The 72,089-nt window shown below is 34.0% G+C and overlaps 1 pseudogene; it reads left to right on the forward strand.

The window, feature by feature from the left end:
* The first annotated feature begins 7,087 nt into the window (after nucleotides 1-7,087).
* Nucleotides 7,088-24,113, forward strand: LOC139849283 (two-component response regulator ORR26-like; annotated as a pseudogene).
* The last annotated feature ends 47,976 nt before the right edge of the window (nucleotides 24,114-72,089 follow it).

Below are 72,089 nucleotides of genomic sequence, written 5' to 3' on the forward strand. Positions count from 1 at the left end.
GTACTTGGTCGACTGGATGACGATTCTAAAGAAAAATCAACGGCGGTTATATTTGCTAAATGTCTTGATCTAGTTACAGGTGGTGAACGTACAAAAGGTGGTGAATGTCTTGCTCGGTGCATTCACAGAATATCCTATTAGTTATAAAAATAATAAGAAAAACTTATATAAGCTATCCAATTAATAGACTTTTCTGATTTTGCCCACGTTTCTAATAGCCAAAAGATGCAGCAGAGGGGCAGGATTCGTTTGGTCTCAATATAATTGAGGACTGTTTGGCTCCAATAACCCGGTCCACGTACAAATCCAACTATTACTACGAACCAGAAAAATGTCAACGTCTATTAACTTAACCACTTAGATAATTTTCCTTTTCGTTTAAGAAATATTAGATAAGAAGTAGATAAAATTCTATGTCCTATAACTAGAATGACGAGAAATAAGGAAGAAATAGATTGCGCGTCGAAAAGTGTCGAAAAATGAAAAAGGCGAAGAGTGGCTTGTAAGACTTAAAAACACGCGATTAATCCAACCTTATAACTATCACTATCTTAAAATTAAAACTACAAATGGAGATCACTAATTGGAATTGTAATTGATACATAGGTAAACGGCGTCGAAAAATAAGAAAATAGCACGAAAAATAGCGTCGCAAAATTTTAAGGCACCTAAATCTTAGACTAAGGATTAAGCACTTAAGGGATTTTACGGCAAAGCCTAAAAATCTGGTAGTATAAAAATAACTACGGCAAAAAAAAACTAAATTTAATACTAAAAGTTGTGACTATAGTCTAAAAAAAACTAAAGGTAATAAAACTTAAAATAAATTTTTTTTAATTTTATAGACAAAATCTTAAAAAAAAAAAAATTTAATTTTTTTTTTTTTTTAAACGAATTTTTTTTTCTAAAAAAAACGTTTTTTTTTTCAAATTTTTTTTTTTAAATATATATATTTTACAAGAACTAAAAAAAACTTAATAAAAAAAAACTTTTATGTGGCGTTTCGCTTCGGCGTGTCCCCGGCAGCGGCGCCAAAAATACTTGATGTTGTAGGGATGGGGTACGAAATAGTATTATTTTTAGTACGAAATACTATTAAATATGCTACAATTTTACACAAGTTATTTATTTATTTATCGAGTGGATATACTTAAACCTTGCTACAACACTTATAGGCAGTGTACCTAATCGTATTATAGTATAGTTTTTAGTAAGTCCGGTTCGTTCCACAGGGAAAGCTCGAGAAGTTTAACGCACACAAAATAGAAAAATAGAAAAATATATATCTATAAAGTAGTAGTATTATTATTATATAAAAGGGGGGGTTTTTACCGTTTAATGACCGGTTTGTCGATTTTAAAACTTTAGTCGCAGTTAAAACCAAATGTAAAATAATAACTAAATACAAGACTTAATTTTAAGCGTAAAGTAAATAACGATAATGAAATTGCGAATAATAAAAGTGCGATAAAATAAACTTGCGATAATTAAAAAGTACGATAATTAGAAGTGCAATTAAATATAAAATAAAGGAAATTAAATATGAAATAAAAGAATTATGCTTATTTAAACTTCCGTAATCATGATGTTTGACGTGTTGATTTTAGTTTTATGCCCATGGGTTAATTGTCCTTTGTCCTGGATTATTTAATATGTCCGTCTGGTTTTTGTCCATAACAGTCCATCAGTCATAAATATAAAGTGCGAGTGTCCTCGTCAAATTATCCTTATACCCGAAGTTAAATATTCCAACTAATTGGGGACTTAAACTGTAACAAGATTTTAATATTTTGTTTAATAATTACACCAGGATGTCGACTGAGTGTAACCCAAGGTTTTAATATTTTGTTATCAATTATACCAAGTGTCCTTGTACATAATTTCACCCCTGTTTTAATTATTCTAGTGGCTATTAATCCATTCCCGTGTCCGGTTAAATGAACGATTATTCGTACATATAAATACCCCGCCCATCGTGTCCGATTGAGTGTATATGGTAATTTATAGGGACGCCCAATTGTAAATCTTTATATTAACATTAACAAACTATCATTTAGTTAAACAAATATAAAGCCCATTAATAGCCCATAGTCTAATTTCCACAAGTGTCGTTCTTTTGTCCAAACCCCAATTATGGTACAAAGCCCAATTACCCAATTTTAGTAATTAGCCCAACATCATGATTACTTCGTTTTAAATAAGCATAATAATAACTTAGCTACGAGACATTAATGTAAAAAGGTTGAACATAACTTACAATGATTAAAAATAGCGTAGCGTTACACGGACAGAATTTCGACTTACACACTCAACCGATCTCTATCATAAATCTTATTATTATCATAATTTAAAATTAAAATTAAGATTATTGTTATATCTTATTAAGTTAACATTATGATAGAGATATAGAATATAGATATTGATATTTGATATTAAGGGGAAAGATATAGAAATAGAAAGATAGATTTAGGATAGAAAAATGTGTATTCTTAATTGAACGTAATACATAGCCTTTTATAGGCGAAATTAGAATTGAAATTTTCATTTACAACCCCTGAACTATGCTCAATTAACAACTTTTTATTATTTAATATTATTCTTATTATGAATTATTTAAATATTATATTTTATTCTTGTGCATAATTGACTCGTAATTTTTACACCGTTGCGTCGAGCGTTGAGAGTTGACTCATGTCCCGGTTCCGGATTTTCGAACGTCCTTGCGTACTATTTTATATCGTTTACTTTGCGTTTTGTAACTTGTACTCTTGTCATTTTTAAACGTTCCTCATCAATAATTTGAACCTTTTTGATTGTATCTTGTACTTTTGAGCTTTTTGGACCTTTTTGTCTTCAATTCGTCGAATCTGCCTTTTGTCTTCACTTTTTAATATTTAAACGAATATCGCTTGTAGTTTGAACAATTGCAACTAAAATCTTGTCTTTCTTGGAGAGTAATGCTATAAAATATGTGTTCATTTTTGGCATTATCACTAAGGCACCCTAACTAACACATAAGGCACACATAAAATGCAATCCTGGTTCTTTACAACAACCTGGCTCTAATACTAATCTGTCACACCCCCAAAATGGACCAGGGGTAATTGTGACCATTCATACCATAACACAGTTGTATAAACGAGAATGACTCTATATGAGACGTTTTAAATAAAACCTTTATTAATAAAAACAGCGGAAACGTATTAAATGTTTACACCATTAAATGAACTTAAATAAATGTTATGAAATAAAATTTAAATATGCAATGTGGACTCCATAAAAGCATCAAATCAATCATCACATAGTTGCAGCTAGCTCATTCATCACCTGAGACAAAACATGCTTAAAGTGTCAACCAAAAAGGTTGAGTGAAATTCATAGGTTTATAATCAATATTTAAAGTTTTAGACCACAAGATTTAGTTTAAAGCTAATCAATACAAATATATCAATCCAAAAGTGTTGCTGCAGTTTGTAATATCGCTACTAAACAAAATTTACCCTATGACACCTTGTACTGTCAGTGTCGTGGAATCATTATTATGTAACCAAAGACCAGCTGTCAAATGATTAGAGAAGTTACTCTTAATAGGCCTACTCACAATAATTAAGTTTGCATTTATACGTAGCAATTAACGATATTATGATAGGAATTTAGTATGAATCAAAGCAAGATAGCATAGTTAACAATTTAGTACTTGTGTCTAAGTGTAAAACAGTTATAAAGCAAGCATGTGTCTCACCTCAGTTATAAAACAGCTAAGAAATAGTAAAAATCAGGGCTATGAAGTTCACCTTTATTATAAATAATTATGTTTTAAATTTAATTACATTTATTATCTCATAGTTTTATTAATTATATTTGAGCCACAAAATGTTTGTAAATAATTATATTCGTTATATAGTTAATTATATAACTTTATATATTCGTACAATTATTTATTGAAGTTTATATATATTATTATAACTTTATTTAGGGTTCGAGTTGTTGACTAAAAATAACTATTCGGTCAACGTTGATTCGTCTCGTATTAATTGTAGTTTTAAAAAACAACCCTAGACATTAATACACATAATCATTCAAAGAAACCCTAGGGGTATAATAGACAATTCAGAAGTAAAAATGAGGGTTGTTATAAAAGGCCATTATTGGGTATAATGTAAAGCTCATGAGAGAGACGTGTATGCAAAATAGGATTTGTTCCTCCAAAATGTTTGGAGTTAGATACTTTTGAGCTCCTCGATGAATGAATAAGATATTTTTGTGGCCGTATCTAGATGTAATTAAGATGATACTTAATTAATTTGGTGATCTAATTCAGTTCTAAGACAGAGAAATAAAATTGTTAAACAAATGATAATGACTAATGATCCATATCTCAAGTTTAACTAAAGTATGTAAAACAAAGTGACGAATGACATTTAACACTTACTATAAGCAGTTCCGAGAAACAACCCTAAAGTGAATTTAGGGAGAATGTCGTGTTGCTAGACGCTATCCATTATTTGTATAGTTACTTGGTGTTGTGTCATGCACAAGTGGGAGTCTGTAGAATTAATGTGCAAGGTACAACATATAACTATATGGTTAAATTCATTTGAGCCTTTGGGGTCATACATATATACACCTAGATGTCAAATAGTATATATATATATATATATATATATATATATATATATATATATATATATATATATATATATATAGTGGTAGGATCAAGAGGGAAGTAACCATTCGGGGGGGAGCGGGGGGAAGCAAAAACTTTTTTTTTTTCATTTTTTGAAAAAACTTTGTTCACGAACATTATAGATGAGATGAAAATATGAACATTTAGTAGAGACACTTTTTGATAAATGTTTTTATTTTGGCGGGAAAACGCTCGAAAAAGTAATATATAACAATTATCGTGTTTTTCAAGCGTATTTTGAGGTTTTAGCTATTGGGGTTTAGATATTAGGGTTTATAGGGTTTAGATATTAGGGTTTAGAAATTTAGGGTTTAGGGTTTAGATTTAGGGTTTAGATTTAGGATTTAGATTGAGTTTTTAACACGAACGGTTTAGAGTTTAGGGTTTAGGGTTTAGGGTTTAGGGTTTGGTGTTTTGGGTTTATGGAATAAACCCAAAACACCAAACCCTAAACCGTAAACTCTAAATCGAGCTAAATTTTACTTCACAAAACATGAAAAAAAAAAACGTTCATATTCATCACGAACAATATTATCTTGAATGTTATTTTTGTCGATCGTTTTCCCGCCTAAATAATAACATTCATCACGAGGTGTCTCTTCTAAATGTTCATATTTTCGTGTGATCTTGATGCCGGAAAAAAAAATTTCAAAAAAAGCGAAATTTTTTTTTTTTGCTTCCCCCCGCTTCCCCCCGATTGGTTACTTCCCCATTGATCCTGCCCCTATATATATATATATATATATATATATATATATATATATATATATATATATATATATATATATATATATATATATATATATATATATATATATATATGTCATCTATCTTACTAAAACGATAGTGTATATCCACGTGGCGCCTCCTGGTGCCTCCTCAGCCTTATCTTTTTTCTCATTATTTTGAATTATTTTCAATAATTACAAGAAAATGACACGCGTCCTTTTTAACTATCGTTTTTTCAAAATTATGGTTTTTTTCATCCGCATAATCAACCGCTATCAACCGCTCAATCGTGAGAAAATCATACATTTGTTCTTCATCCGCTCAATCATATCCCTCTCTAATTAGGGTTTCAATTTCATAATCTGTGTTCAATTCCTCATCAAATTCACACACATAAACAGACGTTCCAATCGTATAAAACATACAATCAATTGCTTTCCAATTGTCACGATCCAATCGTTTATGGTGATGGAACGAAGATGAATCAGAATGAAACAGAATTCCTGATTAGAATTAATGATATTGTTACTATGTTGATGGAACGAAGATGAAGGCGACGTAAGTGGTGGTTTCCGCCGTTAGTAACCATTCTTAATTAAACAGATGTTTTGATCATTGCAGGTATCGTTATTTTCATTTATATTTTCTGATCTGCATTAACCGAGTGAGAATTTAATTTAGAATTCTGATTATTTATACAGTAATATTCATTCTATACATTCTGATACAAGTCCTGTAAAGTTAACGACCTGTAAATGAGGAAGAATTCTCTTATTCCAAATTTGATATACATCTGAAGAATCACTAACTTATGTAGATGTGTATGATCTATTATCAGTAATGTTGAAACATATTACTGTATAACATAAATAGATGACTAAATAATGTATATTTCTCTTTGAATAGTCTTGGAATGAAGGATTCATGGGACCTATGAAGACTCAGGCGGTCCCAAGTGTTATCAATGGCTTTGGTAATGTAGTTCTGTGCTTGACGAGACTACGGTATTACCATAGCAGCATGGGCAATGGAAGAACTCTCGGCTGTTACTATGAATGCTAATTGTTCTGCAGTGCTGTTGAATAAGATACCAGAAAAATTATCAGATCCAGGAAGTTTCACAATTTCCTGTTTTCTGGGTAGTCTTAGTTCAATAGAAGCATTGGCAGACTTACGTGCTAGTATAAATTTAATGTCATATTCACTATACGCTAAACTAGACCTTGGAGAATTGAAACCAACACGAAGTGTCGCAAGTATGCCAATGAAAAATGGAAAAATTAGATATCTACTAATCTATCGAAATGGTTAACTTTTGTTTTGTCACAATTTACACATTTTGTAGGTGGTTGATGGTTTTATGATGATTGAATCTCTGAAGAAAAAAGGGTACAATGGTAATGCAAAAGTTAAATCAAATTTTGTTTCAAAATACTTAAAATCAAAATTTGTTTCATATCAGACAATGAACATATTGAAAAAGTAGTAAGTAAATGATTAGATGTGAAATCATAACATGGGTTTAAAACTTTCTGTTATGGTACAAGTTGTAAAAGGGTCTTGGAGAGACTTTGGTTATATTTATCTTGCCCAGTTCAAATTGTCTTTACTTTGACGAATTCGAAGCTGTACATGCAAATTGTAACTTTCTTTTTTCATTGCATTGTGCCAATGAATGAAGAAGATCAGGTAGTACTTGATTACTCATCTGACCCGACGATAGTTGATGCAAACTACCAAGGATCGAGCCTCTCTAACGTTGCTCGTGTTGGAGATGCTATCGAGAAGTTATATGGTTCCCCACTAGACATGCAAGTGAGTTGCATATTTTGTTACAAATAAGTGAGTTTCATATTTTGTTTTATATTTTGTTCTTATTTGTGGTCCATCGATTGCTTATTTTGTTCTTACTTGTGGTCCATCAATAAAGGTGCAATAATCATTATGCAATGCCACTATGTTTTACTTTATACACTTATTGGTTGCAGTTCCCGAAGAAGGTGAACTTGTGACGCCCCGTACAAAACCATCATGTACGAATCGTCAACAACAGGCCCATTACACAGTATAATACTACATGCTGTTTTAAAACAAGTTTTGCATTCATGAAAAGGTAATGTTTTACAAAAGATAACGTGACACAAAGGTCGTTACAAAGTCATTATTCAAATAATATAAGTTGTGAATGCAAGATAAAAGTTCCATGGTTGAGACATCTCTAAGTAATGCAGCGGAAGTCTAACACAGCGAGTCTGTAACAGCAAGTCTATAACACCAAGACAGCAAGTCTAACAGTAGAAGCAACAACGTCTAAGCACCTGAGAAATACACGCTTAAAAAGTTCAACACGAATGTTGGTGAGCTATAGTTTGTATTCAGTAATGTAATGTAGACCACGAGATTTCGTATTCCAAAATAGTATGAAAAGTATATGCTTGTCCGTGGGCACCCGGTAACTAACTTAACGTAATAATAATACCCCCTAAAAGTACACTTGGCAAGTGCGTATGTCCTCGAAGTATCAAACACTCGTTAAATGCTAGCGCGACTAGCCCGAGTGGGGATGTCAAACCCTATGGATCCATATCTAATATTCGCGTTCACCGGTTCAAAAACCAATGATTAAACGTTACCGTGCTAAGGGGAATGTTTGTGCCGTTACATCACCCACACATATGTAAAGTTTAAGTACTCGTGTCTAGTATGTAAAAACATAAAAAGTGCATGTATTCTCTGTGACGACCCGGAAATTTCCGACCAAATTTAAACCTAATCTTATTATGATTTCGACACGATAAGCAAAGTCTGTGATGTTGAGTCTCAAAAATTTTGAAACTATTTTCATATATTCAATTACCTTTGACTAATCTCGGCGATTCATGAATAATTAATTGTAAATAGATATGTGTGTATGTATATATAAATAATAATTCGAAATATAATTTGAAGTATTATATGTTGTTGTTATTAAAAATTAATAAAAAATAAAAATAGGATATTATAATAATTATTCTTTAAAATATATCTCTATATATAAATAAAGTATATTAAAAATAAATAATTAATAATTGTAATACTCGTTGAACGTTTCAATTATTATTTAGAGAAGTTTAATTCGAACTTATATGATTTTAAAATAAACGGTGGTCCGAAAATGAGTTCTATAAATTTTAGGCTTACTAAAAATGTATTTAGGATCTAGCTATTAAATTTTAGCATTTTTTATATTTTACCCAGAAATGAGAGGGACAGTTGATGTAATTTTTATTTAACAAATTAAGGATCGAATTTTATACCATAATGACCAAAATAAATAAATATAGTTAATCTAAAAATTTGGGATTTTTCCGAAGATTTTTATCCGCCACTGATTTAACAACGGAGTACGATTTAACAGTCTGTGAAAACTGTCGGTAGTATACAAAGAAGTAAAAATTCACGAGAGTTGTCAATGGATTATAATTAATATTTTATTATTACTTTATTGGGTTGATGTGTTCGTAAAATTGAATGAATAAATTCAAATTCCTGTTTCCTTTCAAATCAATTCTTAATTCATGCATGTTAATTTATAATTATTATTATATTAATTAGTTACTATTTTGATTGAATAATTATGCCACTTCATGTTTCCACTTTCTTTTAATTATCCAATATTTAAACACACTCCATCCATCACTTTGGCTATATATACGAGTGTTTTATTTAATTAATTAAATTTTTTTTTTGTTTACTGTCCTAACATAAAACCACCATCTCTATACTTCTATATATATAATCATATAGAGATATACACATACACTATCATCACCACCATCCCTGCAATTTGTTTATGATTCTCTCGTTTGTCGAGCACGACCACAACCACTCCCACCTTAAACCTTACGGCCACCATTTCCACCACCCTAATCACCTGTTGCCATCTTCGATCATTACTAATGCCACTTCTTGGTTCGAATAAGATCACTTAAACCAAACCCACTTTTGTTGTTGTGTTCCTTGCTGTTTGGCCGATAATTTCACACGAACAAACACCCGAATAAGTTCATCATCAAACACCCTTTAAACTACTTATGTTTCCTTATTACTATCCGAAAACAAAACCACGAACACCACCATTTTATCGCTACTGTTGCTAGGCTGATGTTCCTATTACGGTGGCAAACCCACCATCTTGTTCATATATTTTTTCATCAATACAGTCCAACACCACCACCAAGTTACTGTTTTCTGTTTCATATTACTATCAAAACATTGTCACTCTCTTACTCTTGTTTCTTTTAAATGAGTTGGGCCAAAGATTCATCTTATATAGTTGGGCCGAGAAATTCATTTTTCTGTTGGGCCGATGTGTTTTTGAGCCCGATTATGTACACTGATGGGATAATAAGTTAATGATAATGAATATATTACATGAGGTTGAACTAAATATTGATAATGATAAATGGATGCGATTATGATAGTACATAACGTTAATAATAAAGTTCGTGGTGTATGTTGATAAAGTAATAATAACGAGTATGATTTTATGATGGGATAATTGTGATGATACATGAAGTTATGATGAAGATGATAGATGAAAATGATGGTGAAGTTATAAAGAAGATGACACCAGTTTCGAATATATTAATTATTTTGGCGTGCGAGTTCGTATAAGAAAGTATTGAGCGGTTTAATGGTTTGGGAGTGTTTTGGGTTAGCGGGACGTCGCAGGTTCAAACCTGGACTTGGGCATTTTTTTAAAGGGCTACTTCTATGAGGTAGTATTACTATTACCATTATTATTGTTATTATTATTGTTACTGCTATTATTATTATTATTACTATTATTTTATCACTTTTATTATTATTATTATCATTATTAAGATATAACATTTTATATCATTTTATTATTAGTATTAGCATTATTATTAAAAGTATTATCATTTTTATTATTATTATCATTACTATTACTATTATTATTTTTAGTATTATTATAATTAATAATTATGATTTTTTAACAAACAAATGTTATCTATATAAAAATATATTACAAGTCAATTAATATTACATACTAATATGTTTTTAACTAATACATTACCATTTATATTGATAAAACTTTAATTAAAGTGTATACCATATATTTATTATAAGTATAATTATTTATAAAGATATTAATTTTAATAAATTATAAAATATAAGTAAACTTAGTTGATTAAATGGGATATGTGTTAATATATATATTTATATATATATATATATACTTGATATAGGTTCGTGAATTCGAGGCCAACCTTGCATTGTTCAGTTTCGTCGTATGCATATTTTTACTACAAAATATCGTAGTGTGAGTTTCATTTGCTCCCTTTTTAAATGCTTTTACAATATATATTTTTGGGACTGAGAATACATGCGCTGCTTTTATAAATATTTTACGAAATAGACACAAGTAATCGAAACTACATTCTAGGTTGGATTATCGAAATTGAATATCACCCTTTAAGCTTGGTAGCCTAAGAATTAGGGAACAGACCCCCTATTTGACTCGAATCCTGAAGATAGATCTATGGGCCTAACAAACTCCATCCAGGTTATGGATGCTTTAGTACTTCGATTTTATATACAGATGAGTGTACCTGTATATTTGGGGATATTCTATATGCATTTGTTAATGTCGGTTACCAGGTGTTCACCATATGAATGAATTTTTATACAGATAAGTGTTCCTGTATTATAATTTTTGCAGATGAGTGTTCCTGTAGTTTATAAATAATCTGAAATCTTGTGGTATATTAAAATATTGAAATGATTGTTATGATAAACTAATGAACTCACCAACCATTTGGTTGACACTTTAAAGCATGTTTATTCTCAGGTATGAAAGAAATCTTCCGCTGTGCATTTGCTCATTTTAGAGATATTACTTAGAGTCATTCATGACATATTTCAAAAGACGTTGCATTCGAGTCGTTGAGTTCATCAAGATTATTATTAAGTCAACTATAGTTGGATATATTATGAAATGGTATGCATGCCGTCAACTTCGATGGAAAGAAAGTTTGTCTTTTAAAAACGAATGCAATGTTTGTAGAATATGTCATATATAGGTCAAATACATCGCAATGAAATCAACTATTGTGAATCGTTTATAATCGATATGAACGGGTCGCTTCATTCTCAGTCCCAAAAATAGTAAAGTAAAAAGGAAAGCTATAACTCACAGTGAATGTGCGGTAAAGTCGATAGGAAAAGTATGCAAGTAGTAAGTCGGTCCGAAAGGTCGTCAACCTAAGTCAAAGGTCACTAAGTCAGTATATTGTCCCAAAAGGTTTAAAAGTACGTAAGTAAAGTCCTAAACATCATCATCGTCATCATCATTCGTAAAAGATAAAGTAAGTTTTAATCAAGAATAGAGATCGAAATAAAAGGCTAACTTCGGACAGCTGCTACGACCTCTATACAAAATGAAAAGACACGTTGTCAGTGACCAAGGCTCCGTATGTGAGTCCTCTAACCGCTGTCCAATTTTTAGAACCTAACTCGTCTTCGTTAGACCGTGGCGAAGGTTTAAGTGCGAGTAGGTTAGAATTTTCAGGACGTCGTTACAAAGGTGTAGTGACTTTCGGAAGGCTATAAATCCTAAACCGTATATCGGATTTAGGCGAGGCCTAAACGAAAAGTCATCTACTCGAAACGAACTATCTGAAAATCAGTTTTCCAGAAGTCTAGGAGTCTGATCAAACCCCGAAAAACAGCAAACAAGTGCTCCGGTGGGTTTCTTGGTGCTTGATGCTCATCACGGTTCTCATCCTTGATGCGTGTAAGCTTCAAGTGTACAACTCTTTGATGTTTTAGCATCACTTTGACTAAGTTTCAACCATCAACACACAACTAAGAGTAAAAGCTATCATTCTACAAGTTTTAAACATCAAGGTTGCCTCTTTATTGTATAAACCCAATAAAGCTTCAACCTTTGTCCTTTTTACACATGTTTATGCATCTTCATCATATGAGATGATGAAGACTTGATCTTTATCATCACAACAATCACAAAAAGGTTCCAAGTAAGTGAGATCTACAATAATAACTTAGATCTCAAGTATTAAGAAAACCCTAAGCTAGAAAGCTTGGATCTTTACAAGATTAATGAGACCATAAGCTAGAAAGCTAAGATCTAGCAAAAGTAATGAGACCATAAGATAAAAAGCTAAGATCTTTAACAAAATAATTAAACCCTAAGCTAGAAAGCTTGGATCTTAAATGTTCTTGAAGATCCTTAAAGCAAAAGACTAGATCTTCAAGTTACATGAAGATCATAAACACAAGTTTTGATCTTTATAACAAAATAAAGAAATCATAAGCTAAAAAAACTAGATCTAACAAGTAAATGAAGATTCAAAGCTAGAAAGCTTGAATCTTTCATGTTCTTGATGGATTCAAACCCAAGTTTGAATCTACAAGATATAACAAGATCAAAAAGCTAAAAATCTAGATCCCTTAATGATGATGATGATGTCGACATTGAGACGAGAAGAAGAAGAAGAAGAAAATTTAAAACTTACACTTTTTAGAGTGAGAAAGACTAGAGAGAGAATTAGAGAGTAAGTGTGTGTAATTTGTGAATGAGATTAAGTGTAAAATGGGTGAGGTTTGTATGGTATTTATAGGGGGATGGGGGTGGGTTGGCTGTAGGTTTAGGGGGGACAGGGGGGACAACTTTTGCTTTTTGGTTAATGGTTGTCTAAAGTTGGTGCTTATGTTGGGATCCCATGAAACAATTGTGATTATGGTTAACAAAAATGCTAGTATGTTCCCTCTAATAAATGGGCATTTGTCTTACATTTATATGGGTCATAAATATATTAAAATTGGGCTAATTAAATAGTTCAATAGCTAGAGTAGGGTGGGCTTGAGTCCAACAAGGTAGAAAGTCCAACAAGACCTACTAGTGAGCATAAGTAAATTACTAAGCGTAATTAAGCAACCAATAACCTAAGTAATTGTTAAAATAACAATTAGTATTACGTAGTCATAATATTCCAATTATGAACAAAGTCAAACGTGTATCAAAATACATAGCTCGTTTTCAACGTCAAGTGACACTAACGGTCATAAAAACATTCGGGGATCAAGTTAAGTATCTAAGTACTTAATGGCACGTTGTATGGTATAAACGAATGTAATTAATCATGAAATAAGATCCCAAAATATAATATAGCTCAGTACGCACAAATACGCAGTTTTGCAGAAAGTAACAAGCACAAAAGCAAGTCTAAAAAGTCGGGTCGTTACATTACCCACCTGTTAATGAAAATTTTGTCCCGAAATTTTAAGCTGAGGTAGACGGTAGAGTTTTGAAGAGATGAGGATACTTCTGCATCATCTGATCCTCTCGCTCCCAAATAAACTCAAGTCCTCATTTAGCATTCCAACAAACTCAAACAATTAGAATCTTGTTGCATTTCAAGGTTTTGACCTCACGGTCCATAATTTCAACAGGTTCTTCCACGAAGTGGAGTTTGCCATCAATCGTAAGCTCCTCAAGTGGTATGACAAGTTCTGGTTTAGCAAGACATTTCCTCAGATTCGACACGTGAAAAGTGGGATGAACAGCACTCAACTGAGTTGAAAGATCCAAACGGTAAGCAACGGGTCCAATACGCTCCAAGACTTCAAAAGGACCAATATATCGCGGATTTAGCTTCCCACGCTTTCCGAAACGGATTACACCTTTCCAAGGTGCGACCTTCAACATCACTCGGTTACCTACTTGGTATTCGCGATCTTTGTGCTTAAGATCGGCATAGCTCTTTTGACGATCGCGGGTCGTCTTGAGCCTCGCTTAAATTTGGACAATCTTCTCGGTAGTTTCATAAACGAGTTCGGGTCCGGTGATTTGCTTTTCACCTACTTCAGCCCAACAGATAGGAGAACGACATCTTCGGACATACATGGCTTCGAAAGGTGCTGCCTTAATGCTTGCATGTTAGCTATTGTTGTAAGAGAATTCGGCTAGCGGCAAATGCTTCTCCCAAGCCTTTCCAAAATCAATTACACAAGCACGCAACATGTCCTCCAGGGTATGAATCATGTGTTTTCTCTATCCGTCAGTACTCATATCTAAGCGTGTTCCCAAAGCTTCTTGCAAAGAACGCCAAAATCTAGAAGCGAAACGGGCATCTCGGTCTGAAATAATCGATAAGAGTACACCATGTCAAGATACAACTTCATTTATGTATAATTGAGCAAGTTTCTCCATCGTATCAGTTTCCTTCATGGCTAGGAAGTGTGCATATTTGGTAAGACGGTCAACGATAACCCAGATAGTATCATATCCGCCTACCGTCTTCGGTAGCTTCGTAATGAAGTCCATCGTTATTCCTTCCCACTTCCATTGCGGGATTTCGGGTTACTGAAGTAATTCGGATGGCCTCTAATGTTCGGCTTTGATCTTAGAACAAGTTAAACACTTTTCGACGTAAGTCGCAACATCCTTCTTGAGGTTTAGCAACCAATATTGAACCTTGAGGTCGTGGTACATCTTACCAGCTCCTGGATGAATCGAATACATTGACTTGTGGGCTTCATCTAGAATTAGGCTTCGTAAATCCCTATATCTAGGTACCCAAATTCTTCTGGCAAAGTATCGGAGTCCAGTCTCCATGACCTCGAATTGAGAAACGAGAATGTTCAAGCGCTCTTGAGAAATATTTTCCTCCTTGAGAGCTTCCTCTTGAGCTAAACGGATTTGGCTATTGAGATTCGTGTGAATGGTGATGTTCAACGCTCGGACACGAAGTGGTACCATTCTTTCCTTTCGGCTTAACGCATCGGCTACAACATTTGCCTTGCCAGGATGGTAATGAAGTTCACAATCGTAGTCGTTCAATGTCTCAATCCACCGTCGCTGTCGCATATTCAATTGCTTCTGATCGAATATGTGTTGGAGGCTCTTGTGATCGGTGAAGATAGTACCCTTGGTTCCATACAGATAGTGTCTCCACAGTTTGAGCGCAAAGACAACGGCTCCAAGCTCAAGATCTTTAGTAGTGTAGTTTTGCTCGTGAATCTTCAGTTGTCGGGAGGCGTAAGTAATAACCTTTTTCCGTTGCATCAATACACACCCAAAACCTTGTCGGGAGGCATCGCAATATGCAACGAAATCATCTCTGCCTTCGGGAAGGGACAAAATAAGAGCGGTGGTTAACTTCTGCTTCAGGGTTTGGAATGCCGACTCTTGCTCGGTTTCCCAAACAAACTTCTTCCCTTTGTGAGTTAACGCAGTCAAAGGACGCGCAATCAAAGAGAACCTTCGATGAATCTACGATAGTAACCGGCGAGGCCTAAAAATTGACGGATATGAGTAGGAGTAGCGGGGGTTTCCCACTTTCTGTTGGCTTTGATCTTTGCGGGATCGACTTTGATACCCTGATCGCTCACAATATGACCAAGAAATTGGACTTCCTTCAACCAAAATTCACACTTGGAGAATTTGGCATAGAGTTACTCTTGTCTCAAGAGTTCAAGCATGAGTCGAAGATGTTGCTCATGTTCTTCTTCGCTTTTAGAATAGATTAAGATATCATCTATGAAGACAATTACGAGTTCGGAATGCAGTCTTCAGCACATCGCTCTCCTTCACCCTCAACAGGTGACAACCTGATCATAAATCAATCTTGGAGTAAATGCTGGATCCTTGCAGCTAATCAAAAAGATCGTCAATCCTGGGAAGGGGATACCGATTCTTGATCGTCAACTTGTTCAGTTCACGATAATTGATACACATGCGGAAAGATCCGTCCTTCTTCTTCACGAACAAAACAGGTGCGCCCCAATGTGATGAACTCGGTCGGATAAATCCACGGTCTAGTAGTTCCTGCAGTTGACTCTGCAACTCTTGCAGTTCGGAAGGTGCAAGTCGATAAGGTGCGCGAGCTACAGGTGAAACTCCTGGCACTAGATCGATCTGAAACTCCACTGATCTCGGCGAGGGTAATCCCAGCAACTCTTCTGGAAAGATGTCAGGAAATTCGTTCATAATTCGCCCTTCATCCATGCTTTTCTCCTCAGTTTCTAGTTTCTTCACATGTGCTAAAACAGCAAAATGCCCCTTTTTCATAACCTTTTGTGCCTTCATGCAACTAATAAGGTTAAGCTTCGGGCTACATCTATCTCTGTAAACAATCAGTGGCTCACCATCTTCGCGAGGTATACGAAGAATCTTCTCACCACAGATAACTTCGGCTCTTACCTTGGACAACCAGTCCATACTGACTACCACATCAAAGCTTCCCAACTTAATGGGTATCAAATCAATCTCAAAATTCACACCAGCTAGGTTTATAATACCTCCTCGGCCAATTTGGTCAACTTTCTCAAGTTTTCCATTGGCTACTTCGACAAATATACTCTCATCCAAAGGCACTAACGACCAATCTATCTTAGAGCAAAAATGTCTACATACATAACTCCTATCAGCACCGGTATCAAATATGACAGAAGCTAATAGTTTATTGATATTGAATGTACCTGTAACCAAGTCAGGATCATCGCGGGTATCTCTGGCATTCATGTTGAAGACTCTTCCACGTGCTGGCCCGCCATCCTTTTTCTTGTTAGGACATTCATTCTTGAAGTGGCCCTGCTGACCGCACTCAAAACACTTCCTTGGTCCACTTGGGTTTGTCCTCACAGCTGTGGCGGTGATCTTACAATCTTTGCCGATGTGTCCAGTCCTTTTACACTTCTCACACACTACGTTACAATATCCAGTGTGATGCTTGTAGCATCTCTTACACTTGGGAAGACTACCTTTGTAGTTAGGGTTAGAGCTAGGGTTCGGGTTAGGATTCCTCCAGTCATTGTTTCCCTTAAAATTCTCTTACCTCTTAGCTGGGTTCTGGTTAAAACCTTTTCCCTTACTTTTGTCCCACTTACATTTCCCATTACTAGCTCCCGATACTGATTTCACCTTCTCTGGCTCTTGGCGAGTAATTTGATTCATCAGGGTGTGCACCATACGCATAGCTTCTGGGACATTCGCTGGTTACGATGAAGTGACATTTCCTTGAATGTCCTTGGAGAGTCCCCACAGATACCTCTCCATCCGTTTGTACTCCGGAATAACCATTGTGGGGAACATCAAAGCTAACTCCAAGTACCTTCGATTATAGCCATCAAGGTCAGTTCCTACAACTTTCAGTTCCCAAAACTCCGCTTCCATTTCCTGAATTTCGGTTCTGGGGCAGTACTCCTCGATCATAGCCCTCTTAAACTCCTCCCATGGTGTAGCATAAGCTTCGTCAATTCCTCGAGCCTGGGCGAGCGTATTCCACCAAGTCAAAGCACCATTCAACAAAGTGCAGGATGCGAAATTAGTCTTATTCCCTTCGGAGCAGTTACTCACACGGAACACAGATTCCAACTTCTCAAACCATCTCGTCAACCCAACTTGCCCTTCTATTCCACTGAAATTGTGGGGCTTGCAGCTCTGGAATTCCTTGAAAGTACACCCATTCTGAAAGTTCGGGTTAGCCGGTGGAGCTTGGGGGTTGGCATTCGCCATAGCTGTGGCTACTCGAGAGGCTATCATCTCCTCAAGCTGTACCGCGGTGGGGATTTCTATTGGACCTCTTCCGTTAGCCATCGATCTTCCAAACAAAAATTTCGACTTAAGTCAAAATGCATTAACCAACAATGTCACGGCATATGGTAAACAACATGGAAGCAACACATTACACGATAACTAAGCATGGTAATAAGCAGCAGGTAGTACAAAAGCCAATATGTAATAAAATACCATACAATAAATCAACAACAGTAGTTCCATTCATAATAAGAAAATTGCATACAATAGCATAAGGTTCGTACAATACATAAATGAAAAACAGGAAACTACAAACGGAATACATAAAGAAATCTATTACAATAGTCCTAGGGTGACGGTGGGTAAATGATGTCCGTCAGGTGGGACATCTGGTCCTCGAGCTCAGTTAACCAAGAACGGAGAGCATGCACTTCCGTCGTCAGTTCCTTGACGATAGGTGGTGGGGCAGGTGGTGCAGATGGTGCAGATGGTGCCTGTGGTGCAGATGGTCCAGATAATGTGGTTGTAGTACTAGAAGTAGACGGTACTGAGCGGACAACCTTACGCACAAATGGATCGGTAGGATACGGTACAACCCTTTTACGAGTGGCGACTCTAACTAACTATCCATGCGCGTTCACAAACGGCTTTCCTCCATTAACCCCTGGAATAACAGTACCATCGAAGTGGTACCGCTTCTTCGACGGGGTAGAGGGTGGCTGCACGGGCTCCTCCTTGAAGTCTTCCTCAGAATCCTCCTCGGAATCCTCCTCGCTGGTTTCATTGGATGATGATCCGTCTGAATCGTCAGAAGGTAGTGCGGGTACGTCACGGGCGGGAGAAAGCGTCTGGCCGGTGGTCATAAGTCAATATCTGCCAGGTGTAATCGGTACGACACGTCCGTCAGCGGTGCGTCTAGCCCAATGTCCACGCTCGTTACGGAAGGGACTGTCTCCGTTTCCCCCAGGGATCACAGTACCACCGAAATGGTGCTGTGGCCCTGGGAGTCTAGGGCTCGGTGGTGCTGGAATCTCCTCGGGATCCTCATCTCCATCTGAGACATCCATCAGGTCAAGCGCGTGTCCACTATCTCCTGAAGACGAATCGCCAGAGTCGCCAGAGGATAGCGGTGAGTCAGCAACAATAGTAGGCGAGGTAGCAAACGTATCTGAGTCACTCTCGAAGTCAAAGGTCATGGGCGGCATCTCTGACATCTGAACAAGGAAAAATAACTTTTTCCATGTCAGTAAGACATATAGCAAGCACGAAATCAGGCACTACAGCATCCTATCAGTACATAGCATGGCAATCGTAACAGTATTAAATAAAAGTAACATGCAATCAAAGACAGATAGAAGCATGCAGTAGTGAGAAAGTAGCAGCATACAAGAAGTTCACATAGCAGTAAAGGTAAGCGTTAGCATGCAGTAGTAGTAAGCAGTAACAAATAAACGAGCAAGTTGTAGATTAGTCCTATTAGCGAATCCTACTCGGCTTAGTCAAGACTCACTAATGCAACCTAATTCCTTATAACCGATGCTCTGATACCAAATGTGATGCCCCGTACAAAACCATCATGTACGAATCGTCAACAACAGGTCCATTACAAGGTATAATACTACATGCTGTTTTAAAACAACTTTTGCATTCATGAAAAGGTAACATTTTACAAAAGATAACGTGACACAAAGGTCGTTACAAAGTCATTATTCAAATTACATAAGTTGTGAATGCAAGATAAAAGTTCCATCTTTGAGACATCTCTAAGTAATGCAGCGGAAGTCAAACACAGCGAGTCTGTAACAGCAAGTCTATAACACCAAGACAGCAAGTCTAATAGCGGAAGCAACAACGTCTAAGCACCTGAGAAATACTCGCTTAAAAAGGTCAACACAAATGTTGGTGAGCTATAGTTTGTATTTAGTAATGTAATGTAGACCACGAGATTTCGTATTCCAAAACAGTATGAAAAGTATATGCTTGTCCGTGGGCATCCGGTAACTAACTTAACGTAATAATAATACCCCCTAAAAGTACACTTGGCGAGTGCGTATGTCCTCGAAGTATCAAACACCCGTTAAATGCTAGCGCGACTACCCGAGTGGGGATGTCAAACCCTATGGATCCATATCTAATATTCTCGTTCACCGGTTCAAAAACCAATGATTAAACGTTAACGTGCTAAGGGGAATGTTTGTGCCGTTATATAACCCACACATATGTAAAGTTTAAGTACTCGTGTCTAGTATGTAAAAACATAAAAAGCGCATGTATTCTCAGTCCCAAAAATAGTAAAGTAAAAAGGGAAGCTATAACTCATAGGGAATGTGCGGTAAAGTCGATAGGAAAAGTATGCAAGTAGTAAGTCGGTCCGAAAGGTCGTCAACCTAAGTCAAAGGTCAATAAGTTAGTATATTGTCCCGAAAGGTTTAAAAGTACGTAAGTAAAGTCCTAAACATCATCATCGTCATCATCATTCGTAAAAGATAAAGTAAGTTTTCATCAAGAATAGAGATCGAAACAAAAGGCTGAATTCGGACAGCTGGTACGACCTCTATACAAAACGAAAAGATGTGTGGTCAGTGGCCAAGGCTCCGTATGTGAGTCCTCTAACCGCGGTCCAATTTTCAGAACCTAACTCATCTTCGTTTGACCGTGACGACGGTTTAAGTGCAAGTAGGTCAGAATTTTTCAGCACGTCGTTACAAAGGCGTAGTGACTTTCGGAAGGCTATAAATCCTAAACCGTATATCGGATTTAGGCGAGGCCTAAATGAAAAGTCATCTAATCAAAATGAACTATCTGAAAATAAATTTTCCAGAAGTCCATGAGTCTGATCAGACCCCGAAAAATAGCAAACAAGTGCTCCGGTGGGTTTTTTGGTGCTTGATGCTCATCACGGTTCTCATCCTTGATGCGTGTAAGCTTCAAGTGTACAACTCTTTGATGTTTTAGCATCACTTTAACCAAGTTTCAACCATAAACACACAACTAAGAGTAAAAGCTATCATTCTACAAGTTTTGAACATCAAGGTTGCCTCTTTATTGTATAAACCCAATAAAGCTTCAACCTTTGTCCTTTTTACACAAGTTTATGCATCTTCATCATATGAGATGATGAAGACTTGATATTTATCATCACAACAATCACAAAAAGGTTCCAAGTAACTGAGATCTACAATAATAAATTAGATCTCAAGTATTAAGAAAACCCTAAGCTAGAAAGCTTGGATCTTTACAAGATTAATGAGACCATAAGCTAGAAAGCTAAGATTTAGTAAAAGTAATGAGACTATAAGCTAAAAAGCTAAGATCTTTAATAAAATAATGAAACCCTAAGCTAGAAAGCTTGGATCTTTAATGTTCTTGAAGATCCTTAAAGCAAAAGACTAGATCTTCAAGTTACATGAAGAACATAAACACAAGTTTTGATGTTTATAACAAAATAAAGAAATCATAACCTAGAAAAACTAGATCTAACAAGTAAATGAAGATTCAAAGCTAGAAAGCTGGAATCTTTCATGTTCTTGAAGGATTCAAACCCAAGTTCGAATCTACAAGATATAACAAGATCAAAAAGCTAAAAAGCTAGATCCTTTAATGATGATGATGATGTCGACATTGAGAAGAGAAGAAGAAGAAGAAGAAGAAGAAAATTTAAAACATACACTTTTTAGAGTGAGAAAGACTAGAGAGAGAATTAGAGAGTAAGTGTGTGTAATTTGTGAATGAGATCAAGTGTAAAATGGGTGAGGTTTGTGTGGTATTTATAGGGGGATGGGGGTGGGTTGGCCGTAGGTTTAGGGGGGACAAGGGGGGGGACAACTTTTGCTTTTTGGTTAATAGTTGTCTAAAGTTGGTGCTTATGTTGGGATCCCATGCAACAATTGTGATTATGATTAACAAAAATGCTAGTATGTTCCCTCTAATAAATGGGAATTTATCTTACATTTATATGGGTCATAAACTTATTAAAATTGGGCTAATTAAATAGTCCATTATCTAGAGTAGGGTGGGCTTTAGTCCAACAAGGTAGAAAGTCCAACAAGACTAACTAGTGAGCATAAGTAAATTACTAAGCGTAATTAAGAAACCAATAACCCAAGTAATTGTTAAAATAACAATTAGTATTACGTAGTCATAATATTCCAATTATGACCAAAGTCAAACGTGTGTCAAAATACATAGCTCTTTTTCAACGTCAAGTGACACTAACGGTCATAAAAGCATTCGGGGATCAAGTTAAGTAACTAAGTACTTAATGGCACGTTGTATGGTATAAACGAAGGTAATTAATCATGAAATAAGATCCCAGAATATAATATAGCTCAGTACGCACAAATACGCAGTTTCGCAGAAAGTAACAAGCACAAAAGCAAGTCGAAAAAGTCGGGTCGTTACAGAACTTGATTGCCGCTTTGCTATGTTTTACTTTGCTACTTATTGATACATTATCAACCAACTTGGTAATAGTATCAGTTTTAATAAAAGTAGTTGTAGGAGATATCGGTGTGTGATTCAACTGCTTGAAACAATCTCACAATTTTTGGGCACCTACGGAATCATTAGGTAAACATTATAACATTAGCTTAAATAAAACAGGTTGTTGCTGTGAAGCAACTTGATCAAAATGCATTCACATTTTGATAATTATAGCTCACATCAATTCAGAAGTTGTTGGTTTTGATTTTGTATTTCCTTTGCTTTGTAATTAGTACCTACCATCTGCTAAGTATTTATTTCAAAAGTTCTATTAATTACTCCGCATTTGTTATGCAGTACAAGGTGTATTTAACTTAACATATGTGTTTCTCGAATTTATCTTCTTAAATGCAGGGTTACGGTGGATGTGATTTGCGTTGGCGGGTAAATATTCGTCTATTAGGTTTAATTTTTAGCATCATGACCAAATAGTTGATAAAGGAAATTGCATGTTTGCGTTCTTAGGTTATGGAGGTTGACAATTTAGGTCGAACTTACTGATTTTATAATTCTGTTATTAATACGAATAAATGAATATTTGTTAGCTATTGTAATAAGTGATGTTAACGTGCCAGATATGGATGGTTTAAAGCTTCTTGAGCATGTTCGACTTGAAATGGGTCTTCCTGGTAATAAGTTAGTTATTTGTTTTAACTAATATTTATTCATTCATAAATATATTTACATTTATAGATTTTATCTAATGATAGTTGTTAAGACTCTCGTTAACGTGCAGAAAAATATCATAAATGCCTTTTACACATTAAATTTCAATTGACGGTTATTGAATTGTTTAACATTTTAATGCACTTTAACGACTGCCAAAAACGTTGTCGTTAAAAAGATTCGTATTTATTTGTATATTTTTGGTAATTTGACGACGTTTATGTAGTGATGTCAGTGGATGGAGAAACAAGCAGAGTAATGAGAGGTTTGCAACACGGGGCGTGTGATTATCTTTTGAAATTGATTCAAATGAAGGAACTAAAAAACATACAACAGCATGCATACAGGAAGAACATAAACGGGGTGAGAGATAGGCTTGGAGAAATTTTGATGATGAGAAACGTTTTATCATTTGAACAACCTCATGATGGATATTTGTTATCTGGAGGCAATAATAATAAATAAATAAAAGATGTTACGGAACTTAGTAAATATAACGAAGATAGAGATTTCAGTGACCATTCTTCTTCCATGAAGAAGCCAAGAGTCGTTTGGACTGTCGATCTCCATCAGAAATTTGTCAAAGGTGTCAATCTTATCGGATCTGAAAGTGAGTCAATACGTACAGTTTTCTTTCTTAAAGTTTTTATTTTTTATTTTATGTTTTTATTTATTTTATTTTTATGGCAGAAGTTGGTCCTAAGAAAATACTTGATCTCATGAATGTGCCATGGTTACACAGAGAGAATGTTGCAAGCCACTTGCAGGTTTTTCTTTAACTCTTGTCAACTTTGGGTGGGTCAGGCTAACTAGGTCGGTCAAAATTTGAGACACTTATATACTGATGTCACACTGACAGAAAAAATTCAGAAAGGTTGGAACTTCTATATGGGATTTTTTTTTTTTTTTTTGTTTTTTTTTTTGTTGAAGTTAAAGAAAAACTCATTTTTGCTGCTAAACTTGAGCTTCAAATCATTTAAGTAATCCTGATTAAACTTAAATATTATATAGTCGAAACAGTTATAATAATGGGTGCTTTCTTAGCTGTAAAATGGTAATTCGCTAGAATTAACCGTATTGGGTAGAAATGGGTTGGTGTTATCTGGCTTTACAACATCGTCTTTTATTTCCCTCTCTATAGGTGTTCTTGGTTATGTGACGGGTTAAAATTGGATGGTTAAAGGGTATGTTTAAATGGGTTGGTGTTATCGTCTAAGTCCTATACATTGGTGTTTTTTTGTAGGCGTCTGTTATATGCATAGGCTGAATGTTTGTTAATATTTGCACTACTGGTCATTCAGTACTTATATGTGCTACTGTCTGCATAGACTTTAGGATTGTTAATGACCATTCACAATTTCATTTTAAAGCTATTATCTGATACATATATATATATATATATATATATATATATATATATATATATATATATATATATATATATATATATATTATTTTACAGCTATTCTTTTTTTAATTTGTCATCTATTTTTGGGTATGTCTGTTGTTGAGCTCTGATTTTTAGATGGGATCTTTCTATTACAGTTTTAAATCTTTTCTCTGCATCAGTTATCTTATCTTATCTGAAGATTGACACCCTGTTACATGTCTGTGATTTGATTTCATTTTAGATATGTATGCTCCGTGCTATTTTGCATTTAGTATCATGTTAATTTTAAGTAAACACCCAAAAGTGTGGTTACTTAAAGATTGTAGACTAGGAATTTAGAATTAACATGTGATATAGCTTAAATATTTTAAGATAATCTTATATGTTTTGTTTAATCAAGTGAGGATTATGAGGATTAATTAGTTCAAGAATGTCTTCTTCGCATCCCTGTCTTTGGCTATGGCGATGAACGACGATTTAGCGATTTGGGTCGCTATGGTTGGCATACCTACCATCACATATTGTAAGTTTCCTGTGTTTTTTTTTTTTTTTGTGCTTAATTTGTTCTAAGTTTCATTGTTAAAGGTGAACTTGAGATTTGTCTTTTTTTTTTTGTCATCATAAAACTTAAAATGTGTTTTTTTTTTTTTTGCTTAGCCATTGCTTTTTGTGTTCAAGATTAACTTTTCATGATATTGATTTAGCATTTTGAATTGTGCATTGTGTGGATTTAGGTGGTTATTCATGTCAAATAAAAATAATGAGAAAAATTGAGTTTATTTGTTACTATATATATTTAGTAATTGATTGCTTTGTAAATTAGATTATGTTTCATTATTAGGTTGTATATACTGATTTTTTTGGTTTGTTGGTGTAGTAATGGTAAATACAGGTTTTTAGATACAGGTTTTTAAATGGTACGCCGTAATAGATTTCTTTTGTAGCTCATCTTCTAACCCTGTTGGGCTTAAGACGGCACAGTGAAGCATAAATACGTTGATTGATTAGAGATTTGGTCTAAAAATAGTGATAACCAACATTTTTAGTTTTTATTTGTCAACAGCATATCATGGAGTATGAAATGTACCGTTCATATTGATTATAAACGTTCCATATTAATTGATTTCGTTGCGAGGTTTTAACCTCTATATGAGACGTTTTTCAAAGACTGCTTTCGATTTTAAAACAAATCATAACCTTTATTTTTATCGATAAAGGTTTAAAAATTATTACGACGATTATCAAATAATGATAATCACAAATATAGCATTTTCACACGACCATTAGATAATGGTCTACAATAATATTACACAACAATATATGTCTTCGAATGCAGTTTTCAAACAATAATATACAAGCATGGACTCCAAATCTTGTCCTTAATTTAGTATGCAACAGCGGAGGCTCTTAACAATTACCTGAGAATAAACATGCTTAAAACGTCAACAAAAATATTGGTGAGTTATAGGTTTAACTTATATATTTATCAATCGTAATAATAGACCACAAGATTTCATATTTCCATTTTTCGTCAACATCATCCCATACATAGAGATAAAAATCATTCATATGGTGAACACCTGGTAACCGACATTAACAAGATGCATATAAGAATATCCCCATCATTCCGGGACATCCATCGGACATGATATAAATTTTGAAGTACTAAAGCATCCACTACAACGGATGGGGTTTGTTGGGCCCAATAGATCTATCTTTAGGATTCGCGTCAATTAGTAGACTGGTTTACTAATTCTTAGGTTACCAAGCAAAAAGGGGCATATTCGGCTTCGATCATTCAACCATAGAAAGTAGTTTCACGTATTTGTGTCTATTTTGTAAAACATTTATAAAATTGCACGTATTCTCATCCCAAAAATATTAGATTTTTAAAAATGGGACTATAACTCACTTTCACAGATTTTTACTTCGTCGGGAAGTAAGACTTGGCCACGGGTTGATTCACGAACCTATAACAAATGTATACATATATATCAAAGTATGATCGAAATATATTCACAACATTTTTTATTACGCTTTAACGATTTAAGTTTGTTAAGTTAGCAGTCCAACGTTAGTAATCTACAACTAGTTGTCCACAGTTAGATGTACAGAAATAAATCAATATATATTATCTCAAATCAATCCACGACCCAGTGTATACAAGTCTCAGGCTAGATCACAACTCAAAGTATATATATTATTTTGGAATCAACCTCAACCCTGTATAGCTAACTCAATCATTACTGCATATAGAGCGTCTATGGTTGTTCCGAAATATATATATAGGTGGGTCGATATGATATGTCAAAACATTGTATTCGTGTCTATGGTATCCCAAGATTACATAATATATGTTAGAATACATGTATAATACAATATAAGTTAGTTAAGTTATGATTTGTATAGATTTATTACAAATTTCACGTAGCTACAACAAGCAAAATTATCCAATCTTGTTTTACCCATAATTTCTTCGTTTTAAATCCGTTTTGAGTGATTCAAGTTGATATGGTTTCATAATGAACTAAAATTTATGAAACTAAACAGAAAAATTATAAGTTTATAGTCGGAAATATAGGTTACAAGTCATTTTTTAAAGAGGTATTCATTTCCATCGAAAGAACGACATCTTGATGACCATTTAGAAAAACATACTTCCACTTTGAGTTTAACCATTTTTTGGATATAGTTTCATGTTCATAAGAAAAATCATTTTTCCAGAAGAACAACTTTTAAATCAAAGTTTATCATAGTTTTTAATTATCAAACCCAAAACAGCCCGCGGTGTTACTATAACGGCGTATGTCCGGTTTTACAGTGTTTTTCGTGTTTCTAGGTTTTAAATCATTAAGTTAGCATATCATATAGATATAGAACATGTGTTTAGTTGATTTTAAAAGTCAAGTTATAAGGATTAACTTTATTTGTGAACAAGTTTAGAATTAACTAAACTATGTTCTAGTGATTACAAGTTTAAATATTCGAATATGATAGTTTTATATGTATGAATCGAATGATGTTATGAACATCATTACTACCTCAAGTTTAGTAGGTAAACCTACTAGAAGTGACAAAATTTGATCTATCTTCAAAGGATTCTTGGATGGCTTGAAAGTTCTTGAAGTAGAATCATGACACGAAAAAAAGTTCAAGTAAGATTTTCACTCGAAATAAGATTGTTATAGTTATAGAAATTGAATCAAAGTTTGAGTATGAGTATTACCTTGAATTAGAAAGATATCTTACTGTAAATAAGAAAGATTACTTGAGATTAGATGATCACTTGAAATGGATTTGCAAGATTGGAAGTAAGCTAGTAAACTTGAAAGTGTTCTTGGTGTGTTCTTGAGTTGTTGTTTTATATATTGATCTAGGTTAGGATTTATGAGCTAGATTTTGATGAAGATGATGAAGAACACTTAGAACAATGGAAGAACACTTGAGAGAGAGTTGTTTGAAGCATGAAAGTTGTGATCAAAATGTGTTTGTGTGTGTGCATTTTCACGTGAACTAGGGGTGTTCATAAAGGCTCCATTAGTTTGTAATTTTGTGTAATCATTCATGATAGTTGCCAAATGATGGTTCTCACATGTGTTGGTGACTCACAAGGGCTGCTAAGAGCTGAATTATTATGTGTATATACCAATAGTATATACATCTAGGAGCTGGGTATTGTACGAGTACGAATACGGGTGCATACGAGTAGGATTGTTGATGAAAATGAATGAGAATGCAATTGCAAGCATTTTTGTTAAATAGAAGTACTTTGATATGTGTCTTAAAGTCTTTCAAAAGTGTATGAATACATCTTAAAATACTACATGTATATACATTTTAACTGAGTCGTTAAGTCATCGTTAGTCGTTACATGTAAGTATTGTTTTGAAACCTTTAAGTTAATGATCACATTTAATATTGTTAACCCATTGTTTATTATATGCAATGAGATGGTAAATTATTACATTATCATGATATTATTATGTATGAATATATCTTAATATGATATATATATACATTAAAGTGTCGTTACAACGATAATCGTTACATATATGTCTCGTTTTGAAATCCTTAAGTTAGTAGTCTTGTTTTACATATGTAGTTCATTGTTAACATACTTAATGATATAAATAATTATCATTTTATCATGTTAAATATAGTGTAACAATATCTTAATATGATAAATATGTACTTATTAAGACATTGTCATAACGATAATCGTTATATATATCGTTTCGAGTTCCTTAATTCATTAGTCTCATTTTATGTATATAACTCATTTTTAATATACCTAGTGAGATACTTTCTTATCATAATATCATGTTAACTATATATATATATATATATATATATATATATATATATATATATATATATATATATATATATATATATATATAACATCATATAATTTTTACAAGTTTTAACGTTCGTGAATCGCCGGTCAACTTGGGTGGTCAATTGTCTACATGAAATTTATTTCAAATAATCAAGTCTTAACAAGTTTGATTGCTTAACATGTTGAAAACATTTAATCATGTAAATATACCAATTTCATTATATATATATATATATATATATATATATATATATATATATAAACATGGAAAAGTTCGGGTCACTACAGTACCTACCCGTTAAATAAATTTTGTCCCGAAATTTTAAGCTGTTGAAGGTGTTGACGAATCTTCTAGAAATAGGTACGGGTATTTCAGCTTCATTTGATCTTCATGCTCCCAGGTGAACTCGGGTCCCCTACGAGCATTCCATCGAACCTTGATGATCGGTATCTTATTTTGCTTGAGCCTTTTAACCTCACGATCCATTATCTCGACAGGTTCTTCAATGAATTGCAGTTTTTCGTTGATTTTAATATCTTCTAAAGGAATAGTGAGATCTTCTTTAGCTAAGCACTTCTTCAGATTCGAGACGTGAAAGGTATTATGTACATTAGAGAGTTGTTGAAGTAATTCAAGTCGGTAGGCTACTGGTCCGACACGATCTGAAATCTTGAATGGTCCAATGTATCTTGGATTTAGTTTCCCCCGTTTACCAAATTGAACAACGCCTTTCCAAGGCAAAACCTTAAGCATGACCATCTCTCCAATTTTAAATTCTATATCTTTCCTTTTAAGGTCCGCGTAGCTCTTTTGTCGACTCTGAGCGGTTTTCAACCGTTGTTGAATTTGGATGATTTTCTGGGTAGTTTCTTGGATTATCTCCGGACCTGTAATCTGTCTATCCCCCAATTTATTCCAACAAATCAGAGATCTGCACTTTCTACCATAAAGTGCTTCGAACGGTGCCATTTCGATAGTCGAGTGGTAACTGTTGTTGTACGAAAATTCTGCTAATGGTAGATGTCGATCCCAACTGTTTCCAAAATAAATAACACATGTTCGTAGCATGTCTTCAAGAGTCTGTATCGTCCTTTCACTCTGCCCATCGGTTTGTGGATGATAGGCAGTACTCATGTTTAGACGAGTTCCCAATACTTGCTGTAATGTCTGCCAAAACCTTGAAACAAATCTTTCATCTCTATCAGAGATAATAGAGATTGGTATTCCATGTCTAGAGACAACTTCCTTCAAGGATAATCTCGCCAACTTCTCCATTTTATCATCTTCTCTCATTGGCAGAAAGTGTGCAGACTTGGTGAGACGATCTACTATTACCCAAATAGTATCATAACCACTTGCAGTCCTTGGCAAACTAGTAATAAAATCCATGGTAATGTTTTTCCATTTATATTCCCTGATTTCAGGTTGTTGAAGTAGACCTGATGGTTTTTGATGTTCAGCTTTGACCTTAGAACACACATTCTCCCACATATCTAGCAATATCGGCTTTCATACCCGGCCACCAAAAGTGCTTCTTGAGATCTTTGTACATCTTTCCCGCTCCGGGATGTATTGAGTATCTGGTTTTATGTGCTTCCTTAAGTACCATTTCTCTCACTTTTCCAAACTTTGGTACCCAAATTCTTTCAGCCCTATACCGGGTTCTGTCTTCCCGAATATTAAGATGTTTCTCCGATCCTTTGGGTATTTCATTCTTCAAATTTCCCTCTTTTAAAACTCCCTGTTGCACCTCCTTTATTTGAGTAGTAAGGTTAGTATGAATAATTATATTCATAGCTTTTACTCGTATAGGTTCTCTATCCTTTCTGCTCAAGGCGTCGGCTACCACATTTGCCTTCCCTGGGTGGTAACAAATCTCAAAGTCGTAATCATTCAACAGTTCAATCCACCTACGCTGTCTCATGTTCAGTTGTTTCTGATTAAATATATGTTGGAGAATTTTATGGTCAGTATATATAATACTTTTAACCCCATATAAGTAGTGCCTCCGAGTCTTTAATGCAAAAACAACAACGCCCAATTTCAAATCGTGAGTCGTATAATTTTGCTCGTGAATCTTCAATTGTCTGGACGCATAAGCAATTACCTTCATTCGTTATAACAACCCTCACATTTCCGTTCTGAAGTGACTAAAATGCCCTTAAGCTTTCACCAGGATGTTTTGTATAATTGAGTTAGGGTTGTTATCCGTTCCTAATTAATGATCTTAATTAATACTTTAATTTATTAAATATTAAACCCAAACCCTAGAAACTATTCTTATTAATGTTATTATTATGATTAAATAAAAAGTATTTTAAATAAGATGTAACTTTTTAAAATATATATATATATATATATATATATATATATATATATATATATATATATATATATATATATATATATAAATGGCTAATGCCGATTTAAAAAAAAATATATATATAATAATATGTATATGGGTCGGTTTTTGTATATAAAAAAAATAGGAAACTAAACTTGATCATTTAGCAAATTCATCCTAGTTTAATCCTAAGTTTAGAATCCTAATTAACCTCAAACTATCCCATCCTAATCTCATCTAAATGCTTGATCATCAAGTAAACATAACTATAAAAGGCATCAAGTGTTTTCAATTTTTGCATCACAAAATTTACGCCAAAGAAAAACCCTCCAAATCCTTGCAACTAGTCAACATCCTGCAGCTATTTTTCCTCTATTTTTGTCGACTAAACACGGCCCTTTTTCCCTCCCTTCTGGTCGACACATCAACCCTCTCCCTAACTCCAGCCTGCAATCGAAATTCAATCTATCCAAATCACCACCATACGCCACCCCCTGCTGCTGTAAGTCAGTCAATCATCACCACCTTTACAGCCCTTCAACCTAATTGTTTACTTCTATAAACTCGACACCCAAACAACCCTTTTATCTCATGTCTTGCTGCAAATTTTTCATAATCACAACAGCCCTATTCGCCATCTGTTTAAGCTTTGTTACTGAAAGAATTTTTTCTGTTTCTGCGAGCCAAAATAGCCCCATAATCGACTGGTTTTTGCTGCTTCGGGTCGTGATCAAGAAGACCAAAGAATTATCTTTTGTTGCTGCATTTTTTTGGTTATTATTGCTGCTGCTTCTGCGTATTTAAAATAGTCCAAGAACCTTCAATTGGGTCGTGATTGTTGCTGTCTTGTTGAGCCAAAACAGACCCAAGAATAGGTCTAGTTGATCGTGGGTTGCAGCTGGATTTATCTGTTTCCTGTTTGCATCATCATCTTCATCCTATTCTTGATCCTAACCTCATAAGGTAGCCTTGAACCCTAGCTTCATATCACTTATAAACTTATTTACTCTAAGCATTATTAATGATTATGAATTAAGAATGCATGATTGAATTATAAATATTATGTTTTAAGTATTACATTAAGTAAGATCATGTTGTTAGATGTTAAAGATTAATGAATTAAGTATGTTGAATTTAAAAGAAAACTCTATAATGAATTATGAATATTAGTAATAAGATTGAGTGTGATTAAATTAAGTTATGATCATAAATCTTGTAGTAATAACATGTTAAGGATGGTTAAAACTTAAAAGATTATGAATATGAGAAAATATTATGATTAATGATTATGAATAAGATGAATGTTGATACAAGTTAATTAAAATAAATAAAAGTTATAGGTATGATGAACATGATTATAATAAAGGATAATGAATAAAGATAAATAGATTATGGTTATGAAGAAGTAATATTTTGTTAATGAATATTGAATATAATTAGGTAATGATGATTAAAAAGATTAGGGTTGATGAATATGATTAAGTATTATGATTTATAGATTGAATATGATAAAAAAGTTAGGATTTTATGTGACGATTAATGTTCTTAGGTTATGATCATGATAAAAAGTTATGATTTTATGTGAGAATGAATAATGGTTAGTAATATTTGATGGTGGAATAATAATTAATGAAGATGATATACGTGCATGCATGCATGCATACGTACGTATGTGTAGCGACCCGACCAAAATCGTCATTGACGGCGTCGCTAACTGAGGTCCCGATACGTGGTCGTAGTCCCTATATGAGACTCGTTTGACCAAAATTATGTCGCATTCATTTGAAAAGTACAAGACTTACAAAGTTTAGTTTACCAAATGGATCGACAACAAGTTTAAGTTTACAAAAGTATAATGTATAAATGAAATAAACTTGCGACATAATATAAGTTAAAAGTCACGGTTGCTATAAATAGCGTAAGTATGTAAACAATATGTTTGAATCCAAAGGTGCTATCACTAGCGTATGCATATATGTATGCTTGACTCCAAGCAAGAAATCAGAGTGTATGCATGTACGCTTGACCCCAAGCAAGTATGAGTGTACGCGGAAGCATGTATCAAATAGCCATGTATGAACCTGAGAAACATATAGAAAAATGTCAATGAAAAACGTTGGTGAAATCATAGGTGTTTGTAATAAACGTTGTTTTTGAACCACAAGATTTAGTATTCCCATAACGTTGATTATCAAAATCATTTGCATTCCAAAAGTATTGTTCGAGAGAACCCAATTATCAAGACTTAACGTATCCTTCCATAGAACCCCATCACAATAGTGTTAGAACATACACTGTTTCTCAAAAATATATTTCATCCGTAGACGGTAGCGAAGTCCGAAATGAGGGTTTGTCAAACCCGTATGGCCACACAATATAAGTTCTCGCTTACACCCTGCAAGTGTAACTAATGATAATCGAATTGAGGATTTTTGTTCTAACTCGCTGTGGAATGTTTGTTTCATCGTACTTGTGTTCAAAGTATAAAAGTAAGTAGTACAAAATGTAACAAAGTATATGTTTCTCAGCCCACAATTTAAAAGTATAAAAAGTTGTTGAAAAGGTGGGACTATGATCTCACCTCGAGTGCACGAGTATAAATGTACTTCACAAAGTAAACGTGTGCATGAAAGTTGCTTAGCCTTGACCTAAACAAGTAAGTTGTATCAATTACCGGTTACGACACAAGGTCGGTCGAAATGTGTTCAATTAGTCCTATGGCTCGTTACGACTCGATTAGTATAGCATGTGAATCACGTTGTCAAGTTTCATGCAAGAATCACGTATAAAAGCATGTTAGAACGATTGCATAAGAGTTTGGTTAAGTTTGACTAAAAGTCAAACTTGGTCAAAGTCAAAGTCAAAGTCAACGGGGTCGGGTCGGGTATCCGACAATTTTCCTAAGCTTAGAATTCATATATAAACATGTTTGCCAAGTTTCATGTTAATCGGAGTTACGAGTAAGCGGGGGTGAAAATGTGAAAATCAAAAGAATTTGGGACAGGCCCAAATGGCGCGCCGCGCGGATTTTGGCGCGCCGCTCCATATAACTGATCAGCAAGTCTGGCAGTTTTCACACTCAAGCACGAATCCAACTTCAAATACCCATAAATCCTAAACCGTAAACATCCAAAACAAGTATCTTATATCGTTGGAAAGGTATTTTGACAAGGAATACAACTAAACACATTTCATGAATCAATTCCATCATTAACAACAATGAAAACCTCAATAAATGATCGTTATATATTCAAAATCGAAGTTTCAAGTTCATAAAAAGCATTTCAAGATTCGGGAATGCAATTCACACATATGATATGCCGTCTTGAAGGTAATGAAACATACAATACAACTAACCACTAACTAATAACATTTCATGGCATTCAAAGCATCAAAATTTCCTTTTAGAGTTCATCAAACCCTAATCAAGAATCACAAAACCAATAATCATGTAAATGATGTTTTCCAAATCAACCTACACATCAAATTGATGCTAAAGATGCTAGTAACACTTTTAAAACATAAACTTTAACAATTTAACAACATTAACTCATCCAAAATCAAAGATTAAGCACACCTATTTCAAATGTTCAAACTAGTTACTCAAAACAACGAATCGAGCAAACAAAACATATATTCATGTTATACACGAGCCATAGACACTAACTAACACCATTTCAAGTCAAAAACATGAATTTAGAGAAATATAGAGTTTTTAGAAACCTTACCCCAAGCTATGAAATTGGTACCAAATCGAAGAGGATGAAGAGAGGATTCCAAATATGTAATTTGTTTTGATGTTTGCTTGCTAAATTCGATTTCGATGATGAATGTGTGATGAAGATCAAAAGGATTGAAGTTTGGGAGTAAAAATGGAGAGAAAAAGGAAATTGAAAAGAAAATAATGAATGGTGGGGAGGAGGTGGTTGACTAGTCAACCACTAGTTACTTCTTTTCCCACTTGACACCAATAGTCCCTCGAGTTTAAGAGCGGGTGCTGGAATTAACCGAACGAATATTTTTAAAAACACCCGAGTAAACGAGTGATGTTATAATTAAATAACGAAATTATTATGAATGTTAGTCAACAGAAACTATGAAATTAAATAACGAAAGATATTATTTAAAAAAAAAGACAGTGTTAAAAAAATAAATTTAACGGAAAAACGCGGGATGTTACATTACCTACACCTTAAAAGAAATTTTGTCCCGAAATTTAGTTGAAAGTAGTAGTTGTTGTTTCTTCTTCGAAATCTTGTGTTACAAATTCTACGAATATGTGAAGGTTCTTTCTTGGGCATTTCAACGAACTTTGACAGTCGGGATTTTACGTTGGTTTAAAGTTTGTTTCACGATTCAATAATTTCAACCGGTTCTCTTAGGAGGGGAAGTTTGTCATTGATAGTAAGCTCATCGAAAAGGATAACAAGTTCTCGTTCGGCAAGACACTTATTTAAGTTAGGTACATGGAATGTAGGATGAACGGAGACTCAGATGAGTTGAAAAATCTAAACGACAAGCAACGGGTCTAAAACGCCCCAAGATTTTCAAGGATCAAAATATCGCAGATTTAGCTTTCTACGTTTCCCGAAATGAATTACACCTCCTCAAGGTGCGACTTTTTACGTTACACGGTTTCCCACATGGAATTTGAAAAGTTTACGTCTAACAGTGGCATAGCTCCTTTGGCGACTACGGTCATCTCGAGCCTTTCTGAGGTTAAAGAAGTTTCTTGGTTGTTCCATGAATGAGCTCGGGTTCGGTGGTTTGATTATCATTTACTTGGTTCTACAAAAGGAGAATGACGTTTCCAGTTACATAAGATTTCAAAAGGTGTGACGTTAAGTCTTGAATGATAACCATCGGCGTAAGAGAATTTAGTAAAGGCAATGACTTTTCTCAAGAAATTTTGAAGTCGATAACACGAATTTGTTTTATGGTTTCCAATGTTTGAATCGTATGTTTGTTTGGCCCTTCGAGATGCGTTGATGTGTTGTACTCATGTTTAAACGTGGTCCCGAGGCTTTTCGTAAAGCACTCCGAAATCTAGAAGTGAAACAAGAATCTCGATCTGAAATGAGGTACATTTCTGTAAGGTATGTTTGAACGAGTACATCAGGACTCGAAAACGTTAGTTAGAACAAGTTTCTCAAGAAATTTGCATCGCGAAAGATTTATCTGTTTCCAAAAACGTTTGTCGGAGCCAGTTCTCATCGGTTTCTGAAAACGTTCGTCGGGGCTATTCACCCTCGAGGCGAGTGCTAGTATAACGTGAAGAGTCTATCTCTCCATTGAAAATTTAGAATCAAAGATTTCCTTATTCGGAAGTACGAGTGTAAGGCGAGGGAAGTTTCCGCCTTGATGTGAGCATACCAAGCATTTTGTAGTTCGTCGATAAAACTGTGCGAAGACAAGATAGTATACGCGTGTAACATATGTTGAAGTCGAAAGAATTCGTCATTCATTCGGAAGCATAAATATGGTTCGACAATAATCGAAGGTGTGTCCCCGGTATGGTTGTTGTCAGTACTTTCGGAGTTTTCAGATGTCCAAACATGAAAAGATGAAGTCATGTACATGGCACATGGTGGTGATTAGGTTGATCGAGTCCAATCACCATCACGAGTCATTAGAACTTTGGTATGACTTACCATAATATAACCACGTTGATCGAGTGTCGTTATATTACGCTAACTCATACCTCCATCCCCACATCACTCCATAGATTCAGGTTCGTGTAATCGTGAAGTTTTAAAATGAACCAAGCATAGCGACATCACCAACGTGACTCGTATTTAATCGAAAGAATTAGTGCAACTCTGAAGAAGCGTTCCCCGAGGGAAGTGTATAAATGATTGTTCATGTCAATGCGATTCAAGTCAAACAATAATGTATTCCGGTACGAGAAGTGTAACGAATCATGATAACGAATAGTACGTAACCGTAGTGATAATTAGTGATGACGATACTCATCTATAGTAGCGGCGGTAACAAGCAGTGGTAGATAGTAAGAAACACCAGTGTGACACCGATAGTAAGTTGAAACGGTGGCGAAATAACAATCTGGGAGACAGAGTTCCCGAACAAGTGTGACTAATGAAGTCGTTGTCATCCTTTTGTGTATGAATCTTGAAATTTACGTGTGTTACCAGAAAGTGACAGAATACGGATTCATATGATGAAAGTTTGGTAGCATTAAAAGGTTCACCTAAGAATGATTCAAGTATAAATGCACAAGTAGTCAAGTAAGTGCTATCTATAGCAAATGTATGTCAGGATGCAATGACTAACTATCCGGTTGTAGTCTAGATTCACTAATGCATCCTAACGACTTTGTCAGACACACTAATGCATATCCTAGTTTCCTACAACCAACGCTCTGATACCATCTGTAGCGACCCGACCAAAATCGTCATTGACGGCGTCGCTAACTGAGGTCCCGATACGTGGTCGTAGTCCCTATATGAGACTCGTTTGACCAAAATTATGTCGTATTCATTTGAAAAGTACAAGACTTACAAAGTTTAGTTTACCAAATGGATCGACAACAAGTTTAAGTTTACAAAAGTATAATGTATAAATGAAATAAACTTGCGACATAATATAAGTTGAAAGTCACGGTTGCTATAAATAGCGTAAGTATGTAAACAATATGTTTGAATCCAAAGGTGCTATCACTAGCGTATGCATGTATGTATGCTTGACTCCAAGCAAGAAATCAGAGTGTATGCATGTATGCTTGACCCCAAGCAAGTATGAGTGTACGCAGAAGCATGTATCAAATAGCCATGTATGAACCTGAGAAACATATAGAAAACTGTCAACGAAAAACGTTGGTGAAATCATAGGTGTTTGTAATAAACGTTGTTTTTGAACCACAAGATTTAGTATTCCCATAACGTTGATTATCAAAATCGTTTGCATTCCAAAAGTATTGTTCGCGAGCACCCAATTATCAAGACTTAACGTATCCTTCCATAGAACCCCATCACAATAGTGTTAGAACATACACTGTTTCTCAAAAATATATTTCATCCGTAGACGGTAGCGAACCGTCCGAAATGAGGGTTTGTCAAACCCGTATGGCCACACAATATAAGTTCTCGCTTACACCCTGCAAGTGTAACTAATGATAATCGAATTGAGGATTTTTGTTCTAACTCGCTGTGGAATGTTTGTTTCATCGTACTTGTGTTCAAAGTATAAAATTAAGTAGTACAAAATGTAACAAAGTATATGTTTCTCAGCACACAATTTAAAAGTATAAAAAGTTGTTGAAAAGGTGGGACTATGATCTCACCTCGAGTGCACGAGTATAAATGTACTTCACAAAGTAAACGTGTGCATGAAAGTTGCTTAGCCTTGACCTAAACAAGTAAGTTGTATCAATTACCAGTTACGACACAAGGTCGGTCGAAATGTGTTCAATTAGTCCTATGGCTCGTTACGACTCGATTAGTATAGCATGTGAATCACGTTGTCAAGTTTCATGCAAGAATCACGTATAAAAGCATGTTAGAACGATTGCATAAGAGTTTGGTTAAGTTTGACTAAAAGTCAGACTAAAAGTCAAACTTGGTCAAAGTCAAAGTCAAAGTCAACGGGGTCGGGTCGGGTATCCGACAATTTTCCTAAGCTTAGAATTCATATATAAACATGTTTGCCAAGTTTCATGTTAATCGGAGTTACGAGTAAGCGGGGGTGAAAATGTGAAAATCAAAAGAATTTGGGACAGGCCCAAATGGCGCGCCGCGCGGATTTTGGCGCGCCGCTCCATATAACTGATCAGCAAGTCTGGCAGTTTTCACACTCAAGCACGAATCCAACTTCAAATACCCATAAATCCTAAACCGTAAACATCCAAAACAAGTATCTTATATCGTTGGAAAGGTATTTTGACAAGGAATACAACTAAATACATTTCATGAATCAATTCCATTATTAACAACAATGAAAACCTCAATAAATGATCGTTAAATATTCAAAATCGAAGTTTCAAGTTCATAAAACGCATTTCAAGATTCGGGAATGCAATTCACACATATGATATGCCGTTTTGAAGGTAATGAAACATACAATACAACTAATCACTAACTAATAACATTTCATGGCATTCAAAGTATCAAAATTTCCTTTTAGAGTTCATCAAACCCTAATCAAGAATCACAAAACCAATAATCATGTAAATGATGTTTTCCAAATCAACCTACACATTAAATTGATGCTAAAGATGCTAGTAACACTTTTAAAACATAAACTTTAACAATTCAACAACATTAACTCATCCAAAATCAAAGATTAAGCACACCTATTTCAAATGTTCAAACTAGTTACTCAAAACAACGAATCGAGCAAATAAAACATATATTCATGTTATACACGAGCCATAGACACTAACTAACACCATTTCAAGTCAAAAACATGAATTTAGAGAAATCTATAGTTTTTAGAAACCTTACCCCAAGTTATGAAATTGGTACCAAATCGAAGAGGATGAAGAGAGGATTCCAAATATGTAATTTGTTTTGATGTTTGCTTGCTAAATCCGATTTAGATGATGAATGTGTGATGAAGATCAAAAGGATTGAAGTTTTGGAGTAAAAATGGAGAGAAAAAGGAAAATGAAAAGAAAATAATGAATGGTGGGGAGGAGGTGGTTGACTAGTCAACCACTAGTTACTTCTTTGCCCACTTGACACCAATAGTCCCTCGAGTTAAAGAGCGGGTGAGGGAATTAACCGAACGAATATTTTAAAAACGCCCGAGTAAACGAGTGATGTTATAATTAAATAATGAAATTATTATGAACGTTAGTCAACGGAAACTATGAATTTAAATAACGAAAGATATTATTTAAAAAAAAGACAGTGTTAAAAAAATAAATTTAACGAAAAAACGCGGGATGTTACAGTATGTGCATGTATACATTTTAGGTATATGTGTGTGTGTGTATATGTAAATATATACATACGTGTATATGTATGTGTATATATGTATGTGTATATATGTATGTATATGTACGTGTGTATGTATGTATAAATGTGTATTATGTAAGTTATATAAGTTAGTAAACATAATAATGAAAAGTAATAAGAGTATATATATATATATATATATATATATATATATATATATATATATATATATATATATATATATATATATATATATGCATCATCTTACACTTATATATATGTAACACCTACACCTAATATATATATATATATATACCATATAGTTATGAACACATACATGTATAATAATAATAAAGAATATATATATATATATATATATATATGTATATATATGTATATATATATATGTATATATATATATGTACATATATGTATATATATATATATATATATATATGTATATATATATATTTATATATATATATTCTTTATTATTATATATATATATATATATATATATATATGTATGTGTCACATTGGTATAAATATATAATGATAAGTATACATAATAGTTGATTAATAAAATAATAATACTATTATTAGTATAACCTATACACTTATCTATATAGTAACACTTAAGTACACTAAGTATATTATCACTTATATAAATATAACTTTTCTCGAGAACGGTCACTGTTAATATAGTTTGCTATATTAATAAACAAACTTTATGTCTATTAGACATTAACTAATCGAACATAATATCTCTAGGTTGAGATCTCCGTGTTCAACACTCCGATCATATAACTTACGTGGAATATCTATCTGCTATTAAGGTGAACTTCATAGCCCCACTTTTTAACTTGCTTTATATACTTATTTTGAACTTTTGGGGTGAGACACATGCTTGCTTTCAAACTGTTGTACGCTTAGACACGAGTACCTGAAAACTTTATTTTGATTAGTTCAACTGTGCTAACATGCTTTGATTCATGCTAAATCCCTACCATGATATCGTTAATTGCTACGTATAAAGGCAAGCTTAGTTATTGTGAATAGCGCTATTGATAGTGACGTCTCTATCCGGATGACCGTTGGTCAATGGATACATAATAATGATTCACGACACGAACGAGATGTGTTTAGGGTAACTTATGGTTAGTATGGATATCATATACACCAGCACTACTACCGAACTGATGAAACTTTATAATTAAATCTTGTGGTCTAAAAACTTGGTTATTATTGATAAACCTATGTTGTTCACTCAACCTTTTTGGTTGACACTTTAAGCATGTTTTGTCTCAGGTGAAGATTGCTAAAGATTATTTGCTATTTGGACTTTGCTGCTTTTGAAGTCCGCATTTATACATTCATATTATTGCATTAGTACATTATATTTTACAATTGTAATGACTTAATACTTTCCGCTGCGCTAATACATTGGTTTAAAAAAAACGTCTCATATAGAGTCGTTCTTGTTTATACATACTTGTGTTGTGATATTGTGAAGTCATATTTCCCCGGCCCTATTTGGGGGTATGACATAGTGGTATCAGAGCCAGGTTTGTTATAGAGAACCATGATTGCATTTTATGTGTGCCTTATGTGTTAGTTAGGTGCCTTAGCAATCTTTAGGACTATAACCTTTCATGCCTTAGTTTTAAGCGCTTTCCTTTAATCTTTATAATGCCAATTCATCTTAGTACCTGCTTTAACCTCTTTTGATATTCTGTATCCTTTCCTAAGGATATTAAGCCAAAACTCTATCATCTTGCCTGATCCCGACTATAAAGGATCGGTTAGTATGTGATTGTTATCATATCCATACATATCTTATGACCTGACTTCGCCATTGTGATTCAAAGTATTCTTTGACTCACGCGAAGGGATGTCACTCATGACTCAACATTCCCACGTCAACTATCTAAGTTTGATCACGTGTCCCGACCTTATGAGGTGAAATTGAAGTGGAAGTATGAATTAGTGAAATATAATGACGCTTGGCCGACGTGATTATATTACGGTAATTCATATAGAAATTCCAATATCATGACATATGGAATAGAAAGTGAATCAAAGAAAAATTTCCAAGCCATTCATTCAAAAATCTCAATGTTATTACATGAAGGGTAATTATCATCTGATTTATATATATAAGAAGAGATCGTTACGATCAAACTATCTATCTCATACCCACGAGTAGATTAACAAATTCTCCTATGCCATAAAAGTTGTAAAGCTTTGCATTCTTTCCTTCTTAAACAACTTATCTCTTTGACGCTTAATTATCACATCCCCGCTGGAGGGAAGGATGCATTTTCTTAAGTGACTTGAAGTAACACCCCCGAAATTTCTTCGAAGCATGCCTCCTGTTATCTGTAATTACGTCCTAGTGTAGATTTTCATAAACCCATTAGGAAACCTGTTGAAGATAAGCGACAACCACTCGCAAGATTTTCATTTGAATATTCAAACGAAGATATTATAAACACCACATTCACTATCACGTTCTCATACTTTACCATTCATACCTCACTTGTCAGTAACAGCTTCACACATGAACATTTTGAATTTCTAAGAACATACGACCTAATAATAGTCAACAACCGTATTTAAAAACAATAGATTTCATTACCTCGCAACATTGTTGCTTAAAATAACCCGAAATTTTCAAAATTCCTTCACCCGATCTTCATCGATCCGTTTCCAACTCGTAACCTTCGAAATATGAAAAATTCTGTTACCAAAATTTTACACACACTATTTTACTGTGCGATCCTCTCGAAATTTTATAAAATAAATTTATTTACTGCCATTTTTGCAGATTTTATAAATTGTATATATTTATATAATAAAGTAAATAAAATTTACCTTTACTTATTTTTGACTAGTACATATAAAATTATACTTTGACTTTTATAAATCAATTCTTTTAATCAAAAGATATTTTACTTAAAATAGTACATGTTGTACATAACTCTAGTTTTACTAAGAACTTCATTTCCTTTTTAAATTGTCACCTTAAACGACTCGAACTTCAGTAAAAAATTTTCATTGCTTGTTTATATAAAAATTTTCGAATTATTCTACACCACGAACTAATCACAATTCCTCTTGCCCATCGAAACTTACCATTGAGTTCATCATTCAAAACTCTATGTTCTCAGTAACTTTTCCCTTTGTAAGGTTGACCGTTGAGAAGATTTTACTTATGATATCTCACGGCTAAACCACAACAACCTCGTAAAATGCAATTCTATGATTTAATATCTTTTTGACACAAGAAAGTATTTTTCGGAGATTTCCTCACCTGTTGGAAATAATTTTTATAGCCAATGATTCACATTGAATCTCTTCCGCACTTAAACTTATAAGAGAATGATAGATCGACTCGCCATCTGAGCGAGAACGTCTTTCTTATTAAGAGATCACACATTTTCGTGTGGTTTCCTATCAGAAATATAACTTATGATCCTCGCTATCCTCTCTAAAGGAGTTATCTTAAACGTTTATGATGTTTATGTGTTTACTCTAAACTAGTTACAACTAGATGTGATTCTAAACAAATTTCGACCTCTGTTACAAAATATAGCTAAAATCATGATCCTAAGGTGCTTTCTGCAAGGATAAGTTCGCATGTATTATAATATATTGAACGATATCTTTCATTAATCAATCGTACCATTCTGTGAGCATTATGAGTTTCTTGTCATGCCTTTTGGTTTAACCAATGCTCCTACTGTGTTCATGGATCTTATGAACCATGCATGCAAACCTTATCTTGATAAATTCGTGATCGTCTTCATTGACGACATCTTAAATTATTCCAAGAGCGAGAAAGAGCATGAGCAATATCTGTGATTGATTCTAGAGCTCTTAAAGAAGGAACAACTGTATGCCAAGTTCTTCCAAGTGTAAACTTTGGCTGCAAACCGTACAAATTCTCAGACATGTAGCTTATAGTGAAGGAATTCATGTCGATCCTATAAAAATTACCGCTATTCATAAATTTTTCGAGAACTAGTCATGGATGAAGTCTATAAGACTAGATATCCTAATCACCCAGGCTCTTTTGGCTGAAATTTCATACAATATCAGCTCTCACTCATGTAGATCCTCGCTGTAATTAAGTGTAAACTTTGCTTTAACAAAACGTTGACCGAATGCCAATTTTTAGTCAACACTTCCTGTTAATTAAAGTTCATACATTTCATATCTCGAATCTTAAAAAGTGTCTTGTTGATGACATACTTGTTATTCCCTTGAATGATCTTCGTATTAATGATAAATTGCACTTCACCGAAAAACCTATAGAAGTTCTGGATCATGAGGTTAAACGTCTAAAACAAAGCTCTATTCCTATTGTTAAGATCCGTTGGAATTCACGTAGAGGCCCCGAGTATACCTGGGAACGTGAAGACCAGATGAAGCAGAAATATCCTCATATTTTCTCAAACGTTGATGCATCCAAGAAGTCTTCCTGAAACTTCGGGACGAAGTTTAAATTAACGGGGAGGTACTATAACAACTCTCACATTTCCATTCTGAAGTGACTAAAATGCCCTTAAGGTTTCACAGGATGTTTTGTATAATTGAGTCAGGGTTGTTATCCGTTCCTAATTAATGATCTTAATTAATACTTTAATTTATTAAATATTAAACCCAAACCCTAGAAACAATTCTTATTAATGTTATTATTATGATTAAATAAAATGTATTTTAAATAAGATGTAACTTTTTAAAATAAATAAATATATATATATATATATATATATATATATATATATATATATATATATATATATATATATATATATATATATATATATATATATATATATATATATATATATATATATATATAAATGGCTAATGCCGATTTTAAAAATATATATATAATAATATGTATATGGGTCGGTTTTTGTATTAAAAAAATTAGGAAACTAAACTTGATCATTTAGAAAATTCATCCTACTTTAATCCTAAGTTTAGAATCCTAATTAACCTCAAACTATCACATCCTAATCTCATCTAAATGCTTGATCATCAAGTAAACACAACTATAAAAGGGATCAAGTGTTTCCAATTTTTGCATCACAAAATTTACGCCAAAGAAAAACCCTCCAAATCCTTGCAACTAGTCGACATCCTGCAGCTATTTTTCCTCTATTTTTGTCGACTAAACACAGCCCTTTTTCCCTCCCTTCTGGTAGACACATCAACCCTCTCCATAACTTCAGCCTGCAATCGACATTCAATCTATCCAAATCACCACCATACGCCACCCCTAGCTGCTGTAAGTCAGTCAATCATCACCACCTTCATAATCCTTCAACCTGATTGTTTACTGCTATAAACTCGACAACCAAATAGCCCTTTTATCTCCTATCTTCCTGCAAGTTTTTCTTAATCACAACAGCCCTATTCGCCATCTGTTTAAGCTTTGTTACTGCACGAATTGCTTCTGTTTCTGCGAGCCAAAATAGCCACATAATCGACTGGTTTTTGCTGCTTCTGGTCGTGATCAAGAAGACCCAAGAATTATCTTTTGTTGCTGCGTTTTTCAATTTATTATTGCAGCTGCTTCTACGTATTTAAAACAGTCCAAGAACCGTCAATTAGGTCGTGATTGTTGCTGTCTTGTCAAGCCAAAACAGACCCAAGAACAGGTCTAGTTGATCGTGGGTTGCAGCAAGATTTATCTATTTCCTGTTCGCATCAACATCATCATCCTATTCTTGATCCTAACCTCATAAGGTAGCCTTGAACCCTAGCTTCATATCACTTATAAACTTATTTACTCTGAGCATTATTAATGATTATGAATTAAGAATGCATGATTGAATTATAAATATTATGTTTTAAGTATTACATTAAGTAAGATCATGTTGTTAGATGTTAAAAATTAATAAATTAAGTATGTTGAATTTAAAAGAAAATTCTATAATGAATTATGAATATTAGTAATAAGATTGAGTGTGATTAAATTAAGTTATGATCATAAATCTTGTAGTAATAACATGTTAAGGATGGTTAAAACTTAAAAGATTATGAATATGAGAAAATATTATGATTAATGATTATGAATAAGATGAATGTTGATACAAGTTAATTAAAATAAATAAAAGTTATAGGTATGATGAACATGATTATAATAAAGGATAATAAATAAAGATAACGAGATTATGGTTATGAAGAAGTAATAATTTGTTAATGAATATTGAATATAATTAGGTAATGATGATTAAAAAGATTAGGGTTGATGAATATGATTAAGTATTATGATTTATAGATTGAATATGATAAAAAGGTTAGGATTTTATGTGACGATTAATGTTATTAGGTTATGATCATGATAAAAAGTTATGATTTTATGTGAGAATGAATAATGGTTAGTAATATTTGATGGTGGAATAATAAATCATGAAGATGATATACGTGCATGCATGCATGCATACGTACGTATGTTCATGTATACATTGTAGGTATATGTGTGTGTGTATATGTAAATATATATATACGTGTATATGTATGTGTATATATGTATGTATATGTACGTGTGTATGTATGTATTAATGTGTATTATGTAAGTTATATAAGTTAGTAAACATAATAATGAAAAGTAATAAGAGTATATATATATATATATATATATATATATATATATATATATATATATATATATATATATATATATATATATGTATCATCTTACACTTATATATACGTAACACCTACACCTAATATATATACCATATAGTTATGAACACATACATATATAATAATAATAAAGAATATATATATATATATATATATATATATATATATATATATATATATATATATATATATATGTATCACATAGGTATAATTATATAATGATAAGTATACATAATAGTTGATTAATTAAATAATAATACTATTATTAGTATAACCTATACACTTATTTATAGAGTAACACTTAAGTACACTAAGTATATTATCACTTATATAAATATAACTTTTCTCGAGAACGGTCACTGTTAATAGAGTTTGCTATGTTAATAAAAAAACTTTATGTCTATTAGACATTAACTAATCGAATATAATATCTCTAGGTTGAGATCTCCGTGTTCAACACTCCGATCATATAACTTGCGTGGAATATCTATCTGCTATTAAGGTGAACTTCATAGCCCCACTTTTTAACTTGCTTTATATACTTATTTTGAACTTTTAGGGTGAGACACATGCTTGCTTTCAAACTGTTTTAAGCTTAGACACGAGTACCTGAAAACTTTATTTTGATTAGTTCAAACTGTGCTAACATGCTTTGATTCATGCTAAATCCCTACCATGATATCCTTAATTACTACGTATAAAGGCAAGCTTAGTTATTGTGAATAGCTCTATTGAGAGTGACTTCTCTATCTGGATGACCGTTGGTCAATGGATACATAATAATGATTCACGACACGAACGAGATGTGTTTAGGGTAACCACCAGCACTACTACCGAACTGATTAAACTTTATAATTAAATCTTGTGGTCTAAAAACTTGGTTATTATTGATAAACCTATGTTGTTCACTCAACCATTTTGGTTGACACTTTAAGCATAATTTGTCTCAGGTGAAGATTGCTAAAGATTATTTGCTATTTGGACTTTGCTACTTTTCGAGTCCGCATTTATACATTCATATTATTGCATTAGTACATTAAAGTTTACAATTGTAATGACTTAATACTTTTCGCTGCGTTAATACATTGGTTTAAAAAAAATGTCTCATATAGAGTCATTCTCGTTTATACATACTTGTGTTGTGATATTGTGAATTCATATTTCCCCGGCCCTATTTGGGGGTATGACATTCGTTGCATTAATACACAGCCGAGGCCTTGCTTTAAGGCGTCATGATATATCACAAAATCATCATTCCCTTCAGGCAATGATAATATAGGTGCCGTAGTTAACTTTTTCTTCAACAATTGAAACGCTTTCTCCTGCTCATTCTTCCATTCAAATTTATTCCCTTTATGCTTTAATGCAGTCAAGGGTTTTGCTATTTTGGAAAAATCTTGGATGAACCTTCTGTTGTAACCATCCAGTCCTAAAAATTGGCGTATATGCTTCGGAGTTTTTGAGGTTTCCCACTTTTCAACAGTTTCAATCTTTGCTGGATCCACCTGAATACCTTCTTTGTACACTATGTGTCCGAGGAATTGAACTTCTTTCAACCAAAATGCACACTTTGAAAACTTAGCGTACAGTTTTTCTTTCCTCAACAAATCTAGCACTTTTCTCAAATGTTCTTCATGCTCTTGATCATTCTTTGAGTAAATAAGTATGTCATCGATGAAAACAATGACAAACTTGTCAAGGTATGGTCCACACACTCGGTTCATAAGGTCCATGAACACAGCTGGTGCGTTAGTCAACCCAAACGGCATAACCATAAACTCGTAATGACCGTAATGCCTAAAAGCAGTTTTTGGAATATCATCCTCCTTCACCCGCATTTGATGATATCGAGAACGTAAATCAATCTTCGAGTACACTGACGAACCTTGCAGCTGATCAAATAAATCATCGATTCTCGGTAGTGGATAACGGTTCTTGATGGTAAGTTTGTTCAACTCTCTATAGTCGATACATAATCTAAATGTACCATCTTTCTTTTTGACAAACAAAACAGGAGCTCCCTACGGTGATGTGCTTGGTCGAATGAAACCACGCTCTAAAAGTTCTTGTAATTGGCTCTGAAGTTCCTTCATTTTGCTGGGTGCGAGTCTGTATGGATCACGAGCTATTGGTGCAGCTCCCGGTACAAGGTCTATTTGAAATTCAATGGATTGGTGTGGAGGTAGTCCCGGTAATTCTTTCAGAAATACATCGGGAAATTCTTTTGTGACGGGAACATCATTGATGTTCTTTTCTTTGGAATTGACTTTCTCGACGTGTGCTAGCACAGCATAGCAACCTTTTCTTATTAGTTTTTGCGCCTTCAGGTTACTAATAAGATTTAACTTCGCGTTGCTCTTTTCTCGTACACCATTAAGGGTTTTCCTTTTTCTCGTATAATGCAAATTACATTTTTGTAACAAACAATCCCTGCTTTCACTTCTTTCAACCAGTCCACACCGATTATCACATCAAAACTCCCTAACTCTACTGGTATCAAGTCAATCTTAAATGTTTCGCTAACCAGTTTAATTTCTCGATTTCGACATATATTATCTACTGTAATTAATTTACCGTTTGCTAATTCGAGTAAAAATTTATTATCTAAGGGCGTCGGTGGGCAACTTAGCTTAGCACAAAAATCTCTACTCATATAGCTTCTATCCGCACTCGAATCAAATAAAACATAAGCAGATTTATTATCAATAAGAAACGTACCTGTAACAAGCTCCGGGTCTTCCTGTGCTTCTGCCGTATTAATATTGAAAACTCTTTCGCGGCCCTGCCCATTAGTATTCCCCTGATTCGGGCAATTTCTACTAAAGTGGCCCAGTTTTCCACATCCAAAACAAACTATGGCGGTGTTATTTGTTCCGACATTATTTGTTCTTTTAGTGCTGTTATACGTTGGTCCGTAGATCTCGCACTTCGTCGCACTATGACCATTTCTTTTACACCTGGTGCAAAATGTTGTGCAGAACCCCTGGTGATGCTCTTCACACCTTTGGCAAGGCTGTTTTTGGTTTTTGTTGCCATTGTTGTTATTGAGATTGTTGTTGGGATTGTTATTGTTTTTATTGTTGTTGTTGTTGTTGTTATTGTTGTTGGGACGGTTATTGTAGTTATTGTTGGGACGTTTGTTGAAGTTGTTGTTGTGATTTTGATTGTTGTTGTTGCGATTGATGTTGCGGTTGTTGGGATAGTTATTGCGATTGTGGTTGTGATTGTTGTTGTTATATTGGTGGCTCTTGTCACTGGTTTCTTCCCACTTTCTCTTGACTTGTTTCATGTTAGCCTCTTCGGCCGCCAGCTCTTTAATCCTTCCTTCGATCTGGTTCACTAGTTTGTGAGCCATTCGACTTGCCTTTTGTATGGAGGCGGGCTCGTGTAAACTCACATCTTCTTGAATCCTTTCCAGTAACCCTTTTACAAATGCGTCGATCTTCTCTTCTTCGTCTTTGAATGTTCTGGGACACAATAGGCACAACTATGTGAATTGTCGTTCGTACGTGGTGATATCGAAACCTTGCATTCGTAATCCTCTAAGTTCTACCTTGAGCTTATTGACCTCGTTTCTGGGACGATATTGCTCGTTCATCAAGTGCTTGAATGCTGACCACGGTAGTGCGTAAGCAGCACCTTGTCCTACCTGCTCGAGATAGGTATTCCACCATGTTAACGCAGTACCTGTAAAGGTATGCGTAGCGTACTTTACTTTGTCTTCTTCAGTACATTTACTTATGGCAAACGCCGATTCAACCTTCTTGGCCCACCGTTTCAATCTGATTGGACCCTCGGTTCCATCAAATTACAAAGGTTTGCAGACAGTGAATTCTTTGTAGGAGCATCCTACACAATTTCTAGTGGAATTAGTTCCCCTGCTAGAACCAGAGTTATTGTTGTTATTTTGCATTACGGCCTACACTGCGGCTATGTTCACAGCAAGGAAAATACGGAAGTCTTCCTCACTCATGTTCAAGTTCTGACGAGTCGTCGGTGCCATTTCCTTCAAAAATAGTCGAAAGAATTGAGTTAATCATATAGAATTTAAGAGTAGTCAATAGTATTTCGTAGCATAATATGAACTTATTTATAAAAGCTTTTTCTTCATATTAGCATTTTATAGTTATAATTCGGGTAGTACCTACCCGTTAAGTTCATACTTAGTAGCTACTATACAATTCAACTACTACGCTTCTATATGAAAAACTTATTACAATAATATTTCGCGTTCAAACTTTTATACAATATTTTACAAACATACAATACCACTATTATACATATAGGATGAAATATAGCACATAATAACTTTGCTACACGGCAGCTATAAAGGCAATTCTAGTTAATACGCAAGTCGTTCAGCAAAAGAAATAAAGACACGTAATTCATAAGTCCAGAAACAAGTCACGCATTCGGGTTTTACTAGTATTATTTCCCATCCTTGGTCTTGGGAAAATAACCGTTGTGACCGTTGGCTAGGCAGCATGTTGTAATGTCATCAATTACGTAATACCCAACAGCCCCGTAACAATCTAAAAACCTTATTTCTCACCTCAAATACCGAGTCCGTCACTTGTGGGAATGTTTTATTTAAAAGTTGCAACCCAATGTTCTTTTTCTCAATTTGATGAGAAGCGAACATTATTAACGAGTAAGCATAACATGCTTCTTTATGTTGCATGTTAGAAGCTCTTTCTAAAGAACGGAGTCCTATGTTGGGATATGTTGAGTAAAAATAGGTTTGTAACCCGTAGCGTAAAATTGCATCTGGGTTTCCCGCACTAAATGCCTTAAAGAAAACTTGGCGCAACTTAAAGTCTCCTCAATGTGATATACCCCATCTTTCAAAAGAAAGCCTTTTATAAACTAAGGCATGCCTGGAATGTCTTTCAGACGTTCGACAAACTAATTTTTCCATAAATAATTGTGCTGATGAATTCTGCCCGACTCTAGACAAGATTTCATCAATCATATCCCCTGGTAGGTCTTCTAAAATTTTTGGTTGTCTATCCTTAACGTCCATTTTTTTTATACTATAAAATAAACAAGGATTAGATTTGTAAAAGATAATTAACAAACAATACAAGCAATTTTTGCATATAACATAAAAATACAAACACACTACAATACATATATTACACAACATGATTACAACTCTTTATTCCCATTCACTCATTTCTTCTTCTTCGAACTTGGTTCGTTTCGCTAATTTCCTAGGGATATATGGTGCTCCCCTAATACGAGCCGTTCTTTTCTCAAATGGTCTAGAAAAATCTGGTGGCTTAGATGTTCCCGGGTTATAGTGAAAGTTTAAGAAATACGGGTGCTTACGGTACACCCCATCAGGGTACATCATGTTAACATAAAGTTCATCGGTTCTGGCCTCGGGTTTTTCTATTTTGATGCCTTTTCCATTATTGTTTTCTTTTGCTTTTTCAAATTGGATCGAGGTAATTTCTATAACATCATCGGAATCCTCATCGGGATCCGATTCATCAGAAAACTGGTAATTTTCCCAATATTTTGCTTTCTTGGCGGAAACACCATTGACCATTTTTAACTTTGGTCCATTGGTTGAGGATTTTCTTTTATTTAATCATTTTTCTGTAGTTATTAATATTTCATCCTCCAAAACCTCTTCTTCTTCCGCTTCCTCCTCTTCCGGTTCCTCCTCTTCCGGTTCCTCCTCTTCCGGTTCTTCCTCTTCCGGTTCTTCCTCGGGAATTTGTGAATCTTCCCAAAATATATTCGACTCTTCATTATTATTAGGTGAGTCGATGGAATTTGTACTTGAGGTAGACATCTAACACACAATATCAAACACGTTAAGAGATTAATATATCAGATAATATTTACATGTTAATAATATATAGTTTCCAACAAAAAGTGTTTAAGCAATCGTTTTTAAAGAAAACACAGTCGAAGTTCAGACTCACTAATGCATCCTAACAAACTCGGTTAGACACACACTAATGCAATTTATGGTTCTCTAAGACCAACGCTCGGATACCAACTGAAATGTCCCGTTCATATTGATTATAAACGTTCCATATGAATTGATTTCGTTGCGAGGTTTTGACCTCTATATGAGACCTTTTTCAAAGAGTGCATTCGATTTTAAAACAAACCATAACCTTTATTTTTATCGATAAAGGTTTAAAAATTATTACGACGATTATCAAATAATGATAATCACAAATATAGCGTTTTCACACGACCATTACAGAATGGTTTACAATAATATTACACAACAATATATGTCTTCGAATGCAGTTTTCAAACAATAATATACAAGCATGGACTCCAAATCTTGTCCTTAATTTAGTATGCAACAGTGGAAGCTCTTAACAATTACCTGGGAATAAACATGCTTAAAACGTCAACAAAAATGTTGGTGAGTTATAGGTTTAACTTATATATTTATCAATCGTAATAATAGACCACAAGATTTCATATTTCCATTTTTTGTAAACATCATCCCATACATAGAGATAAAAATTATTCATATGGTGAACACCTGATAACCGACATTAACAAGATGCATATAAGAATATCCCCATCATTCCGGGACATCCATCGGACATGATATAAATTTCGAAGTACTAAAGCATCCTTTACAACGGATGGGGTTTGTTGGGCCTAATAGATCTATCTTTACGATTCACGTCAATTAGAAGACTGGTTTACTAAGTCTTAGGTTACCAAGAAAAAAGGGACATATTCGGCTTCGATCATTCAACCATAGAAAGTAGTTTCACGTACTTGTGTCTATTTTGTAAAACATTTATAAAATTGCATGTATTCTCATCCCAAAAATATTAGATTTTTAAAAATGGGACTATAACTCACTTTTACAGATTTTTACTTCGTCGGGAAGTAAGACTTGGCCACGGTTTGATTCACGAACCTATAACAAATGTATACATATATATCAAAGTATGATCGAAATATATTCACAACATTTTTTATTACGCTGTAACGATTTAAGTTTGTTAAGTTAGCAGTCTAATGTTAGTAATCTACAACTAGTTGTCCACAGTTAGATGTACAGAAATAAACCAATATATATTATCTCGAATCAATCCACGACCCAGTGTATACAAGTCTCAGGCTAGATCACAACTCAAAGTATATATATTATTTTGGAATCAACCTCAACCCTGTATAGCTAACTCAAGCATTACTACATATAGAGTGTCTATGATTGTTCCGAAATATATATATAGATGGGTCGATATTATTTGTCAAAACATTGTATTCATGTCTATGGTATCCCAAGATTACATAATATATGTTAGAATAAATGTATAATACAATATAAGTTAGTTAATTTATGATTTGTATAGATTTGTTACAAATTTCACGTAGCTACAACAAGCAAAATTATCCGATCTTATTTTATCCATAATTTCTTCGTTTTAAATCCGTTTTGAGTGATTCAAGTTGCTACGGTTTCATAATGAACTGAAATTTATGAAACTAAATAGAAAAAATATAAGTTTATTGTCGAAAATACAGGTTACAAGTCATTTTTTAAAGAGGTAGTCATTTCAGTCGAAAGAACTACATCTTGATGACTATTTAGAAAAACATACTTCCACTTTGAGTTTAACCATGATTTTTGGATATAGTTTCATGTTCATAAGAAAAATCATTTTTACAGAAGAACAACTTTTAAGTCAAAGTTTATCATAGTTTTTAATTATCAAACCCAAAACAGCCTGCGGTGTTACTACAACGGCGTATGTCCGGTTTTATGGTGTTTTTTTGTTTTCAGGTTTTAAATCATTAAGATAGCATAACATATAGATATAAAACATGTGTTTAATTGATTTTAAAAGTCAAGTTAGAAGGATTAACTTTATTTGTGAACAAGTTTAGAATTAACTAAACTATGTTCTAGTGATTAAAATTTTAAATCTTCGAATATGATAGTTTTATATGTATGAATCGAATGATGTTATGAACATCATTACTACCTCAAGTTTAGTAGGTAAACCTACTAGAAGTGAAAAAATTTGATCTAGATTCAAAGGATTCTTGGATGGCTTGAAAGTTCTTGAAGTAGAATCATGACACGAAAAACAAGTTCAAGTAAGATTTTCACTCGAAATAAGATTGTTAAGGTTATAGAAATTGAATCAAAGTTTGAGTATGAGTATTACCTTGAATTAGAAATCTTTCGATATACAAGGTAGTACTCATATTAAAACTTTGATTCAATTTCTATAACTATAACAATCTAATTTCGAGTGGAAATCTTACTTGAACTTGTTTTCGTGTAATGATTTTGCTTCAAGAACTTTCAAGCCATTAAAAGATCCTTTAAAGCTAGATCTATTTTCCTTATTTCCAGTAGGTTTATCCACAAAACCTGATGTAGTAATGATGTTCATATCATCATTCGATTCATATATATAAAACTATCTTATTCGAAGGTTTAAACTTGTAATCACTCGAACATAGTTTAGTTAATTCTAAACTTGTTCGCAAACAAAAGTTAATCCTTCTAACTTGACTTTTAAAATCAACTAAACACATATTCTATATCTATATGATATGCTAACTTAATGATTTAAAACCTGAAAACACGAAAAACACCGTAAAACCGGATATACGGCGTCGTAGTAACACCGCGGGCTGTTTTGGGTTAGTTAATTAAAAACTATGATAAACTTTGATTTAAAAGTTGTTCTTCTGGGAAAATGATTTTTCTTATGAACATGAAACTATATCCAAAAATCATGGTCAAACTCAAAGTGGAAGTATGTTTTCCAAAATGGTCATCTAGACGTCGTTCTTTCGACTGAAATGACTACCTTTACAAAAACAACTTGTAACATGTATTTCCGACTATAAAATTATAATTTTTCTATTTATATTCATAAACTTAAGTTCAATATGAAACCATAGCAACTTGAATCACTCAAAACGGATTTAAAATGAAGAAGTTATGGGTAAAACAAGATTGGATAATTTTGCTTGTTGTAGCTACATGAAATTTGTAACAAATCTATACAAATCATATCCTAGCTAACTTATATTGTATTATACATGTATTCTAATATATTATGTAATCTTGGGATACCATAGACACGTATGCAAATGTTTTGACATATCATATCGACCCATGTATATATATTATTTGGAACAACCATAGACACCCTATTTGCAGTAATGTTTGAGTTAGCTATACAGAGTTGAGGTTGATTCCAAAATAATATATATACTTTGAGTTGTGATCTAGCCTGAGACTTGTATACACTGGGTCGTGGATTGATTCGAGATAATATATATTGATTTATTTCAATACATCTAAATGTGGACAACTAGTTGTAGATTACTAATGTTGGACTGCTAACTTAACAAACTTAAATCGTTAAAGCGTAATAAAAAATGTTGTGAATATATTTCGATCATACTTTGATATATATGTATACATTTGTTATAGGTTCGTGAATCGACCACTGGCCAAGTCTTACTTCCCGACGAAGTAAAAATTTGTGAAAGTGTGTTATAGTCCCACTTTTAAAATCTAATATTTTGGGATGAGAATACATGCAATTTTATAAATGTTTTACGAAATAGACACAAGTAAATGAAACTACATTATATAGGTGAATGATCGAAGCCGAATATGCCCCTTTTTGCTTGGTAGCCTAAGAATTAGTAAACCGATCTACTAATTGACGCGAATCCTAAAGATAGATCTATTGGGCCTAACAAACTCCATCCAAAGTAACAGATGCTTTAGTACTTCGAAGTCATTTTTATCATGTCCAAAGGATTTCCCGGAATGATAGGGGATATTCTTATATGCATCTTGTTAATGTCGGTTACCAGGTGTTCACCATATGAATGATTTTTATCTCTATGTATGGGATGTATATTGAAATATGAAATTTTGTGGTCTATTATTACGATTTGATAAATATATAGGTTAAACCTATAACTCACCAACATTTTTGTTGAAGTTTAAAGCATGTTTATTCTCAGGTGATTATTAAGAGCTTCCGCTGTTGCATGCTAATATGTGGACAAGATTTGGTTTCAGCATGCTTGTATAATATTGTTTAAAACTGCATTCGAGATTTATTTTGTTGTAACATATTAATATTGTAAACCAATATGTATTGGTAGTGTGTAAGTGTGATATTTTTAGATTATTATTTCTGGATAATCTGGGTGGTGTCTTTTTAACCTTGTCGATAAAATAAAAGTTATGGTTTGTTTTAAAAACGAATGCAGTCTTTGAAAAACGTCTCATATAGAGGTCAAAACCTCGCAACGAAATCAATTAATATGGAACGTTTATAATCAATATGAACGGGACATTTCAGTTGGTATCAGAGCTGGTATAACCGCGTCCATGTGTGGTGGGTTAGTCGTAAAGGAGATTCTCACAGTGTGACCTGTGGTGAAGCATTGGCTCTTACTCCTTGCGATCCCTTACGAGGGTTGGCAGTAGCTAAGAGGCAGGCCCTAAAATCAGTATCTGAGGTACACTCAGTGGTCGCCGGATAGTTAAGGCACTGGGTGGGATGGTGGTTGTCCCCAACTGTATTTCAGTTGATATCCGAGCGTTGGTCTTAGAGAACCAGAATTTTTGCATTATTGTGTCTTACCGAGTTTGTTAGGATGTATTAGTGAGTCTGGACTTCGATCGTGTTTTTCTTCAAAAACGATTGCTTAACATTTTTTGTTGGAAACTATATATTATTAACATGTAAATATTATGTGATATATTAATCTCTTAACGTGTTTGATATTGTGTGATAGATGTCTACCTCTAGTACAAATCCCATCGACTCACCTAATAATAATGAAGAGTCGAATATACTTTGGGAAGATTCACAAATTCCCGAAGACGAACAGGAAGAGGAGGAACCGGAAGAGGGGGAACCAGAAGAAGAGGAACCAGAAGAGGAGGAACTGGAAGGGGAGGAACCGGAAGAAGAAGAGGTTCCGGAGGAAGAAATATTGATACCTACAGTAAATCGATTAAATAAAAGAAAATCCTCAACCAACGGACCAAAGTTCAAAATGGTCAATGGTGTTTCAGCCGAGGAAACAAAATATTGGGAAGATTACCAATTTTTTGATGAATCGGATCCCGATGAGGATTCCGATGATGTTATAGAAATTACCTCGACCCAATTTAATAAAGCAAAAGAAAATAATAAGGGAAAAGGTATAAAAATAGAGAAACCTGATTCCAACCCCGATGACCTTTATATGTATCGGCAACATCCATATTTCCTAAATTGTAACAATAACCCGGGAACCTCTAAACCACCAGGTTTTTCTAAACCATTGTGGAAAATGACGGCTCGTATTAGAGGAACACCATATAACCCTAGAAAACTAGGAAAATGAACCAAGTTCGAAGAAGAAGAAACTAGTGATTCAGATTAGAGGGTTGTAATCATGTTGTGTATTATATGTATTGTAGTGTGCTTGTACTTTTATGTTCTATGTAAAAATTGTTTGTATTGTTTGTTAATTATCTTTTACGAATCTAATCCTTGTCTATTTTACAGTATAAAAACAAAATGGACGTTAAGGGTAGACAACCGAATATTTTAGTAGACCTACCAGAGGATATGATTGAGGAAATCTTGTCTAGAGTCGGTCAGAATTTATCAGCACATTTAGTTATGACAAAATTAAATTGTCAAACATTTGAAAGACTTTCCAGAAATGCCTTAGTTTATAAAAGGCTTTCCTTTGATAGGTGGGGTATATCACATTGGGGAGACCGTAAGTTACGCCGTGTTTTCTTTAAAGCGTTAAATGCGGGGAACCCAAATGCAATTTTACGCTATGAGTTAAGAACCTATTTTGACTCAACATATCCCAACATAGGATTTCGTGAGTTAGAAAGAGCTTCTAACATGCAACATAAAGAAGCATGTTATACTTACGGGTTAGTGATGTTCGCTTCTTACTAAAGTGAGAAAAAGAACATCGGGTTACAACTTTTAAATAAAATCTTCCCACAAGTGACGGATTCAGTAGTTGGGGTGAGAAACAAGGTTTTTAGATTATTACGGGGCTGTTGGACATTACGAAACCCTCATCCTTTTGACGACATTACAACATGTTGCCTAGCTAATGGTCATAACGGTTACTTTCCACAAGACCGAGGATGGGAAGTCGTCTTAGTAAAACCAGAATGCATGACTTGTTTTTAGACTTATGAATTACGTGTCTTTATTTCTTTTGTTGAACAACTTGCATATTAACTAGAATTGCCTTTATAGCTTCCGAGTAGCAAAGTTATTATGTGCTATATTTCATCATATATGTATAATAGCGGTATTTGTAAGTTTGTAAAATATTGTATAAAATTTGAACGCAAAATTTTATTATAATCAGTTTTTTCATATGGAATTGTAGTAGTTGAATTGTATATTAGCTACTAAGTATGAACTTAACGGGTAGGTACTACCCGAATTAAAACTATAAAACGCTAATATGAAGAAAAAGCTTTTATAAATGAGTTCATACTATGCTACGAAATACTATTGACTACCCTTAAAATTCTATATGATTAACTTAATTCTTTTGAGCTATTTTTGAGGGAAATAGCACCAACGACTCGTCAAAATTTGAACATGAGCGAGGAAGACTTTCGTGTTTTCCTTGCAGCAAACATAGACGCAGTACAGGATGCGATGCAAAATAACAATAACTCTGGATCTAGCAGTGGAACTAATTTCATAAGAAATCATGTAGGATGCTCCTACAAAGAATTCACTGCCTACAAACCTTTGGAATTTGATGTAACCGAAGGACCAATTGGATTGAAACGGTGGACCGAGAAGGTCGAATCGATGTTTGCCATAAGTAATGATGGAATTCAACATAACAACATGTTTTAATGTCAACATAATCACGAAGCCATTTTATGATAGTTAAAGAAAGCGGAAGCAAGATTGTTTATAAAAACAAATTTATATGTTAAACCATTTTAGATGAATCCCATATTGTTATCAAGTCTTGAAACATATGCTTACATATAAGAACAAGGAAGTAAGATATATACCTCCTCAAGCTAGTTGAGGGTTGTTTTTAAGTGAGTAAGATGATGATGAAGATGATGAAAAGTGAGCTTCTAACTTGAAGCCTCAAGCAAGTAATACCCTAAGCAATAACTCCAACACTCTTGCCTTTAGTTAGGATTTGATTGACACTTGAATAGAGCTTGAAAAAGAAAATTTAGAACCTCCTTTAGAGTGTAAAAAGGCCACGGCTCCAAACAGCAGCAGTAGCTGAAATTGTGCAATTATTTTCAAGCTTTGAATGTCTAGTTTCACTTAAGAGAATTGGTCAAATGTGCTCTTTTCTTAAATGGACATTCACATATGAAGTTGTGCATATAGGAAGTAGCAAAACTAGCATGTGTGGTCTCCCTTGGAGTCCAAAAATCTGCCACACATGATGGGTATTATAAAATGTGAATTGTTTTATAAAACAATATATATATATATATATATATATATATATATATATATATATATATATATATATATATATATATATATATATATATATATATATATATATATATATATATATATATATATATATATTTTGTTACTTATACATTTTATAACCTTTTATAAAATATAACACAACTTAATCATTTAAAACTTTAAACAATTATATATAAATTATCCAAATAATTTATCTCAAGTGATAATATTTCAGAAAACCGATTTTTCTAAAATCCAAGTGTCGCATATTTACTTAATGATTTAATCGTTAAGCTTAAATACGTTTAAGGTGTCAATAAGCTTGTTATTGGGTATGACCCGACTTGGATCATAACATATTAGCCACATTAATTAAATATGTCTCTCGGGCATACGAAAAACCTTCAATCTCCCACTAGCACGAGAAACATAAGAAATTAATGCAAGTGATGGATACCACCAAACAACCATCCATCACCCCCAATATGTTACGACTATGTGCCATTCAATAACATCATCCCTTTCGAGTTCCCATCTCGAATATGAATAGGTGAATATTTTCATTATATCCTTTCGTTCTAGATGTCATGTTAAATCCAAGAGACACAGAGTGATCACTCTCTTCTAGATTTAACTTTATCAGGCCTTAGACATCTGCCTCTCAACGAATAAGAGGGACAAATTCCATCTTGATTACATACGTCCTAAATATATACCTTGCATTATACCGGAGCTCTTCCTTATGAACTACCATATTTCAGAATAGCGAAGAAAAGAATCAAGGCACGATACTTGGTAAATATCGAAACCCAATATGTATCTCAGGTTAGAGGATACAATGATATTCGCCTTTACTCAAGATTACATGTGATCAACCACAAAGGCTCCATTTAGTAAATCTTGAGGGCGGGTCTTCCAATATTTGTATCCTACAAATATCTATGAACCTTGGTTGCAACCTTGCACCACATTCATCCCGTAAATGTATACCAATCCAAGTTCATAATAGTCTAAACCTCACACTTGCTCCCACAAATGTGATCGACTACGGAATTTAGAATAATTACTTATTCATGGATAAAATATGCAAAATAGGAACCTGACTCAAGATTAATAAATTAACACCATAATTATATTAATGAGTTTGAATCACTTCGTTCCGTTACAATACATAAAACAGATCACAACCAATCACTAGAATATCGAAGCCCTAATGCACTAACATGCCCTTGATGTTTTGCACCAAGTAAGAGTTTTGTGAGTGGATCCGCTATATTAAGATCTGTGTGAACTTTGCGAATACATATCTTTCCTTTTTCAACTTCATCCCTTATGTAGTTGAATCTCCGCTCAATGTGATGGGTCTTTTGGTGAGCATGAGGTTCCTTGATTTGAGCAATCGCACCCTCGTTGTCACAAAAGATCTTAAGAGGGTCCTGAATGGAAGGGACTTCTCCTAAGTTGTCAATGAATTTCTTCATCCATGCAGCTTCATGAGCTGCCAATGAGGCGGTAATGTACTCTGACTCTGTAGTGGATAATGCAACAACATCCTGTTTTGAACTTTTCCAAGAGACCGCACCTCCATTTAACGTGAAGACATAACCGGATTGCGATCGAGAATCATCTCGATCAGTTTGGAAACTCGCGTCCACGTAACCTTTTACAGCGAGTTCCTCTTCACCAGACCCATATATTAAAAACATATCCTTAGCCCTTTTAATGTATTTCAATATACTTTTAACCGCAATACAATGATTGTTTCCTGGGTTATTCTGGTATCCACTTGTCAAGCTAAGAGCGCATAACACATTCGGTCTAGTGCATATCATTGCATACATGATTGACCCAATGGCAGACGCATATGGGACTTTCTTCATTCTCTCCTATTCATCTTTCGTGGTAGGGCACTGAGATGAACTGAGAAGTGTTCCTCTTTGAATAGGTACCAAACCTTTCTTAGAGTTCTCCATCTTGAACCTTTTCAAGATCTTTTCAATGTATGCACTTTGATTCAAACCTATCAGTTTCTTGGATCTATCCCTATAGATCCCAATCCCCAAAATGTATTGTGCTTCTCCAAGATTCTTAATGGAGAAGCATTTGCTTAGCCAAGTTTTAACACCTTGCATTGCCGGAATATCATTTCCAAATAACAATATATCATCCACATATATTACAAGGAACATGATTGTGCTCCCACTAGCTTTCTTGTATACACAAGCTTCATCACCATTTTTAATGAAGCCAAATTTCTTGGCCTCCTCATTAAAACGATGATTCCACATTCTAGATGCTTGTTTCAATCCGTAGATTGACTTCTTTAACTTGCATACCTTTTTAGGATATTTCGAATCAATAAAACCTTCAGGCTGAACCATATAGACATCTTCCTCAAGATGTCCATTTAGGAAAGCGGTATTGACATCCATTTGCCATATTTCATAATCATAATGAGCAGCAATGGCAAGTAATATCCTAATAGACTTTAGCATTGCCACAGGCGAAAAAGTTTCATCATAGTCAACACCTTGAGTTTGAGTGAAACCTTTTGCTACAAGTCTAGCTTTGTATGTATCCAAGTTACCATGTATGTCGGTTTTCATCTTGAAAAGCCATTTACAATCAACTAGCCTTAAGCCAGCAGGTTGTGCAACAAGTTCCCAAACTTGGTTATCATACATGGATTGCATCTCGGCGTTCATGGCTTCCTGCCATTTATCTTTATCAATCCTTGATAAAGCATCTTGGTAGTTTGTTGGTTCATCCAAATCAACCACATAGCAACCGTCCATGAGAAACCCATATCTCTCAGGAGGATTACTAATCCTACCAGATCTGCGAACGTCTTGTACACTTTGATCATCCATTTGATCATTCTCAACATTTTCATGTTGAGTGCTAGTGTCAACCAATTGTGTATCATCTACTTGATCTTGAACCTCTTCAAGATCTATCTTCCTTTCACTATTTCCTTCCATTAGGAACTTAGTTTCAAGGAATTCAGTCTTTCGAGCAACAAATACATTTTGCACGGTTGGATCATAGAAATAGTATCCAATATCATCCTTGGGATATCCTGCAAACTTATTAGGGACGTAAAGCTTAGGGTAAGCTTCACAATCCCATACCTTTAAGTATGACAGAGATGGAGGTTTTCCAAACCATATATCATGAGGTGTTCATTCCACTTTCTTGGTTGGGGCCATATTTAAAATACGAGCCGCGGAGCATAGACAATAACCCCAAAATGATAGAGGTAACGAGCTTCTAGCCATTATAGATCGAACCATATCCATTAGGGTTTGGTTCCTCCTTTCGGAAACTCCATTTAGTTGGGATGTTCCGGGAGGAGTGAGTTGCAAGATAATCCCAAAACCTTTAAGATGATCTTGGAAGGCATCGATTAGGTATTCACATCCTCTATCGGTACGAAGTACCTTGATTGTCTTATTGAGTTGATTTTGTACTTCGTTTTGATATTCCTTGAATGCTTCAAAAGTTTCGTCCTTGTGTTTTAACAAGTAGACATATTCGAAATGACTGAAGTCATCAATGAAAGTAACAAAGTATCTTTCACCATTCCTAGTTGTGGGTTTAAAGGGTCCACATACATCCGAATGTATTAATCCCAATAAGTCCTTAGCCCTTTCATAGTTCCCTTTGAAAGGTGCTTTAGTCATTTTGCCTCATAAACAAGATTCACATGCATCAAACGAGTCTAGTTCATTTGATTTCAAAAGTCCATTCTTTTGAAGTGTATACGTTCAATTCTTGTTTATGTGACTAAGGCGACAATGCCATAAGTAGGAATCACTCAAATCCCTTTTGAGTTTCTTGGTGTTTGCATGGAACATTGAGCTATTGTATGATGTGTCGTCATGTAACGACCCGGATTTTTCCGCTAATATATAGAAGATTAATATTTACATAATCAATGTTTCCAACATGTTAAGCAATCAAACTCATTAAGATTTGGTTATTTGAAATGAATTTTATACAAATGTTTGGCCACCCAGTTTGTCTGACGATTCACGAACGTCATAATTCAAAATAATTATATATTGATGTATATATGGATATATATATGGATATATATATATATACTTATGATTTGATAAAATGATATTTAAGTATCTCATTACATATAATAACAATTGGTTATATACATAAAATGAGATTACTAACTTAAAGACTTCAAGATTATATATATATATATATATATATATATATATATATATATATATATATATATATATATATATATATATATATATATATATGACTTGATCACCGTGGATCCGTATACAGCGTTTTGACATATCATTTTGATTTCTTCTATATATATTATTGGAACGAACTATAAGACACCATTGGAAGTAATTTCGAGTTAGCTGTGGGTCGAAGTGGATTCCAAAATATTATATACTTTGAGTTGTGATCGAGCCTGAGACATGTATACAATGGGTCGCGTATTGCTTCAGACAATATACATATTATGTGTCTTATTATATTAAGACAATATATTATAGTGTTAGTGAATTCTAACACAATATACGCATTTATATTTATATATATATTTATACTGTTAGACTATTGGACTATTGGACTACGGACGTTGGACTACTAACAATGGACAATTAGAATTATCACAAGTATCATAAGTATGGAATATTAATTATATATATATATATATATATATATATATATATATATATATATATATATATATATATATATATATATATATATATATATATATATATATATATATATATATATCTTGACACAAGAATATTATTATTAGGTTCGTGAATTTGTCAAAAGGCCAAGTCTTATCACCATCTATTCGGAAATCATCACAAGTGAGTTATAGTCCCATTTTTACTATCTAAATTATTTTCGGATGAGAATACATGCAAATTTATAAATGTTTTACAAAATAAGCACAAGTTCATGAAACTACATTCTACGACTGTTTTGTTATACCGGATATCTGTACTTATTATTATTATGCTTGGTAACCTAAGAATTAGTGAAAAACACTAATTGACGCGAATCCTAAAGGTAGATCTACGGGCACCAACCACCCCCATTTTCGAATAGTGGAAATGCTTTAGTACTTCGAAGGGTTCTTGTCATACATTTGAATAGTGGAATGTATGATGCCAGATATCTTAAGCGCTCTATGTTAAGGTCGGTTACCAGGCGACTCATCGTGTGAATGATTTTTGCAGTTGTAATGATCCTGCGCATTTAATTAAATAAAATCTTGTGGCTTATTAAATGTTATGATTATTATATAGAAATTAAACCTATGACTCACCAACATTTTTGTTGACGTTTTAAGCATGTTTATTCTCAGGTGAATATTAAAAATGCTTTCGCTGTCGTATGTCAACCCAAGGTCAAGATTTGGAGTTGGCATAATTGTTTATATTGTTTAAACTTGCATTCGGAGTATTTGTTGTAATATATTTGATCATATTGTAATGGGTTGTATAAAAACTTATTTATTTGAGGAAATTGTATTTGATAGACAATCTAAATTATCTCATTAAGACCTTTATTCAATAATAAAGGTTATGGTTGTTTTTAAAAACGAATGCAAGATTTGATAAACGTCTCATATAGAGGTCAAAAACTCGCAAAGAAACCAATTAATATGAAACGTTTATAATTAATATGAACGGGGCATTTCATATCATGAACCAATTCATAAATACCATTCGAAGTCAAAGCCTTAAAATAAACACATCATCTAAATAAACATGGATATCATCATTAATGAAATTAAGATTAAAACCATATTGTTTCAAACGGGATACAGAAATAATGTTTCAAGATAAATCGGGTGCATACAAAACATTTTTCAAAATGAGCTCCAAACCACTTGGTAGCTTCAAAACAAAGTCTCCTTGAGCTTTCACTTGCACCCTTGCTCCATTACCCATGAAGAGACTTGTTGTTCCCGCATCTTGATTACATCTTTTGAACCCCTGCAAGGAATTGCAAATATGAGTTCCACATCCTGTGTCTAATACCTATGTATTAGAAGAAGTAATACTAAGCTCAATGTATACCATATATACATTACCTGAGGTTTGCCCTGCATCCCTCTTTTCTTTTAACTCCTTTAGGTAGACCGGGCAGTTGCATTTCCAGTGACCCATTTCACCGCAACCAAAGCACGAATATTCCTTGGGGTTAGCTTTATTGGCAACCTTTTGCTTCTTGTTATTGTTGGTTGAGGTAACCATCTTCCCCTTTCCCTTGCCCTTGCCTTGGTAGGCGGGTCCTTTCCTCTTAGCCTCCTTTGGCTTAGAAGTGTTATTGTTTTTGGACCCACCTTCATTGATCATAAACATGGGTGAAGCCCTTTTACCCATGCTTGCTTTGACCGTCTTAAGCATGGCATGTAATTAGCCAATGCTCTTATCCCAACCATTCTTATTGTAATTCAATACGAATGTGTCAAACCTTTTTGACAAAGAATTAAGGATAAGGTCTGTAGCTAATTCATTAGACACGTTGCAATTTAGACGGTTGGCTCCATCAATTAGGCTTTTCATCTTAAGGACATAAGATGAAACGGATTGGGAGTCGTCCATCCGACAAGCATGAAGCGCTCGGACCATTTCAAAGTGCTCGACACGAGCTTGTTGAAGGAACATCTCCTTCAACTGAGTGATCATGTCATATGCTCCATGATGCTCGAAGTCCTTTTGGAGTTCGGGTATCATGGTCCCAAGCATGAGGCAAGAAACTTGCAACGAATCGGTGCAATATTTCTCCCAATAAGCCATGCCTTCTGTATCATCCTCGTTGGGTTGATCGGGAATGGGGTATTCCAACACATACGCCCTATCCTCAAGTTTGGGGACAATTCTTAGATTTCGAAACCAATCCATAAAATTCATATGGTTGAGTTTTTCCTTTTCGAGGATTGACCTCAACGATAGGTTGTTAAAGTTGATTGGTGCGTTTGGAATGTTGTTATTGGCGGCCATCTACAAAATTTAACAAAGTTGTTTAAGTATCAATTTTAATTTAACAATCAATACCCTTTAAATCCAATTGATATTTATTAAATTTTAGAATCCAACGGTAAACCAAATTTCAGTTAGGTGACCTTTATCCCGTCATTTGATTTAGCTAGGTAGTCATTATATGACAATTGCATTCCTTTTGCAACTTCTAAGTTATGGGATCATGCAAGCCTTTTGCATGGCATATTTATCCCATCCACGCCTATTTGTTCCTCATGCTTCGGTGACCTTAAGTTCATAATTTCCAAATCAAGTCGTCCTACTTGTGTAAACGTGTAAATTTAACATACAAGTGGTTAGGTGACCTTTATCCCACAAGCATGCGAAATTCACCTTAATCATATTAGTTTGCTTATAACGGTTAGGTGACCTTTATCCCATCATGAGTTCCCTAATATGCCTAAGTGTCACGCAAAAGGATGGCGTTTAACTTGTTTACCTTGTTAATAATGGATTTTAAGTTTCCATTATTTCTAGTTTAAGAAAACTTTTATGCCATACACCAACATGCATTTAGTGTATGGTACTTATGAAAAACCATTTTCATGTCTTGTAATAAGCCAATTACTTGATATAAACCATTTTATATATGTGATCCTTTTCATGTTCTTAATAACCGTTTATTAATGGCCTTTTGCCACTTTTAATTTAACCAATTAAATTGTCGTTTTGCATGTCGCTAATAATGTCTAATTTATCCAATTAAATTGTCATTTTGCTTGTTGTTAACTTGTGATTTACTTGTAGCAACCAAACATACAAATACAATAAACAACCATGCATGCAAAACAAATATGTTCACAATCAAGCCAATTTGGTAGACATTTGTTTAGCCGAAAACAAATGCCACCGGTTAAGGGTTATAACACAAAGTAGGAGATTTCAAATCTCCCACTTAATCTTGCATCTAAATGCTTCTTCTTGTGTTCTTCTAAATCTTCATCTTGTATCTTCATCCTTTTTTACAAAATATATCCTAATACATTTTTCTCTAAAAGATGAAATTACAACATAATCTATTTTACATACCAAATATAAAATAAATTACATAACCAAAATAATATTACAAACCAATTGAATAAATATTATTACAAACCAAATGAATGAATAACAAATCAACCAAACAAGCATGCATTCAAACATAAGGTCAAGGCATTGATTGTGAACAACAACATGGAACAAAAAATGATCAAATGGCAAGTTACAAACCCTTTTGGAACCTCCCAAGAATTCGGCCAACACATCATACCCACCCAAACCCGACAATTTTTGCATTCCATTATCATGCATGTACTTAGAATGCAAATATAGTGGGTTTAAAGACCATATAAGAAGCATAATCCATAGACTTCGGCTCTAGATACCATTGATAGAATTCAACATAACAACATGTTTTAATGTCAACATAATCACAAAGCCATTTTATGATAGTTAAAGAAAGCGAAAGCAAGATTGTTTATAAAAACAAGTTTATATGTTAAACCATTTTAGATGAATCCCATATTGTTATCAAGTCTTGAAACATATGCTTACATATAAGAACAAGGAAGTAAGATATATACTTCCTCAAGCTAGTTGAGGGTTGTTTTCAAGTGAGCAAGATGATGATGAAGATGATGGAAAGTGAGCTTCTAACTTGAAGCCTCAAGCAAGTAATACCCCAAGCAATAACCCCAACACCCTTGCCTTTAGTTACGATTTGATTGACACTTGAATAGAGCTTGAAAAAGCAAATTTAGAACCCCCTTTAGAGTGTAAAAAGGCAACGGCTCCAAACAGTAGCAGTAGCTGAAATTGTGCATTTATTTTCAAGCTTTGAATGTCTAGTTTCACTTAAGAGAATTGGTCAAATGTGCTCTTTTCTTAAATGGACATTCACATATGAAGTTGTGCATATAGGAAGTAGCAAAACCAGCATGTGTGGTCTCCCTTGGAGTCCAAAAATCTGCCACACATAATGGGTATTATAAAATGTGAATTGTTTTATAAAACAATATATATAAACCCATGTGTGTGTGTGTATATATATATATATATATATATATATATATATATATATATATATATATATATATATATATATATATATATATATATATATATATATATATATATATATATATATATATATATATATTTTGTTACTTATACATTTTATAACCTTTTATAAAATATAAAACAACTTAATCATTTAAACCTTTAAACAATTATATATAAATTATCCAAATAATTTATCTCAAGTGATAATATTTCAGAAAACCGAATTTTTTTAAAATCCAAATGTCGCGTATTTACTTAATGATTTAATCGTTAAGCTTAAATACGTTTAAGGTGTCGGTAAGCTTGTTATTGGGTATGACCTGACTTGGATCATAACATATTAGCCACATTAATTAAATATGTCTCTCGGGCATACGAAAAACCTTCAAGTAAGTGTACTGAAGAGGACAAAGTTAAGTACGCTTTGCATACCTTCACAGGTACTGCGTTAATGTGGTGGAACACCTATCTTGAACAGGTAGGACAAAATGCTGCTTACGCACTACCGTGGTCGGCATTCAAGTAATTGATGAATGAGCAGTACCGTCCTAGAAACGAAGTCAATAAGCTCAAGGTAGAGCTTAGAGAGTTACGAACACAAGGGTTCGACATTACCACATATGAACGACGATTCACAGAGTTGTGCCTATTATGTCCAGGAATGTTCGAAGATGAAGAAGAGAAGATCGACGCATTTATAAAAGGGTTACCAGTAAGGATTCAAGAAGATGTGAGTTCACACGAGCCCGCTTCCATACAAAAGGCAAGTCGAATGGCTCATAAACTCATAAATCAGATTGAGGGAAGGATTAAAGAACAGGAGGCTGAAGAAGCCAACATGAAACAACTCAAGAGGAAGTGGGAGGAAAATGGTGACAAGAATCACCAGTACAACAACAATAACAACTACAACCACAATCACAACAACTATCCCAACAACCGCAACAACAATCGCAACAATAACCGCAATCCTAACAATAACTACAACAAACGTCCCAACAACAACAACAACTACAACAACCGTTCCAACAACAAAAACAATCCCAACAACAACCTCAATAACAACAACAACAAAAACCAAAATCAGCCATGTCATAGGTGTGAAGAAAATCACCCGGGGTTTTGCACGACATTTTGCAACAGGTGTAAAAGAAATGGTCATAGCACGGCAAAGTGTGAGTTTTACGGACCAAGGTTTTACAGAACTAATGGAACAAATAGTGTCGGAACAAGTAATGCCGGAACAAATAGTGTCGGAGCAAGTAATACCAATGCTGTTTGTTATAAATGTGGAAAACCATGCCACATTATTAGAAATTGCCCGAAACAAGGGAATACTAATGGGCAGGGCCGCGGAAGAGTTTTCAATATTAATACTGCAGAAGCACAGGAAGACCCGGAGCTTGTTACGGGTACGTTTCTTATTGACGAAAAATCTGCTTATGTTTTATTTTATTCGGGTGCGGATAGAAGCTATATGAGTAGAGATTTTTGTGATAAATTAAGTTGCCCATTGACGCCTTTGGATAGTAAATTTTTACTCGAATTAGCAAACAGTAAATTAATTTCAGCAGATAATATATGTCGGGGGAGAGAAATTAAACTGGGGGATGAAATGTTTAAAATTGATTTAGTACCAGTCGAGTTAGGGAGTTTTGATGTAATAATTGGCATGGACTGGTTGAAAAAGGTGAGAGCAGAGGTCGTTTGTTACAAAAATGCGATTCGCATTGTGCGTGAAAAAGGAAAACCTTTAATAGTGTACGGAGAAAAGAATAACGCGAAATTAAATCTTATTACTAGCATGAAGGTGCAAAAACTAATAAGAAAAGGTTGTTACGTTATTCTAGCACACATCGAGGAAGTTAAACCTGAAGAAAAGAACATCAGTGATGTTCCCGTCGCAAAAGAATTTCTCGATGTATTTCCGAAAGAATTACCGGGATTATCCCCACATCGATCTGTTGAATTTCAAATAGACCTTGTACTAGGAGCTGCACCAATAGCTCGTGCTCCATACAGACTCGCACCCAGCGAAATGAAAGAATTACAAAGTCAGTTACATGAACTTTTAGAGCGTGGTTTCATTCGACCAAGCACATCACCGTGGGGAGCTCCTATTTTGTTTGTCAAAAAGAAGGATGGTACATTTAGATTGTGTATCGACTACCGAGAGTTGAACAAACTTACCATCAAGAACCGCTACCCACTACCGAGAATTGATGACTTATTTGATCAACTACAAGGCTCGTCGGTTTATTTGAAGATTGATTTACATTCTGGGTATCATCAAATGCGAGTGAAGGAGGATGATATTCCAAAGACTGCTTTTAGGACGCGTTACGGTCATTACGAGTTTATGGTTATGCCGTTTGGGTTGACTAACGCACCAGCTGTATTCATGGACCTCATGAACCAAGTGTGTGGACCATACCTTCACAAGTTTGTCATTGTTTTCATCGATGACACACTTATTTACTCAAAGAATGACCAAGAGCACGAAGAACATTTGAGAAAACTGCTAGAGTTATTAAGGAAAGAAAAACTGTACGCTAAGTTTTCAAAGTGTGCATTTTGGTTGGAAGAAGTTCAATTCCTCGATCACATAGTGAACAAAGAAGGTATTCAGGTGGATCCAGCAAAGATTGAAACCATTGAAAAGTGGGAAACCCCGAAAACTCCGAAGCATATACGCCAATTTTTAGGACTAGCTGGTTACTACAGAAGGTTCATCCAAGACT

This window comes from Rutidosis leptorrhynchoides, chromosome 5 (assembly GCF_046630445.1).
Source record: "Rutidosis leptorrhynchoides isolate AG116_Rl617_1_P2 chromosome 5, CSIRO_AGI_Rlap_v1, whole genome shotgun sequence".
Taxonomy (NCBI): domain Eukaryota; kingdom Viridiplantae; phylum Streptophyta; class Magnoliopsida; order Asterales; family Asteraceae; genus Rutidosis; species Rutidosis leptorrhynchoides.